We start from the raw sequence: 59,465 nt of genomic DNA, 5'->3' as shown, positions 1-59,465 counted from the left end.
CCATGAATACACGGCTAAGGCGCCAACAAGGAGGAGGTGGAGTAATGTTTTAGGCTGGAATCATGGGGAGAGAGATTGTCGGCCCCTTTAGGATCCCTGAAGGGGTAAAGATGAACTCCATAATCTATGTGGAGTTTCTAAAACAGCACTTCCTGCCATGGTTCAAGAGGAAGAACCGTGCTTTCCACAGCAAGATCATTTTCATGCATGATAATGCACCGTCTCATGCTGCAAATAACACATCTGCATCTCTGGCTGCTATGGGCATAAAAGAGGACAACCTTATGGTGTGGGCACCATCTTCCCCTGACCTCAACCCCATTGAGAACCTCTGGAGCATCATCAAAAGGAGTGTCTATGATGGCAGGAGGCAGTTCTCATCTAAGCAACAGCTCTGGGAGGGTATTCTGTCCACATGCAAAACAATTGAAGCACAAACCATCCAAAAACTGACAAATTCAATGGACGAGAGAGTTCAGAAGCTTCTTTCCAACAAGGGGTCCTATGTGCAAATGTAACATCACCTAGAATAAAGTTTTGACTTGAAAACTGTTTGATTTCATTTTGTAATAAGCTGATAATGCTTATAATTTCACAATTGACCATTTTTTTGTTCAAAATAAAAATAAAAAGGTTGAAAACTCTGCTGTGCATAATAATTTGGAACATGCATTTTGAGTGTTTCTTATTTTTAAAAATATTCTGTTTTCATAGGCAGTTTGTTCAAAAACATTGCAATTATACTAGAATATTAGATGACTGGAAAATAACAATGACTGCAATTCATATAGGTACTGTAGAGAAAATATGAGGAAATATGTTTTGCATAATAATTTGGAACACAGTGTATTGTTATGCTGTAATGTATATTGTCTGTACAAGTCCCCTCTGAAATGTAAAGTGCTGCGGAATATGTCAGCGCTATAGAAATAAAATTTATTATTATAAAGCCAAAAGGTGGATTTACAAAATACTAACAAAATAATACAAATTGAAATTTCGATCTTTAGGAAAAAAATAATAACAATGAAGTAACATGACAAGATTCTGCATAGCTAATGATATGCTAGATAGTCAAATTTAAGTACGAGATATCCAAGTTGATTGTCTATAAAATGAAGGCAGTTTCAAGTTCAAAGCAGAAGTTGATAAGATATGGAGCATGAAAGTCAAAAGTTCAAAACATTGTTACCCCTTTTGGTCTTCACTGTACATTGTACGACATTTACTGTGTGGTTTAGAAACTCTGTGGGGGTTTGGCTTCAGATGAAAGTAGTGTGATCTAATATGTAACACAATGAGCATTTAGTAAATCAGTGTGGAAGTCCATGTCCTCCTTTTGCCAATGTAAGTGAAAAAGTATATTTTTGGTATAAGTGGCAGAGAACAGTTTTATATAATTTAAGGGAATCCTTATACTTTTTAAAACGGGAACTTGTTATCTGATTAATATTCCACAAAACCTTGCGCATACATAGGGAGCATGTATTATAATCTATGGGCCTGTTCATGTTCACATATCAGTTTTTGATACAAGTAGAATGTACTGTATTTGCATATTTCTTCAATATATGTACAAAAATTATCATATTCCATATATTGATACCTGTTTTAATACCTGATTTTATCTGATTGTAGCAATAAACATTGTACTCTATATTGGGACTTATGGTCGTTGTGTTGTCTTTTGTGTGTTTTGTTTTTAACCAGTCTGTCATTGTAAATTTGTTTACTGTTAACGATATCTATAACGTTGTATGTAACCCCCCTTCTCATGTACAGCACCATGGAATTAATGGCGCTATATAAATAAATAGTAATAATAAATACAAGTGATGGATCAAAATTACTCATACAAGTCACTGAGAAATCATTGACAGCACACATTGGTATCTGTTTTCACCATTGCAATGGATAGAGGAAGCTTTGCAATTTATTTATTTATTTTTTATAGGAGGAAATCACTGACTAAACAGTTTAGGTGACAGCTGGCACATGACCAAACACTAATGAAAATCAGATGCAAAACACTTAGAGTAATTGGACAATTTGTGCGTACCAGAAAAATTGGTGTCTGAATGAGAAAGTATTCCCATCACACAGCTCCAGTCAAGTTGTGGAACCGTCTGCAGTTTCTCCTCCTGAATACATCTTTCCATCTCAATTCATGGATAGAATCTGTAGTCAATGAAGATAGATTTTCCTATTACAAAGAGATTAGTTGACAGTTTTGGAGCTTTTAAGATTATTTGGAGGAGAAAGGAGCTAAAGGCAGACACACATACATTATACTGCAAGTTCTCCTGAAACAATTCTCCATAGACCTTTATTAGCACCATAGATCAGATAGTTTATATATGCCTATGAATTGGTACTTCCAAAATCAATACAAAAACCGAAAAGAGAACCACAAGGAAGTTTTTACCAAAAATTATTCAAATATTTTATTTAAATTCATATGGGGCATTAGTGCAACAATGGTATAAGCAGGGACAGCAATACAAAAAGCCGCATAGAAATTCAGGATATAATGTAAACATGGTATATATTGCACAAGGAATAAATTACGGATGGGCAAAAGAAGTATTTCAGATACTATAATAAACCAAATGCCAATCAAATATATGGAGCAATATAGCGCTTCACAGCATTTCAGCTATCACTCAAGTAAAATGCATGTGCAAAAAAAAGTGACTGATGCAAAAAAGGCATAAAGTGCTAAGAAAATGCAATAGCTGCCCAATTATAGTGGTCCATACTTGTGTGCTAATAAGGGGTTAAATGAATATACCTGAAGGCGGCAGGCACCCCGATGCGTGTTTTGCACTGAGCTTTATCCAGGGGAGGTGTGAATGTGTACTATTGATTCATAAAATGACAGTTAATCTTTGATCATTGATTTAGTTGACACACTTTGCATTTTTGTCCATACATCAGTCTTTTATTAGCCCTGTGAGAAATGAGTAATGGGGAAAAATTCCTTGAACGTTATGCGTTTCGGACTAGCGCTAGTCGTTATTCATAGGACTAGTGTCAGGAACACCGTACTGAACTTGCTCACTGAGCCAGTGCGCGTGTCCTGAGTAAAGCGAACAGTGCTTCAAGATACCTGTGGAGCGGGCAGCAGCCGAGTAAACGTGTACTTCAGAGCCGCAGGACCTGAAGCATGTGACTGCTAGGGGCGTGGCCTAAACTCCAGAGAGCTAGGAGCTGCAAGATAACTCCTAGCAGGGTAACTGCGAGACAAAGTTACCAGGGGGCATAGACAGGGAGAATAGTCAAGACGTAGCCAATGAGTCACACACAGAGATAGCTGCAAAGGTACAAGAGGGTCGAGCAGAGAGTAGTCAGGTCACAGGCAATGAGTCATACACAGAGATAATAACGCAGTACAAAATCAACAGGCAAACTCACAACGGGAAACAGAACCGGGTCAGAACCATATAAACAAGCTATAGCAACTAACAGGCACACAGGGGTCAGCACACTAGGCCAAAGGCAAAAGTATAACTGGCAGGGATTGAAGCTTCCCAGGGGTTTAAGAAGCTCTCCCAGAACCAGAAAGAGGCCACAATCATTAACCCCAGGTGTGCAGGTCAAAACCTGCACCGAGCTCCAGACATTAACCCCAGGTGTGCAGCTCAAAAACCTGCACTGGGATCATGACAGTACCCCCCTCTCAACGGGGGGCCTCTGGACCCCCAGGCTTCCCCGGGTACTTAGCATAGAAAGCCCGAACCAGACGATCTGCATGTACCGAGCGAGCAGGGACCCATGAGCGCTCCTCTGGTCCATATCCCTTCCAGTGGACCAGGTACTGCAAAGAGCGGTGCACCCGCCGAGAGTCCACAATATGTCCGACCTCATACTCCAATTGACCCTCCACCAGCACTGGAGGAACAACAGACTCAGAGTTCTCTTTGACAGATCCTGCAGGTTTCAACAGAGATTTATGGAACACATTGGATATTTTTAAGGAGGCGGGGAGACGCAACCTATATGCCACTGGGTTGACTATCTCCATAATCTCGTACGGACCAATGAACTTTGGTCCCAACTTAGCTGATGGTACCTTTAAGTTGATGTTACGTTTGGAGAGCCAAACCTTCTCTCCCACCTGAAACATGGCTCCCGAGGCTCTCTTTTTGTCAGCAAAATATTTGTATCTCCTCTGGGCCCGAGAGATATTACGCCGGACTTCAGCCCAGAGGTTTTTTAACCGTTGAACGGACCCCTCTGCCCCTGGACAACCGGAATCCACCCGAGAAAACTCCCCAAAATGTGGATTAAACCCATAGTTAATCAAGAATGGGGACATGTTGGTGGACTGACTCACCCGGTTGTTAAAAGCGAATTCAGCCAACGGTAACGCATCACACCAATCCTCCTGTCTGGCGGAGGTCAAACACCTGAGAATTTATTCCAGGGATTGATTGGTGCGTTCTGTCTGACCATTACTCTCCGGGTGATATGCCGACAAGAAGGAGAGTGAGATGCCCAATTTCATACAGAATGCCCTCCAAAATTTGGCCACAAACTGCACACCTCTGTCAGACACAACATTCAGGGGTACCCCATGCAATTGGACCACATGCTGCACAAACAACCTTGACAATGTTTCTGCTGAGGGTAATGCTGCCAAGGGAATGAAATGGGCCTGTTTAGAAAACCTATCCACCACCACCCAGATCACGGTATTGCCCCTGGAAGGTGGAAGGCCGGTAATAAAATCCATGGAAAGATGAGTCCATGGCCTATCAGGATCCGGTAAAGGTATGAGTTCCCCAGCCGGTCGTTTATGCGAGCTTTTGGAACGGGCACACATGCCACAAGCAGAAACAAATTCCTTGACATCGGACCTTAATGAAGGCCACCAAAAACCCCTGGCTACTGCCTCTCTAGTGGCCATTATACCAGGATGAGCACTCAGCCTAGACTCATGAAACTCCTGCAGAAGTCTAGGCCGCAATGTATCTGGAACAAACAGTTTATCCCCTGGCCTGGTTGCCGGAGCTAGGGCCTGAGCCCTTAGAATTTCTTGTTCCAACTCAGTTGAGACCCCCGCCACTACCACCCCTGGGGGAAGAATGGAGGACGGCGGCTCAGGGGGAGACACTGGATCAAAACTTCTGGACAGGGCATACGCTTTAACATTTTTGGACCCCGGTCGAAAAGTAATGGAGAACTGAAATCGTGAAAAAAAATGTGACCAACGGGCTTGTCTAGGAGTAAGCCTCTTAGCAGATTTAAGGTATGCCAAATTTTTGTGATCCGTGACAACCGTGATAGGGTGAGCCGCCCCTTCCAAAAAGTGCCTCCATTCCTCAAACGCCAGCTTGACCGCAAGAAGTTCCCTATTGCCTACATCATAGTTTTTCTCAGCTGAAGAGAACTTCTTGGAGATGAAGGCACAGGGTTTGAGATTGGTAAGGGTGGCCGGACCCTGGGACAGCACAGCCCCCACCCCCACTTCAGAAGCATCCACCTGCACAATGAATGGTTTGGACGGGTCAGGTTGTACCAACACCGGGGCAGACATGAACCATTTCTTAATTGCTGAAAAGGATTCCTTAGCGAGTACAGACCAATTTTTTACATCAGCGCCCTTCTGGGTAAGATCCGTGAGTGGTTTAACCACTTGTGAGAAACCTATAATGAACCTCCGGTAATAGTTCGCAAATCCTAAGAAGTGCTGGAGCCCCTTGAGATCTCGATGCTGAACCCAGTCAGCGATCGCCAGCACCTTCTTAGGATCCTTACGAAACCCCTCACAGGACACAATCAACCCCAAAAAAGACAGCTCCTGTACAAAAAATGAACATTTTTCCAATTTAGCGAACAATTGATTCTCCCTGAGTCTCTGGAGAACTGTCTTTAGATGTTGCAAGTGAGATTGACTGTCGGGGGAATACACCAAAATGTCATCCAAATAAATAATAACAAAACGGCCTACCAGATCAGAAAACACAACATTGATGAAATTTTGGAAAATAGCGGGTGCATTAGTTAACCCAAACGGCATTACCAGGTTCTCAAAGAGTCCTTCTGATGTGAGGAATGCAGTTTTCCACTCGTCCCCTTATCAGATTGTAGGCCCCCCACAGATCTAACTTGGAGAACCATTGGGCCCCAGCTAACTGGTTACATAAGTCTGGGATGAGGGGAAGTGGGTAAGAGTTCCTAACCGTTATCTTGTTCAGTTCCCGAAAGTCGAGGCACAGCCGCAAACCACCATCTTTTTTTCTTCACAAAGAAGAACCTGCTGCCACAGGTGACACAGAAGGCCTGATATGCCCTTTGCGGAGACTCTCAGCTATGTACTCCTTCATAGCTTGGTGCTCAGGCCCAGACAAACTGAACAATCGAGCCTTAGGTAACTTGGCTCCAGGCACTAAATCAATGGCACAATCGTAGGGTCTATGTGGTGGCAGCGCCTCAGCCTCACTTTCGGAAAAAGCGTCTTCGAAATCCTTCAGGTACTCCGGAATACCTTCCAGACCGACAGACGACACAGACACGGATTTAACAGCGTTAACAAGATGTCCCAGGTTACCACATTTATTATTGCATCCCCACTGAGTGATTTCCCCTGTAACCCAATCAATGGTAGGATTATGGAGTTGAAGCCAAGGCATTCCCAGTACCAGTCCTGCAGGAAAGTTATCTAGCACAAGACAACTTAGTTTTTCCACATGAGTGGAACCCACTTTTAGAGAAAAAAGTTCAGACCTGCAACAGATACCATCTTGGGTAAGAGGTGACGAATCAATTGCCGCAAGTTTAACAGGATCGTGAAGCCTGACTGTCCCTATCTAATTAAGAGTCATAACCTTGGTATCAATCAGGTTCACAGCAGAACCGCAGTCAATAAAAGCAGTAGTCTGAACAGGACGATAACCAAGTTCCAGTTCCACCTGCAGCACCATTTTTGCACATGAGGAAAATTGTACCTGAAGGTCTGGGTAGCCTCCTCGACTACTACCCAGACCTAGTCGCTTCCCGCCATCTTGGAGGATGACGGACAGGAGGGGCAGTCCTTCTTCCAGTGTCCGGATTCCCCACAATAGAAGCACAACTGCTTTTCCCAGCGGCGTCTTCTTTCCGTTCCTTCACAGGTGACAACGCTCACCTCCATAGCCATAGGAAGAGTCCGGGTCTCATCTCCACTGAAGAATAATGGTGTTTCCCGTTGCATAATGCCTCTAGCCTGCAGCCTGCGATCCATGCGAACCGCTTGGATCATGGCATCCTCCAGGGAGTCAGGCGGAGGATGAAGTGCCAAAGCATCCTTCAGACGTTCACACAGGCCTCTGTGGAACAGCCCCCGAAGGGCGGCATCACTCCAGGAAATCTCGGCTGCCCAACGTCTGAATTCAGTACAGAACCATTCGGCTGAGTGCTCCCCCTGACAGACACTCATCACCTTGTCCTCAGCCAACCGCACTCTATCAGGCTCATCATAAATAAGCCCTAAGGCTTCAAAAAATGCATCCACAGACATTCTCTCAGGGGCAGAAGAGGAAAGCAAAAATGCCCAGGCTTGTGGGGACCCCCTAAGCAGGGACATAACCACCCCCACCCTCTGTTTCTCATCCCCAGAGGAGCGGGGTCTCAAAGAGAAAAAGAGCTTACAGCCCTCCTTAAATGCCCTGAAATCATCCTTGTTACCAGAAAATGTATCTGGCAATTTAACTGGGGATTCGGATGGGACTAAAATGACATCTCTATTCCCCACCTGCTGGAAGCCTGCGGAAAGCACCCCCTGAACTGAGTCCTCCACCCGCCATTGGGACTGGGCCAGAGCTTAGTGTTCCAAACTAAGCTTCTGCAGCGACTGAGTCAAGCATTTCACCTGCTCAGATAAAGCACACATTGGGTCCATGCTGCAGAAGTGAGGAGAGGAAAAAAAATTGTTGGCCAGTTATAATGTCAGGAAAACCGCACTGAACTTGCTCACTGAGCCAGTGTGCGTGTCCTGAGTAAAGCGAACAGTGCTCCAAGATACCTGTGAAGCAGGCAGCAGCCGAGTAGACGTGTACTTCAGAGCCACAGGACCTGAAGCACGTGACTGCTAGGGGCGTGGCCTAAACTCCAGAGAGCTAGGAGCTGCAAGACAACTCCTAGCAGGGTAACTGCGAGACAAAGTTACCAGGGGGCATAGACAGGGAGAATAGTCAAGACGTAGCCAATGAGTCACACACAGAGATAGCTGCAAAGGTACAAGAGGGGCGAGCAGAGAGTAGTCAGGTCACAGGCAATGAGTCATACACAGAGATAATAACGCAGTACAAAATCAACAGGCAAACTCACAACGGGAAATAGAACCGGGTCAGAACCATATAAGCAAGCTATAGCAACAAACAGGCACACAGGGGTCAGCACACTAGGCCAAAAGTATAACTGGCAGGGATTGAAGCTTCGCAGGGGTTTAAGAAGCTCTCCCAGAACCAGAAAGAGGCCACAATCATTAACCCCAGGTGTGCAGGTCAAAACCTGCACCGAGCTCCAGACATTAACCCCAGGTGTGCAGCTCAAAAACCTGCACTGGGATCATGACAACTAGACCTATGAATAGGTACTAGTAGTAGTCCAAATTGCGTAAGGTTCATATGTGCTGTATTTTTTATATTTTTTTTAATTGAGTAAGCTCTATAATAAACATGACTTTCATATAATCAAGGATTTTTTCTTTGATTGCTGGATGGAATTTTTTCCCCCTTTCTATCCCGTTTCTCACATGCTGCATGTCCAGGAGTGCCGACCTGGAGTATTCCGTGCACTGATTCCATGGATTATTTGGACATGATTATATGTCTGGCAATGTAAGCTGATAATGTTTTCCTCTTAGATGAGCCAGCTACATTTGGTTGGACATAGTTTAATTGCCTGGGTAGGTCGATAGAATATAAAATATAGGAGGTGTCAAGAGAGTGGGAAACAGCTTTCTGGAAGAACGAGAATGTTTAGGCTAGTTAAACATATGGTTGAATCCGCAGCGTATCTTCCGCAACCTCAAATGCACGAAAAACCACATACAAACGTGTGCAAACTCTGCGGTTTTTAGACGCAGTGGCTTACGCATGCGGTCAAAAAAACGCAGCGTTTGCCTGCTTTTGCACGCATTTTGCAAGCGTTTGCGGTTTTTTTGTGCATGGTGGAGAATTTTACAGGAGAAAAAACTAGATAAACAGACACCACCAATGGGACAACAGTGGGCGTGTCTTATGGGATATATTTATATAGACCCTTTATAAGCTGAAATCTTCAGATTTAGCTCCTGCATCCTGTGTCACTATGGATCTTCACATGGAGCTTTTATTTCAACCTGGATTTAAGTATAAAGCTGTTTCTTGCCTATGCGTTTGCTTGTGAGCAGCAAAGAAATAGAGAAAGACAGAGAAGACGGCGTCGGCGTTATTGGAGACACCCCATTATCCATTATTGAAGTCCAGGAGAGCTGTGGAGCTTACCACACCCTATACAGTGAGTTCAATGCCAACCAGGCGAAATTTCCAGAATATACCAGGATGTCTTAAGAGACCTTCCGGGATTTGCTTGGTCGTGTCCAAGGAGCCATTCGGAGACAGGACTCTCAGCTCTGTAGAGCGATTCCTGCAGAGGAACGTCTCCTGGTCACATTATGGTGCGTAATAATTCTAACCAAACGCCTGTCATAATTATTATTGTTCTGCCTTTTATTAATTTTTTTCAACTTTATCTGTTTAGCTTCTTAATTTTTTTCTTTCTCTGTTTGGCAGATTCCTGGCTACCGGAGAGACACTCTGTCAAGGTGAGTATAGATATGCATTGCATGACCTGCATCGTCTCTTCAGTCTGCGTCACATGGATTATGTAAACTGAAGAGATGCTGGAGGTAATACAAAGCATCTCTATATGCACCTTGCCAACTGTCAGAAATACTGAATTCAGGATGCACAAAACCCAGCATCCTGAACTCACTATTTCTGAAAAATGGCCTGGTGAGTATAGATATGCCTTGTATTACCTCCATTGTCTCTTCAGTTTACGTAATCTATTTAAAACAGACTGAAGAGATGATGGAGGTCATAGAATGCATATCTATACTCACCTGAACAGGTGTCAGAAATAGTGAATTCATGATGCTGGGTTTTTAAGCATCATGAACTCACTATTTCTGACACATGGCCTGGTGAGTATAGATATGCTTTGTATGACCTCCATCATCTCTTCAGTCTGTTTTAAATAGATAACGTAGACTGTAGAGACAATTTATATATTCACCATATGTCCAAGCAGGAGTGTGACGGCCGTCTGCGAATCTGGGCTGCAGTAGGAACAGCACCCCGAGTATCCCTGAGACCCTTAGCCCCTATACAGGGATCTGGAATTGTAGCAAGGCCCAGGGGGTAGCTGTTCAGAGGAGCAGTGGACCAGAGCAGGACGGCCGCCAAGAGGTCGAAACTAAAACCCGTAATCAAAGTCAGGAGGCAGGAGTCGGAGGCCGGAGGGCAGCAAGGTACAAAATCAGCAGGCAGAAGGAGAGTCGGGAATCCAAGCAAAGGTCAGCATCAAAATATCAGAATAGAGGCAGAGGTACAAAAACGGCAGGCAATAGAATGGTCAGAAATCCAGGCTGAGGTCAGAGTTTAACTATAGCAAATTACACAGTAGCACGCAGGGGAGCCAAGAATATATCCGGCGGCTTGCAAGACCAGTCCCAAGGTATTTGAGGGATCAGGTCATCCCTCACAGGTTCCTGGACTGATGATATAACCAGGACCGCCCCCAGGACCAGGCCAGACGGACATGCAGTAAGCCCTACATGAATGACAGAGGGGCGGAGCCTGCAGCCACCAGATGCCTGCGCAGGGGCCTCTTCTCTGTCACCACCCTCACCCTGAGGTGAACCACGGCGCCTCCCAGTGGTCAAGGCAGGAACAGCTGCCCCCGAGTCTGACGGCGACGTGATGGCCTGGCGCCTCCTAGTGACCGAGACCGGAACAGCAGGCCCCGAGTCTGGCGGCGAAGTGTCAGTCCGGCACCTCCTAGTGGCCGAAGCCGGAACAGCAGGCCCTGAGTCTGACAGCGACGTGACAAGGAGCAGCACTTGGCATGGTGGTGGCGGTGGGCTGTCCAACAGCACTTGGCATTGTGGTGGCGCTGTAGTGGTGTTCGGCAGGGCTTGGAATGGTGGTTGCCATGCAGTGGTATGCAGCAGAGCGCGGCATTGAGGCCTGGGACAGGGGAACACTGATGGACCAGCTTCCCGGTCTCCAGGTTGCCGGCTCACTTGCTGCTTCGATGGTGGATAGCTGGGACGGGTCCATGGCTGTTGGATGAAGGACCGCTCCAGAACCAGGCTCAAGAGTGCTGCTCCAGGTGCTGTGAAAAGAAGAAAAACATTAGTACCAAACATTTACAATAGTAAAAGCGCCAACTCCTGTGGAATAGAAAAATACAGATTAGGCAATACAAAACAATCCAACAGACCACAAAGATACTTACATTCTCTGGGCAAGGACCGGTCTCAAAAATGTCAGCTTGCGGTGGCATTTATATTTTCTGATCCTTGCTCCAGAACCACTGGGAACCCGGTTCTCCTGATGAAGGTCCTTGTTGAAGCGAGCCTTCATCGAACGCCAACGTGTTATGACTTTGAGCACTGTAAAAAAAAAAAAATGTTAGACAATGCACTTTTGGCCGGGATCACACAAGTGTGTGTGATGAGAGAAACTCGCATCACACACAGTTGTGTGATTCTGGCCAAGGTCACTGCTGCATCACACAGCACTGCAATACTTGTGAAATGCCTTGCGGACCCGATCCGGGGCATTGTCCCATCCATCCATCATTGCTTGGGCCACCTCATTCCATAGTCACCGGATCCACACGTTGTCTGAGTGCTGCGGAACCCAGGTGTCCCACAACGGGACTCGCTCATGGACCAGGGATATGAGGATGTCATTATCAATGAGCACTTCATCCCGTTCTGGAAACCTAGAAAAGAAAGAAATACATTAATGTTGGAGAGATTAAAAAAAGGAAAAGAAAGAAAACTACAGAGACAGAAAACAGGCAGGAATAAGTGAAGTAAAGAAAAAAAGAACAACAGTAGTCAAGACTAGAGTTGAGTGAAACGGGTCGGTCAAATTCATAAGTCGCCAACTTTCGCTAAAGTCGGGTTTCATGAAACGAAACCCGACCATAGTGTGAAGTCGGCCACGAGGTCGGCGACCAGAGCGCCAAAGTCGCGTTTCAAATGATGCTTCCAGCGCCCTTTTTCAGCCAATGATGGAGGACGTACACTGTGGGCAACGCGATGACATGGGCAGCGGTCACCACCATCTTTGAGAATGGCATGCAAGTGATTGGCTTGCTTTGTGTGGCATCACAGGGGCTATAAAAGGGCATGCACGCCGACCGCCATCTTACTTCGGCCGATATTAGCATTAGGGAGAGCTGCTGCTGCTGATTCTGTAGGGAGAGCGTTAGGCAGGGAAGAAGAACAAAAAACTGCTTCTGCTGGTAGCGATTTTCACTGTACAACACAACAGTTTGTGTGCAGTGACATGGGAGGCTATATTTTTGTGTATCAGCTCTGTTGGTTATTAGGCTGCCTTATAAGGCTCCCTGAGAGCTACATTGCTGTTTGCACACTGCTGTGCAAACTGCTTTTTTAAAAGCAAAAATACTTTTCTTCCTCTTTTCTGCACAGTTACCAAGCGTTCATTTTTCCACACTTTTGTGTGCAGCAGTCCTGCTTATTAAGCTGCCTGCTGCCATACTTGGACTGAGAGCATCATTGTCAGCCTCATAAAATCTCTAGGGAGACTGAAATTCTCCCTAATACTATATACACCTTGTACTTTGTCATACACCAGCCAATTTCAGCCTGTTAAATTGAGGTGTAATCTATAGTAGGCCTGAGATAATAGTTCAGCCTCCTAAAATCTCTAGGGAGATTCAAATTCTCCCCAATATTATTATTATTATTTATTATTATTATAGCGCCATTTATTCCATGGCGCTTTACATGTGAGGAGGGGTATACATAATACATACAAGTACAGTAATCTTAAACAATACAAGTCACGACTGGTACAGGATGAGAGAGGACCCTGCCCGCGAGGGCTCACAATCTACAACAGGATGGGTGAGGATACATAAACCAAAAAAATTCTACTTAAACAATTTTATTATAAAACATATAATCTTTATTAGATCAAAAAAGACACCAACATTAAAATCAAAAAATATAAAAAATCCTACAAAGGAGGCAGGTCCTCATACACAGTTAGACAATATATATAATTTTAAATCCCAAAAGGGAAAAAGGAGGGATCATACAATATTATATTACATATAGTCAATTTATCCCATCACTTTTAATTATACTATCAAAAAACAGTTTGTTATATGGCCAAATTTATCACTAATATGAAGAAGCATAAAGTGCATAGTGCATTTCAAATATAAAGTAGTTAGGCCATGATAGTGTGGGGTTAAACCAATAACTACCCACCTGAATTCATACTGTGTATGTGACCACCGCCGCCTCACACTCCAACGCGCGTTTCACACGTGGTTTCCTCAGGGAGTGATAAGGTGAGTGGGCTACACGCTAGTTTTTATAACACAATAATCTAGCAGGATACCAATCAAGAGCGCTCTGCGGCGCATCGCCAGCTGCCATATTGATGACGGTCCCGCTGCAAATCTCGCGGGAACATCAACAAAAAGCGCGATGGCGCCGTCTGTGATGTCACAGGCGAGACTCCCGACTGGGCATGCGCCAACAACGGAGGCAGGCGATGCACACAGCACTGATGTGGCCATTGTATCTAAGGGCAAATTTGAGGGCAAACATCATTCAAATATAAAACGTGAATACAAGTGCGATATAATACATAGTATTAAAATTAAAACGTGAAACAATAAAGTGATATCTACAAGAGACAACCATATTATTACTATATGTGGATTAAATATCTGTGTGTAAGTCATCAGAAATAGGTGATATACACAACACCGATATGGCTATTACATCTAAGAAAAAATATAAGAGCGAACGCCATTCAAATATAAGACGTGTTTGTGAGTGCAACATAATACAATAAAGTGACGACTACAAAAGACAGAATATATATATATATATATATATATATATATATATATACACATACATAACATAAAAAAAAAAAAAAAAAAAATTATAATTTTTCTTCCTCTAAATTGAATGATGGAGGGATATGATGGATGTTTTTAATCGATATTGGCCAATATTGAAACAAGATCCAGGATTGAGTAAGTATATTGAAAATAAACCTTTGATTGTTGCAAGAAGGAGTAAAACCATAGGGGAAACTATCACTCATAGTCATTATGTTGCCCCCAAATCTAATTTTATATTCAATTCCAAAGGTCCAAAGTGGGGCTCACGATCATGTGGGGATTGCAGTGCATGCAAATATATGGTAAAAACTGAGATCTTTTGTAACTCTTCTGAGACAAGGAATTACAAAATTACTCATGCGATTAACTGCAAAACTATGTCAGTTATATATTATCTCACATGTCCATGTGGACTTATTTATATAGGTCTCACATCGAGGCAACTTCGTGTACGGATATTGGAACATGTTAGGGATATAAAATCTGCGCGACTTATTGATTCGGATGAATCACGAAAAGAAGATGTGGCTAAGTTGAAAACATTACCTGCTCATTATCGAAAATTTCATCCTTCTGGAAATATTGATCTTCAACTCAGAGGTATTGATATGATTCATTTGGGTATTCGTGGGGGGAACCTCATGAATAGGTTAGCCCAAAAAGAGTGTCGGTGGATCACCATTTTGAGAACCATGAAACCCCATGGTCTTAATGACCAATGGGGATTTTCCAGCTTCCTGTAGACTTAAAAGAAGAGGTTTCTTCTGATGGGGGTTTTTTGAGGTGCTGCTTATTAATTTGTCCCTTTATAATATTAAATATGTTTTTAATTTATTTTCTTTTCTTTTTTTAAACAATCCAATTTTTGTGATGGGTCTACGAGTGAACATAGGTTTTTTTATTGAGCAATGTATCTTTGATGAAATGTTATAATATATGTTTGTTCTATTATACAGTGTTCCTATTGTCCATTAAGAAATTTTTTTGCTATGTGGGAGAAGAAATCAATAGTGTGAAGAATAAGAGAAGGAGTATTGGTTTTTTGAAGAAGGGGAGGGAAATAATTCAAGAAGATCCTTTTTTGCCATTATGAGGACATTCATCATTCAATTTAGAGGAAGAAAAATTATAATTTTTTTTTTTTTTTTTTAATGTTATGTATGTATATATATATATATATTCTGTCTTTTGTAGTCGTCACTTTATTGTATTATGTTGCACTCACAAACACGTCTTATATTTGAATGGCGTTCGCTCTTATATTTTTTCTTAGATGTAATAGCCATATCGGTGTTGTGTATATCACCTACTTTTGATGACTTACACACAGATATTTAACCCACATATAGTAATAATATGGTTGTCTCTTGTAGATGTCACTTTATTGTTTCACGTTTTAATTTTAATACTATGTATTATATTGCACTTGTATTCACGTTTTATACTTGATTGATGTTTGCCCTCAAATTTGCCCTTAGATACAATGGCCACATCAGTGCTGTGCGCATCGCCTGCCTCCGTTGTTGGCGCATGCCCAGTCGGGAGTCTCGCCTGTGCACTTACAAACACGTTTTATATTTGAATGGCGTTTGCTCTTATATTTTTTTTTTTTAGATATAATAGCCATATTGGTGTTGTGTATATCACCTATTTCTGATGACTTACACACAGATATTTAATCCACATATAGTAATAATATGGTTGTCTCTTGTAGATATCACTTTATTGTTTCACGTTTTAATTTTAATACTATGTATTATATCGCACTTGTATTCACGTTTTATATTTGAATGATGTTTGCCCTCAAATTTGCCCTTAGATTGGTATCCTGCTAGATTATTGTGTTATAAAAACTAGCGTGTAGCCCACTCACCTTATCACTCCCTGAGGAAACCACGTGTGAAACGCGCGTTGGAGTGTGAGGCGGCGGTGGTCACATACACAGTATGAATTCAGGTGGGTAGTTATTGGTTTAACCCCACACTATCATGGCCTAACTACTTTATATTTGAAATGCACTATGCACTTTATGCTTCTTCATATTAGTGATAAATTTGGCCATATAACAAACTGTTTTTTGATAGTATAATTAAAAGTGATGGGATAAATTGACTATATGTAATATAATATTGTATGATCCCTCCTTTTTCCCTTTTGGGATTTAAAATTATATATATTGTCTAACTGTGTATGAGGACCTGCCTCCTTTGTAGGATTTTTTATATTTTTTGATTTTAATGTTGGTGTCTTTTTTGATCTAATAAAGATTATATGTTTTATAATAAAATTGTTTAAGTAGAATTTTTTTGGTTTGTGTTTATGGTATCTACTTAAAATTTATATAGAAACTTAGGGTTAAAATAATTGTTAAATCTCCTTTATTTGGAATGGGTGAGGATACAGTAGGCGAGGGTAGAGCTTGCGTGCAGCGGTTTGGTGGATCGGTGGTTACTGCAAGTTGTAGGCTTGTCGGAAGAGGTAGGTCTTCAAGTTCTTTTTGAAGGTTTCCATGGTAGGCGAGAGTCTGATATGTTGTGGTAGAGAGTTCCAGAGTAGAGGGGATGCGCGGGAGAAATCTTGTATGTGATTGTGGGAAGAGGAGATAAGAGGGGAGTACAGACGGAGATCTTGTGAGGATCGGAGGTTTCGTGTAGGTAAGTACTGGGAGACTAGGTCACAGATGTACGGAGGACTCAGGTTGTGGATGGCTTTGTATGTCATGGTTAGGGTTTTGAACTGGAGTCTTTGGGTAATGGGGAGCCAGTGCAGGGATTGACAGAGGGGAGAGGCCGGGGAATAGCGGGGGGACAGGTGGATTAGTCGGGCAGCAGAGTTAAGAATAGATTGGAGGGGTGCGAGAGTGTTAGAGGGGAGGCCACAGAGCAGGAGGTTGCAGTAGTCAAGGCGGGAGATGATGAGTGCATGGACTAGGTTTTTTGCAGATTCTTGGTTGAGGAATGTACAGATCCGCTAAATATTTTTGAGTTGAAGTCGTCAGGAAGTGGAAAGGGCTTGGATATGTGGTTTGAAAGAGAGATCAGTGTCAAGGATAACCCCGAGGCAGCGAGCTTGTGGGACTGGAGAGAGTGGGCAGCCGTTTACTTTAATGGATAGGTCTGTTGGGGGGGTCACGTGAGATGGGCGAAAGATGATTAATTCTGTTTTGTCCATATTAAGTTTTAGAAATCTAGCAGAGAAGAAGAATGAAATAGCAGACAGACATTGAGGGATTCTGTTTAGTAGGGAGGTGATATCTGGTCCAGAGATGTAGATCTGTGTGTCATCAGCATAGAGATGATACTGAAAGCCATGAGATTCTATGAGATGTCCGAGGCCGAAGGTGTAAACGGAGAAGAGCAGGGGCCCTAGGACTGAACCTTGCGGGACTCCCGACGGATAGGGGTCGCGCTGAGGAGGTGGTGTGCGAATGGGAGACGCTGAATGTCCGGTCTGCTAGGTATGATGCAATCCAAGATAGGGCCAAGCCTGTGATACCAAGAGATGAGAGGGTCTGTAGTAATAGGGAATGGTCCACTGTGTCAAAGGCAGAGGACAGGTCCAGGAGGAGGAGGACAGAGTAGTGTCGCTTGGCCTTGGCGGCTAGTAGGTCATTGGTGACCTTAGTTAGGGCAGTTTCAGTGGAGTGGTGTGGCCAGAAGCTGGATTGCAAGTGGTCAAGGAGGGAGCAAAAGGAGAGGTGGGAGGATAGTTCAAGATGGACGTGTTGTTCCAGTAGTTTTGAGGCATAGGGGAGAAGTGATATAGGGCGATAGCTAGATACAGAGGATAGGTCAAGAGAGGGCTTTTTGAGGATAGGTGTGATTGAGGCATGATTAAAGCTTGAGGGGAAAACACCAGTTGTTAGTGATAGGTTGAAGAGACGGGTTAGGGTTGGGATGAAGACTGTGGTGAGGTTTGGGATGAAGTGGGATGGGATCGGGTCAAGCGCACAGGTAGTGAGATGTGATCTTGAGAGTAGAGTGGAGAGTCGATCTTCTGTAATGGTGGAGAAGTTGGTTTTGGGGGAGGAGGACAGGGCAGGTAGGAGGAAGGGCACTGGGGGTTGTTGACCAAAACTGTCTCTGATGTTATCAATCTTCTCCTTGAAAACTGAGGCAAAGTCTTCACCTGAGATGAGTGGAGAGGGAGGAGGTGCTGGGTGGCGGAGAAGAGAATTGAATGTGTTGAAGAACTGTTTAGGGTTGTGAGACAGGGAGGATATGAGATGAGAAGTAGGTTTGTTTTGCTGCAGCGAGTGTGGCCTTGAAAGTAGTGAGGGACTGTTTGAATGCGATGAAGTCCTCATTGGAGTGGGATTTTTTCCTTCTCCGCTCAGCAGCCCTGGAAGCCCGTCTCAGTTCTTTGGTCAGACTGGTGTGCCGGCTGTCTGTTGATTTTGCGAGTTTTGGTATGTTTGAGAGGGGCAACTGATTCCTAAGCTACAGCTATTGTGGTGTTATATAGAGCGGCAGCGGCATCCGCATTGTGTAGGGAACTTATGTCTGTAAGAGGGAGGAGGGATTCAGACAGTGAGTGTAGATCGAGGTGTTGAAGATTTCTGCAAGGGTGTGCGAGTTTTTGAGGTGGGGATTGTGGACCTGAGGAGGAGAGAGAAGAGAATGTAAGTAGGTTGTGGTGAGGGAGAGGTGAGTTAGAGAGGCTAGATAGGGAGCAGAGGCGGGTGAAGATGAGGTCTAGTGTGTGGCCATCTTTGTGAGTGGCTGCAGAAGACAATTGAGTGAGGCCGAAGGAGGAAGTGAGAGATAGAAGTTTAGTGGCAGCTGAGAGGGAAGTGTAAATGGGGATGTTGAAGTCGCCCAAGATGATAGTGGGGATATCAGTGGAAAGGAAAAGAAGTAGCCAGGTGGTGAAGTGGTCAAAGAAGGTGGTGGCTGACCCTGGAGGGCGGTATATGACAGCTAGTTGGAGGTTGGAGGGGGAGTTGATGCGCACAGAGTGCACCTCGAAGGAAGGGAGGGTAACAGAGGACGGCAGTGGGATTGGGGTGAAGGAGCAGTTATCTGACAGGAGAAAACCAACTCCTTCACCATGCTTGCAGCTGGGGCAGGGGGTGTGGGAAAGGTGGAATCCACCATATGAGAGTGCAGCAGGAGAGGCTGTGTCAGAGGAGGTGAGCCAGGTTTCGGTGATGGCGAAGAAGGAAAGTTTGTTAGTAATTAAAAGCTTTACTCACAGTCTGTTGTGCATACAGGTGCCCGCCTCAGTGCCATGTCCTCCAGGTCAGGGGCCCAGCCAACCTCCAGGCAAGATGAAGTACTCCGTTCCACCATTCCGCCAACATAATGTGCCTTTTCTGAACGTCTCCCTCCTTAGCGCTCGTAGTGAAGTATTGAGTTACACTGGAGTTCCTCCTTTCAGATGTTCTTAGAACTCTACTTGTATGGCAGACAGCTGTAGCCTGCTTCGGGGACTCCTTGCTACTAAGTCCCGGCTCACTCTCGTTGCTGTTGTGCCCCCCAAGTTTTGTGTGGGAATAAAGTGGTGACAACTTCTATTCCTCCGGTGTCTGTTGCAGGACCATTAGTATCCATACAACCTCGGGAACCAGACCCCGGCCATACGCTTAGAACATGAGGAAGGGCTCTGCTCTAACCCTGATCCTTAATTCACTTCTTCTCCTTACGTTCCATATAAATCAATCTTTCTTATGGAGAATCAGGCTTTCTCAATGTCTCTTTCCTGTGCCAGCAGACCCAGGTCACTGAGGTCTGCTGCAGCACTTCCTTCAATCCATCCCACTCAGGGGATCTTCTCTCACTCCCTGACCTAGTCAGACTGACCTAGTCCTAATAATCTCCCGCTCTCTTGTGTAGACTAAGCTCCACCCACCTCCCAGCACTCTTCGTGTTCCAAGCAGGGAGCCACCAAAGGTGCTTTGCTACACTGCTATGTTGTGTGGGATGCAGGTGTTGGAGTGTGTTCAGGTGTCTCCACCTTACCTGAATGGTGGGGTACCACACATCAGGAGGAGGTCCAGTACCTCTGTGGCGACTGAACCCTCAGGGGCGCCACACTGACACAGCCTCCAGCTCTATCGCCTCCTCTTCTGAAGTTTCAAAAAATAAAAGCACTGAGTCATCAGTGGAGGCTCCTGGTCAGGAACAACACCTTTCCTTGTGTCCTTCACCCCTCCAAAAGTGAAGGATGCGGCAGGCCACATTACAGATTACTCCATGGAGCTCTTTTCACATACCATGCCTGGGTTAGCAAGTCAAATCGTGAATTCCCCAGTCCAAGATGAATCTGACATGGAGTGCACTGATGCACAGCCACTGCTAGATTTTTCTGCTGGTACATTCACTCAGAGCACTACATTGTCCTTGCAGTGTACTGAGCCAGAATCTGACCCTGATGAAACTCAGGTGCCCCTTCCCGCATACTATACCACCTTACACGGTGACACAGAGGAAGGTGCACATGAAATTGAAGAGGAGGTGATGGATGACCCAGTTGTTGACCCAGATTTGCATCCATTGGGGGAAGAGGGTGCCGCTGCCAATAGTAGAGAAGAGGAGGAGGATCCGCAGCAGACATCGACATCGCAACAGCTGCTATCTGGCAGGCCCATAGCAGTCCAAAACGGGTTACAAAAACCAAAAGAGTTGCAGGACAGCTTGGCCAGATGGTCAAATTAGCACAGCGTGCAAGGCCTCAAAATGTCTTCCATAGTAGGAAGAGTGCAGTGTGGCACTTTTTTGAACAAAATCCTAATAATCAGGCAAAGGTTTTCTGTAAGAAGTGCGCAAAGACCTTTAGCCGAGGGAAAAATCTGAGAAATTTGATTACCAGTTGCATGCTTAGACATTTAATCACCATGCACTTGCAAGCGTGGACGGACTACCAAATCTCACGTACCACATAAGCACCTGCTCCGAATGAAGGTAGTCAGCAACGCTACATCGCTTCCCCCACTGTATGCCCACCGGTTAGCACACCACTAGCAGCAAATGTTGAGGTGTCGTCGCAAGGTCAAAGCAGTCAGGGAATCACAATGTTATTGCTATGAAAGACTGAATCTAGACCATAAGCAAGACCACCAACACCATCACGATCACTATCAGCAACCCTGTCTCAGTCTGCCATGTCCACCGCTAGTTCCACCATATGCAGCTCTCAAGTCCAGCTCACCCTACCAGAGACTCTGAGTAGGACAAGAAAGTACTCATCCTCTCATCCGCGTACACTGTGTTTGAACGCCCACATTGCCAAACTAATCTTGTTAGAGATGATGCCCTACCAGTTTGTTGAAAGCGAAGCTTTCCGTGAGCTCATGGCCTACGCAGTACCACGCTATGACCTACCCAGTTGGCACTTCTTTTCTCGAAAAGCCATCCCAGCCCTCCACCTGCATGTGAAAGACCGCATTGTCCATGCACTCAAGCAATCAGTGAGTGCAAAGGTGCACCTCACAACAGATGCATGGTCCAGTAGGCATGGCCAGGGCCGTTACGTGTCCATCACTGCGCACTGGGTTTAATGTGGTTGATGCAGGGTCCACAGGGGACAGCGGCGGTGGAACAGTGCTGTCTAGCCCACGGTACAGGAAACAGTTGGCTGTAGGCGTTCGACCCTCCTCCTCCTCCTCTAGAAGCGAAAGCTCGTCCACAGAGCGCAGTCGCACGAGCACTCCATCCGCAGCTGCCAGTGTTGCACACGAGGTGTCCCACTATCGAACAGCTAGTGGTAAGCGTCAGCAGGCTGTGTTGAAGATGATGTGTTTGGGCGACAACAGACACACCGCGGAGGTACTGGCCGACTACTTGCAGCGACAAACTGAGTCATGGCTGGGCAGTCTACATCTTGAGGCAGGCAAGGTAGTTAGTGATAACGGACGGAATTTTGTGGCAGCCATAGCCCTTTCAAAACTCAGACACATACCTTGCCTGGCTCACACCTTGAACCTGGTGGTGCAGTGCTTCCTAAATAATTATCCAGAGTTAACAGCCCTGCTCCGTAAGGTGCGAAGACTGTGCTCGCACATATGCCGGTCACCCGTACACTCCAGTCGTATGCAGAAGCTGCAGCGATTACGCCACCTTCCCAAGCACCGCCTAATTATCGACGTTGCAACAAGGTGGAACTCCACCCTGCACATGGTTGAGTGGCTGTGCGACCAGAGGCAGGCTGTAATGCATTTGTGGGAGGATACACGGGCAGGCAGTTTGAGGGCAGACATGGAGTTGTCTGGTGAGCAGTGGTCGAAGCTGAAAGACCTCTGTAAAGTCCTTCAGTGTTTTGAGGAATGCACACGGCTGGTAAGCGCAGATGACACCATCATAAGCATGAGCATCCCACTTATGCGCCTGCTCATGCAAACTTTCACGCACATTAAGGAGCAGGCGTCTGCAGCCGAGGAGGAAGAGGAGGAGGGTAGCCTTGATGACAGTCAGCCATTGTCTGCTCAGGGAACTCTCCAGGACGAGGTGGAGGAAGAAGAGGAAGAAGAGGAGGAGGAGGATGATGGGGATGATTATTTAGTGGAGGAGGATGCTTCTCAGGGGCAAGAGAAAATGGTGGCGTGGCAAGGTAAGGTACAGGGTTTGTGCGTGACTGGAGGGATGTTGATTTGCCAGAAAGTGCTCCTCCACCCAGCACTCGCAGTGCATCATTGACACCTGGAACATTGGCCCACATGTGTGATTATGCCTTGCAGATCCTAAAAAGGGACCCCCCGCATTGCCAAAATGATGAATGTTGACGACTACTGGTTGGCCAGCATCCTGGATCCATGCTGTAAAGGCAAATTCCAAAACATCATGCCACAGGAGAACCTAGAGCTAATATTGGCTAACAAACAAGCAACTCTGGTAAACCGTTTGTTTGAGGCATTCCCAGCACACAGCAGTGGTGATGGTTCTCACACGAGCCGTAGGGGGCAACATGGAAGAGGTGTTCATGGTGCACACATCCGAAGTGGCGCTGAAGACAGGGGTTTCATGACCATGTTGTGGACTGAATTTTCAAGTACCGCTCACACGACTGGTAATACTGCATCGATTGAAAGTGACAGGAGACAGCAGTTGTCAACTATGGTTACAAACTACTTCTCCTCCAATATCGATGTTCTCCCTCACAGGTCACTCCCCTTTGACTATTGGGCCTGTAAACTGGCCTGAATTGGCACAATATGCCTTACAGGAGCTCGCTTGCCGTACTGCTAGTGTGCTATCCGAAAGAGTCTTCAGTGCTGCTGGATCAATCCTGACAGAAAAAAGGACCCGTCTGTCGACCCAAAATGTTGATGATCTAACCTTCATTAAAATGAACCATGCATGGGTTTGAAAGGATTTTGTCCCACGTTCCCCTGCTGACATATAGGTTGCCAGAAAAGTGGCTCGCTTTTGTCCTCCTCTTCCTCGGACTTCTCCAATTCCTCCATTTGCAGCTGCTGAATGTGCAACATCAACATATGCCATTTTTTCAACCTCCCTAACTGAGCTGCCTCCCCCCAGGGCCGGGGTCACCACCTGGCACACGCACCCGTGCGAGTGCCGTTGCCCTGGACAGGTGGGTGGGCCCACGGTTGGGCGACGGCACTGGCACAGGGTCCCTCATAGTACAATCAAGTGTCTCTGTGGTGGGGGTGCACACCCGCCGTCAGACACACCGGCGTACTATGAGGGGCCCTGTGCCAGTACCACCGCCCACGAGTGGGCCTCCCCTGCTTGCTCAGGGCCCCGGCACTTGCAATACTTACCTCTCCCTGCTCAACCGCTGTGTAGTCTGGGCTGTTAAAACCTTCACTGGGACTGCCACTACAAATTTGGTGAACTGATAGATGATGGTTAAGACATAGCTATGCCCTGTCCTGCTGCGCTCTATCTTCAGATGATCAATGGCTTCCATTTGTTATGGACGTCGACTCACAATGAGATGCAGTGGTGGTTTATCTTCAGCTTTCACAGTTTTCCCACTCACAGACGTGTGACATTCCTGCCCACATTTTTAAATGTGTCCTCTCATGCCAATCCAATAGAATTGCCTACGGCCTGTGCCTTCTGTCTTTTGCACTCCAAAGTTACCTGACAGATCATGATAGGCAGTGAGGACCATGTCTACATCTCTCCCTGTGATCACAATTTGATGGAGATGAGTAACGGTGATGGGATCCATGGTACTGCGATACAGCAACCCTTTCTTCACAAAGAACTGTTTTCGCTGTCTCCACAGACAAAGTAATTGAGGGTCAGCATCGCCTCTGAGAATTCTCCCAGGAGTTTTTCCCGTGATTAGTAATTCCAAAATTTCTGCAATCACTCGACTTTCCGTCTGTACTTGTATCCATCTCGTTTCCTCTTGCGGAGAGTCTGGACTGTCTTACTGAGACTGAAATATATATGAAGATTTAAAAATACGCCAACAGTGTATGCTGGTATACACTTCGAATACATTACCCTTTTTCTACTTTTTAGATTCTTGTCTAATCCATACTGAGGCTGTGAGTATCTTTGTCGGACTCTGGAAATATACACAAAGATTTTTAATATTTAAACTATGCTATATATACCTGTTATCCAGTGATACTGTACCATTTCTCAACTTTCTACAATCTTGTTGAATCCATACTGGGCCTGAGACCGTCTGAGTCTGCCTCCTGATATATACACATAGATTTTTAATGTGTAAACTATGCTATATATACCTGGTATCCGGTGATACTGTACCCTTTCTCAACTTTCTACAATCTTGTCGAATCCATACTGGGCCTGAGACCGTCTGAATCAGCCTCCTGATTAGAGATGAGCGGTGTTCGAGTCGAACTGTTCACCAAGTTCAAATTCGAGCTGTTTTGGGCGGTGTTCGAGCCGTTTGTCGAACTCGAACACTTTGCTTAAAATTCGGCTGTTCGAGGTTCTGTTCGAGAACGGTTCGCTCACCAAAAGCGTAACTTTATTTTCACATTAATAATGGTTTTCAATGTTAATAGTTTCATGGCATAGTAGCGGTGTCTGGTAGCCAGCGGTGTAGTACACCTGTCAAGGAGCTACACCGTGTGTGTTTCTAATAATTTTTTACCGCATCTTGTCCAGAAAATCCTTTTGGGCCTTGTAGCACTGTCAGCAGAGGAGCCCACCCGTGAACCTAGCTATGCTACCTGTTTATGAAAGAACCGGTTTTTGACTGCATTTAGCCCAGTTAATACTTTGGGTCTAGTAACTGTGTCTGCTACTCAGCAGAGGAGCCCATCCGTGAACCAAGCTGTGCCGCCTGTTTATGTAAGAACCATTTTTTAACTCCATTTATCCCAGTGAATACTTTGGGCCTAGTACCTGCGTCTACTGCTCAGCAGAGGAGCCCACCCGTGAACCTAGCTATGCCGCCTGTTTATGTAAGCACTGTCTGCTACTCAGCAGAGTTGCCCACCCGTGAACCAAGCTATGCCGCCTGTTTATGTAAGAACTGTGTTCTACTCAGCAGAGGAGCCCAGCTGTTAAGCAAGCTACAGCACCTGTGGTTTGGACACTTAATTTTTGCACATTCTTTCTGGAATGCCGGTTAGACCTAATTCCAGAATTCCGGTTGACCTGCACTTACCGGGAAATCCTCGTTCGCGGGGAAGAATTGGAATCCCAGATCCCCATCACTAACGGGGTTCAGCGGGTTATCCGCACCTGTAAGTGACACACACTGATCCTTTCAGTGTAGCGCGCGTGCACTGTCTGCTACTCAGCAGAGGAGCCCACCCGTGAACCTAGCTATGCTACCTGTTTATGAAAGAACCGGTTTTTGACTGCATTTAGCCCAGTTAATACGTTGGGACTAGTAACTGTGTCTGCTACTCAGCAGAGGAGCCCATCCGTGAACCAAGCTGTGCTGCCTGTTTATGTAAGAACCATTTTTTAACTCCATTTATCCCAGTGAATACTTTGGGCCTAGTACCTGCGTCGACTGCTCAGCAGAGTTGCCCACCCGTGAACCAAGCTATGCCGCCTGTTTATGTAAGAACTGTGTTCTACTCAGCAGAGGAGCCCAGCTGTTAAGCAAGATACAGCACCTGTGGTTTGGACACTTAATTTTTGCACATTCTTTCTGGAATGCCGGTTAGACCTAATTCCAGAATTCCGGTTGACCTGCACTTACTGGGAAATCCTCGTTCGCGGGGAAGAATTGGAATCCCCGATCCCCATCACTAACGGGGTTCAGCGGGTTATCTGCACCTGTAGCGGACATGTAAGGGCATGACAGACCTGTTATTGCTCGATCTCGCGTGCCAGAGCCTTGCGTGTCCCTCTAGTAAGCTGGACGCGGACCACAAGGGCATGCCGGAGTCTCATTCGTTAACGGAATTAAGCTGACAAATCGCTAGCACAACTAAAAACGGCCATGCACCACCACCCACAGAATCAAGAAAGCTTGCAATCTGTCCATCCTTTCAGTGGCTGGCATGGTTGAGGTTGCCTGTGTGGAGTCCAATTAAGCCGCAGGCTCCACTCCTTGTGGTGGTGCCCTTCTGGACATTCCTTTAAGGTTCAGCTTTGCAACCATACTGCCCCGTAAACCAAACACTTTGCCTTAATGGACGCTGTTCGGAGGGTTGTGGGAATAATGCCGCCCAATCGGCAGTTGGCATAATTTATGGTGGGAAGTCCGACGGTATATGATCGTCTTCGATTTTAGAATTTCAGAATTTTTTTTGTATTTTAGATTTTTATTCCAGCCTTTCTTGACTTTATAAGGGCATGACATGCCTATATCTGTGTCTCCTCCTCCTCCTTTTACTCCTCCACCTCTTTTCTATTTGTAGTTGCCCTTTTCCATATGTTATTTGTGTTTTCTGAGCATTTTGTCTGCTTTGGGACACCTTTTATGGTGTTTTGTATGTGTTTTGTATGTGTTTGTATGTGTTTGCCTTCCATTGTTTTCAATGGGGTTCGACGGTGTTCGGCGAACGTTCTACGAACATTCGACGAACTTGCATCCTGTTCGACGAACCAAACTCGAACACTAGCGGGGTGGCTCCACACTACTCCTGATATATAGACGTACATTTTTAATGTTTAAACTATGCTATATATACCTGGTATCTGGTGATACTGTACCCTTTCTGCCAGAAAGTCCTCCTCCACCCACCACTCTAAGTGTATCATTGACACCTGGAACATTGGCCCACATGTGTGATTATTTCATGCTGATCTTCTTTTTATATTGTGGTGTGATCCATCCTGAGCGTGTGAGAGTCTGTGGGTTACTCCTGCAATTTATATGTAGATTTAAAAATTTCCCCAACACTGTATACAGCTCTACGCTTGTGATACATTACTCATTTACTGGCTTTTATATTCTGGTCTAATCCAAACTGACCAAGAGAGAGTCTGTTTCTGACTCTGGAAATAAATACTGAGATTGACAATGACCCCTACACTATATACAGCTGTACGCTTCAGATCCATTACCATTTTACGGCTTTTTATATTGTGTTGTAATCCATACTGATCCTGAGAGCGTCTGTGTCACGATGACCCGTCCTGTGTGACGCGACCCGCAGGCCGGTAACTGAAGCAACAAAACGCGGCACATGAAGCTGTCCTGTGTGACACGGCCCGCAGGCCGGTAACTGTAAACAACAAGACAAGGGGGAGGGAACACAGTTATAACGGTGGGCCCTGCGATAGGGAAAGGGGACGTGGAGACCTCCTGCACTCCCCTGAGTCAGCGTCCCTAACGCTCCTAACGTTCCCTATGCCGGTTCCGCACCGGGCGCGGCTCAGGATGCCTGTCGCCCTAGCACACCCTACACCTATCCCTTGATAGGGAGCTGGGTGGCGCAGGCACTGGCCCCACCACTGTACTAATACACACGAAGGAAAAACACAAACAGGGGAACACCACTTATCTTTACTCTGAGACTTATCTTTACTCTGCAACAGAGTCCACCACCAGAATGCAGCTCTCCTCCTGAACCTCCTGAGCAGGGGGTTGGACCAGATGGCCCAGGAGGTCCCTTCCAACTCTACGATTCTATGATTCTATGATTCTATGAAATGCTGCCACCAAGCTCTGTCAGAGCTACAAGGAAATCCCCTATGACTCCTTCCACACCGGGGCTAAGACAGTGCTGCAAGGAACGTTCTCCAGCTCCTTCCTCCACCAAGGATGGTTGAAATGAATACAATCACCAACACTGATTGCAACACCTGTGACTCTTTTATAGCAGAGCCAGCAATCACACCTGCATTATAAACATGTGCACTTAACTAAAGAAACAGAGTGCAATGACGCTCACCACCACCGTTGGGCAAATTTAGAACAAAAGATACCACAGTGCAGTAATCCTAATGGCCACCGGGGGCATAAACCAAACCTAAGCACAGAAAAAAAAGGTTACCTGTGCTTTTATGTGTCCTGATCCCGCATGGATCATGACAGTACTCTCCCCTTAATGAGGGGTCTCTGGACCCTCAAGACCGCTCCCCATCAGGGAACCACCTATAGCGGGGACGCCCACACCCAGAGTTCACCCCAGCAACTACCTGCACGTCAGGTTGATGACAAACGAGCCTGCTGGTTTTGGCAACGTTTGTTCTGGAGGCACCACACATCTCCGAAGCGCTGCCCTGGAGAACGGGTTGTGTATGTGTATGTTTGGTATAAGCTGGTAACACTCCACAACACACTTCCACTGGATGTTTTTTGGTGGCCACCCATACATGTTCGTTCACACACCGGTCCGGACCTGAACGTTTATTGCCACTCGTTTGTTTGTCACCATTTGGAGAACTCTTTCTGGGATTCACAACAGAGGCGTCCCCCTGTGTCACCACACTCACACCCCCGCACTTCACCAAGGGGTACACCACTCTCCAACCCCTACCAACACGAGGTCTGCGCCTCCCAGGGTTGGCCAATGGCGAGGGTTGAGACTTGCCCCTACTCTCCTGCAGCACATCTGCTGCTCTCACCGGAGAGGAAGGGGTCTGTTGAAGAGTGACGGCAGAGACAGTAGTTCCTAGGCAGCAGCCCTTACACGAGTGCCCCCAGCTGACCACTTCCCTCGCCCGCCAATCTATTACCGGGTTGTGTCTTTTCAGCCAAGGGAGGCCTAAAACAATAGGTACTGGCATTCCCTCCAAGATGTAGCATGAAAAGGACTCCTCATGATGTCCTATACACAGATGGATATTCTCTACGACCTTGGTCAAGCTCCCCTGGCTCCGTGGAACAGAGTTTATGGCCGGGATGCTATAGGCTGGGCTAGCGTCCTACACTTCAGACCATGAGTCTGGACAAAGCGAGCATCCACCAGACTGACTCCTGCTCCGCTGTCCACAAGCACCGGTATCGCCTCCGGTACCCCGCCAGCCAAGACCTCCGCCAGCCAAGACCTCTGCTGACATGGTACCTTGGGAGGGCAAAATGGAGGAAATATATACTCCCTGGTCGCCTCCCTCCAAGCGACCAGGGGAATGCGGCTTCTCAGATGGCACAGATAATTGTGTGTGCAATGGGCAAGCCTTCAGGACATGACCAGTCTGCCCACAGCACAAACATGCTGACACCATTCCCCGAACTGTAGGCAGCTCCGAATACAAACTAGCTGCACCTACTTGCATAGGTTCGTCTGGAGACTTGCCATGAACTGGGCAGGCTCTCATAAAATGGCCAGGCTTCCCACATGAAAAGCATACCCCCCCCACCACGACGAGCCGCAGAAACCCACTTTTGTCTCAACAACACCGGGCTGTCTGGGTTCCTCCGTCCGCACTGGAGGGTCCTCCTCCCTAGCGAGGACATCAGGGGGCACTTTTTGTATATGTCTTTCCCTAAGGCGTCTATCCACCCGGATGGCAAGGGACATGGCGGCCTCTAGCGACCTGGGGGCGGCGTACTGCACCAGAGTATCCTGCAACTTTGGAGACAAACCCTGCACAAATTGACTCCTAAGTGCAGGGTCATTCCACTGAGTGTTAGTGGCCCATGTCCTAAACTCTGAGCAGTACTCCTCAGCAACCCGGGCTCCCTGTTTACACCTACGGATTCGAGATTCCGCCAGGGCAATGGCATCAGGATCCCCATACACAAGTGCCAAAGCCGCAAAAAACTCGTCCACGGACACCAATGATGGAGAATCGTCCGGTAGGGAGAAGGCCCAGGATTGGGGATCCCCTTTAAGAAGGGACATAATGATTCTCACCCGTTGCTCCTCACTCCCTGATGAACGAGGGCGCAGCCTGAAATACAATTTACAGGCTTGCTGGAATACCAAGAATTGATCTCTCCCTCCAGAAAATCTGTCAGGGAGGGATATCTTGGGTTCTGACTGAGCCTGTTCCTGAAGCAAGCCCCCAGAGCCCACCAACAGCCGAAGCTGCTGCACCAACCCTCTGCGCAGCCCCCTAATCTCATTAGTAAGGGTCTACAGGATTTGGGTAAAGGTCTAAACTGGGTCCATTGTTCATTAGAAAAAAAAAAAGTTGTAGGTTGGTGATAATGTCACGATGACCCATCCTGTGTGACACGACCCGCTGGCCGGTAACTGAAGCAACAAGACAAGGGGGAGGGAACACAGTTACAACTGTGGGCCGGGCCCTGCGATAGGGAAAGGGGACGTGGAGAACTCCTGCACTCCCCTGAGTCAGCGTCCCTAATGCTCCTAACGTTCCCTATGCCGGTTCCACACCGGGTGCCGCTCAGGATACCTTTGGCCCAGCACACCCTACACCTATCCCTTGCTAGGGAGCTGGGTGGCGCAGGCACTGGCCTCACCACTGTACTAATACACACGAAGGAAAAACAAAAACAGGGGAACACCACTTAGCTTTACTCTGTGCACTTGCTCCTGGCAACAGAGTCCACCACCAGAATGCATCTCTCCTCCTGAAATGCTGCCACCAAGTTCTGTCAGAGCTACAAGGAAATCCCCTATGACTCCTTCCACACCAGGGCTAAGACAGTGCTGCAAGGAACGTTCTCCAGCTCCTTCCTCCACCAAGGATGGTTGAAATGAATACTATCACCAACACTGATTGCAACACCTGTGACTCTTTTATAGCAGAGCCAGCAATCACACCTGCATTATAAACATGTGCACTTAACTAAAGAAACAGAGTGCAATGACGCTCACCACCACCGGAGGGCAAATTTAGAACAAAAGACACCACAGTGCAATAAACCTAATGACCAGCAGGGGCATACACCAAACCTAAGAAAAAAAAGGTTACCTGTGCTTTTATCTGTCCTGATCCCACATGGATCATGACAGTCTGTGTCTGCCTCCTGAAATATATACGGAGATTTAGAATGTTTAAACTATACTATATATACCTGCTATCTGATGATACTGTACCCTTTTTCTACTTTTTATATTCTTGTCTAATCCATACTGAGCCTGTGAGCATCTGTGTGACTCATGAATTATATATACGGAGATTTACAATTATCCTTTGACTGTATTCAGCTGTACGCTTCTGATACAGTACCATATATCTGATGTTATTTTGGGTACATTTTCCCCAAAATTTGGAAGTATGGTGGAAGAGGCCGCGGACGTGGGCGTGGGGGGGCCAGCTGGTACTGATGGTGGTGGTGCATCTGCTGGTAGTGGCAAAAGCACAATGGCAGCTAAGGCAGGAGGTGTTGAGCCTGCGTCATGGTCTGGCTCCGGAAGGCCTGGAAGGCTACCTTTTCTGGGAGTAGGTTAACCGCTTTTAAAGCCGGAGCATCAGGACCTGGTTTTGGCTTACATTGCCGAAACAGACTCCAGCTAATATGCTCTCCTCTTCTAAAGTTTCAAAAAATGGAAGCACTGAGTCATCAAGTGCTGGCTCCTGGTCAGGAAGAACCCCTTTCCTTGTGTCCTTCACCCCCACCAAAAGTGAATGATGCAGCAGGCCACACTTCACATTAGTCCATGTAGCTCTTTCTCACATACCATGCCTGGGTTATCAAGTCAAATCGTGAATTCCCCAGTCCAAGATGAATCTGACATGGAGTGTGGGTCGCCAGCCAGGGCAGTGGGCTTAATCGGTACCAGGCCGGTGTCTCAGAGGGATGTGTCACGGTGGTGGTGACCCGGTCCGTGGCCCTGGGCGTCTATGCAAAGGGGTGAATAACGTTTATAGGTGAATGATAGGTGACGCCACCTGTGGTTTCTGATCTGATTGACCAGCGCTGCAGTGTCGCTTCTTTGGGACAGATGTTGTGGTGCAGCTAAGGCCTCTTTCACACTTCAGTTTTTTGCCATCAGTCACAATCCGCCAAAATTTGAAATTGGCGGATCCGCTTTTTCTTGTTGCGGATCCGCCAATTTCCCCATTGGGATACATTAGTGGCGGATTTTGACGGATGGTCGTCCGTTGCGTCCGATATTCGGCGGATCCGCAAAATTCTTTGCGGATTCTGTCTGAGGGGGACGGAGAATGTAACGTTTTTTTTCGCCGTCAAAATGGCGGATGACGGCGGATCCGCCGTCATCAGCCATGCGGCAGAATGGGGCCCTATGGGCGGCGGATCCGCCGGGATCCGCGATTTTGCGGAATCCGCCGGCAGGATCCGCAAAATCGCACTGCGCATGCCCAGAAAAAAAGATACTTTTCCAGACAGTCCCAAAACTATATAAGATGGGCTAATTGGGCCCAGACATGCAGTAGCAGCCAGACAGCAAGCCAGCCAGACCACCACCAAGCCTGCAAGACAGCCACCAAGCCTGCAAGACAGCCACCAAGCCTGCCAGACCACCCAGCCTGCCAGACACCCACCAAGCCTGCAGCCACAGCTATCAAGAGGCCTGCCAGTACCAGCTTTACCAAGTGTGAGTATACCTATGACATTTCTGTGTATGGCCTGCAAGTGTGTAGCGTGTGTGTGTGTGTGTGTGTGTGTGTGTGTGTGTGTGTGTGTGTGGTCTGTGAGTGTTGCATGTCTGTTTTTTTTTTTTTCTTATATTTTTTTTTTCTGTTGCTTGTGTACTGCTTTTTATTTTCATACAACTGTAATTATATTGTATTTTTTATGCTGTGATTGCTGCGATTGAGTGGTGTATTGTATGTGGTGTAATTGGGCCCAGACAATCCGGCACCAGCAACACTGAATACTCCAAGCAAGATATCCGACTCCAGCCTGCCTGACAGAAGATTCAACTAGAGCTATAAAACCTGTCTACCACCTGCAAGACCCCTGGAGCGTGTGTGTGTATGTGTGTGGCCTGTGTGTGCATTTTTTTTTTTTTTTTTTTCTTTCCATTTTTTTTTTTTTTTTTTTCTGTTGCATGTGTACTGCTTTTTATTTTCATACAACTGTAATTATATTGTATTTTTTATGCTGTGATTGCTGCGATTGAGTGGTGTATTGTATGTGGTGTAATTGGGCCCAGACAATCCGGCACCAGCAACATTGAATACTCCAAGCAAGATATCCGACTCCAGCCTGCCTGACAGAAGATTCAACTAGAGCTATAAAACCTGTCTGCACAGCTGCAAGTCTACCACCTGCAAGACCCCTGGAGCGTGTGTGTGTGTGTGTGTGTGTTGCATTTTTTTTTTTTTTTCTGTTGCATGTGTACTGCATGTTATTTTCATACAACTTTAATATTGTATTTCTTGCTGTGATTGTGTGGTGTAAATGCTGGTTTCATATTTGCACTTTATAGCGCAGGGATAACCTGCACACGTCCACCACTAATCCCCGTCCCATCTGGTCATCACCGCCTACTAGCACACATGGACGCTTGCGATCTGCACACCCTATCTTTAGTATGGGGTGCGCAGATTGCAAGCGTTCATGTGCGCTAGTAGGTGGGGATTAGTGGCGGACGTGTGCAGGAAATAGCTGCGCTATAAAGTGCAAATGTGAAACCGGCCTAAATGGTATTGTATGTGGTGTTATTGGGCACAGACATCTACATCAAACACCAGCCTGACTGTATCAGTCAGGCTGGTGTTTTAATGTAGATGTCTGTGCCCAATAACACCACATACAATACCATTTAGGCCGGTTTCACATTTGCACTTTATAGCGCAGCGATGGCCTGCACACGTCCGCCACAAATCCCCGCCTACTAGCGCACATGAATGCTTGCGATCTGCGCACCCTATCTTTATCATAGGGTGCGTAGATGGTGCGCTGGCAGGATTTTACCATGTGCTGCGCACTTTTGAAGGTGTGCCCTTGCGCGCCAAACGCAGCATGTTGCATTTTGGCGCGCACGGCACACCTTCAAAAGTGCGCAGCACACTGTAAAATCCTGCCAGCGCACCATCTGTGCACCCTATGATAAAGATAGGGTGCGCAGATCGCAAGCATTCATGTGCAGTAGTAGGTGGGGATTTGTGGCGGACGTGTGCAGGCCATCGCTGCGCTATAAAGTGCAAATGTGAAACCGGCCTAAATGGTATTGTATGTGGTTTGTGCCCAGACATCTGGCAACAGCCACACTGAAGAAACCGAACCAGACATCAAACACCAGCCTGACTGATAGAATTTCAAACTCCGCTGCAAATCTTCCACCTGCAAGACACCTGGAGTGTGTAGCCTGGCTGTGTGTTATGCGTGTTTGCGTTTTTTTATTTTTCATGTATTGTGGTATTTAAAATAAAGAGCAGAGTAGCTCCTATTTTTTGGAAAAAAAAAAAATAATAAAAAAAAAAATAAATAAATTGTTTTGAAAAAATCTACTTTGTATCATTTTAAAAAAGGTAAAATTAAGTTACCATAAAGGTAATTGAAGTGTTCTGGTATACAAGTGTGGTTAAAAGTGAGATTGCAACATACCATGAAAAAATGGGTATACACAACTGAGTTTCAGGGAATTCAAAACCATGCAAACACAGTGGGTATACACAGAAATTAAACACCTTCAATCACTGGTTACATACTCTGTTGAGAGTTTCAGGGAATGCAAACACTGGTATACACAGCAATTACACACCTTCAATTACTGGTTACACTCAGTTACAAAACACAAAGAAAGTAGGTTTACACAAAATATTAGACACCTTCAATCACTGGTTACACTCTGAGATAAGGGAATGTAGACATGCAAACACTTAAAATTGCGTATAATTAGTTTCAGGGAATTACACATACAAAATGTGGTTTGTTTTTTTTTGTTTTTTTTTAAAACTTTCATATCATTTTCTTTCAGTTCACACAATGAAGCGCCACCATACCGGCAGACACGGCCAGCCCAACCGTAGCAGAGATTCAGACCGCAGCAGGGATCAACGCAGCAGACATGACCGGTCAGACCGCAGCAGAAACAACCCTGACCGCAGCAGAGAGGAACAGCCACACCGCGGCGTACAGGCAACCATTAGTTTCCCTGTAAGTATAAAGACCTGAAAGCTTATTATGATCCTTTGTATAGTAGCTTAACAAGTCTCTTTATACTTGCAGATCACTTCAAGCACTACCAGCAGGGTAGCAGCAGAGAGAGCCAGCCAGGCTGCAGCAGAGAGGCCCAGCCAGACCGCAACAGAGACTGCCAGCCAGGCTGCAGCAGAGAGGCCCAGCCAGACCGCAACAGAGACTGCCAGCCAGGCTGCAGCAGAGAGGCCCAGCCAGACCGCAACAGAGACTGCCAGCCAGGCCGAAGCAGATACTGCCAGCCAAACATTTTCCCTGTAAGTATAAAAGCCTGAAAGCTTATTATGATACTTTGTATAGTAGCTTAACAAGTGTGTTTATACTTGCAGATCAGTTCAGGAAGCAACACAGCTGACCCAAGCCGTAATGTCTTCTCCTGAAAGCTCCCCCTCACATCATCAGCGAGCTGAGGTAAAAAAAATTTTGTTTATTTTTTATTTAAAATAATTTTTTTGTGGTTAAAAACACTATCCTATTATGTTTTAACAGGAAGCTGATTCAGAGGAGCTTCCAGGAGGAGACGTGCAGGGTGGAGAGACACACGGAGGGGGTGCGCAGATTGTAAGTTTAGCACATACACAGATACATAATGCTACACCCAACACAAACATTCATCACAGTGCACACCATAATTGCATCCATCCAAACATTTTTTTTTTTTTTTCCCACAGTCTTCAGAATCCGGTGCCCGCACTAGAGTGACTCCCAGGACATCCCAGGGTCGTCAAGGTGATGCCTCTGGTGGTCGGCAAACGGTAAGTAACCCTATTTTGATAATTGTTTAAATGAACATCATGTGTTTGAATATAATGTAATTTTTTGCTTTTTGTTTTGTTTTTTATCTTCACAGGTTTCACAGCGTGCTCCCCGCAGACATCAGGAGGAGGGTGTCATTATTGATAGTGATGACCTCATCCATGAGGTGGAAATCCGGGAGCCGCTGTGGAACATGGCAAACCGTCTTCATGCCGACCAACCAACCACACGACGGCTCTGGGATGAAGTCTGTTCTTCAGTTATTGACAACTGGGAGGAACTCAATGCGAGGGCCAGGGATTTTGTGCGTAAGTATTACAACTTCAGTAACTTATATTTCCAGCATGTGAAGTGTTGAATACTAAACCTTTTTTTTTTTTTTTTGCTTCACAGGTGACAGGGTTATCACACGGTGGCGGTCGCTCCGGGATCGCTTCAAGAGGGACTACAACAAAGAGATTCAGACCCCGAGTGGATCGTCGGGAGGACGCCGGGGACCCCAGTACAAAAACTACCAAGCCCTGGCGTTCCTGCGATCTACAATGGCGTGCAGAAGGTAAATATTCCCCAAACAATTCCTGTAGTAGAAATGTTTAACCAATTTTTTTTTCAGCAGACTTAAATTAAATATCAATATTTTTAATATACATTTTTTTCTTCTTTTTTTTTTTTTAGCACCATCTGCAGCACTCGGGAGTCTGCATCACAGTTGCGTCCCTCTGGAGTGATCCCTAGTGAGACCGCCCCCGGTGACCACATCGAGGTATCCGACCCCTCTGTACCTACCCTCTTGTCTGATCCCTCTATCCCCTCCACCAGCACTGGAGCAGCAGGGCAGACTTCATCACATGAAGCTGCTGGTGACGACTTGTTCCCTGTTCCCCACCCCTCAGACACTGCCGCAACATCTCGACCAACTTTTGGTTCTGGCCGGCAGCGTCTGAGGAGTCAGGAAAGGATGACCTTGTCTGACTGTTTGAGTCTAAACTCAACTGTTCAACACGGTTTCCACACTTATGGACAACGGTTATCTTCTGGGTTGACCATGATCAATCAAAGTATCATGGAACTCAGAAGATACATGGAACAGATGAGTTTAGAATCAAACCAGACACCGAGACATACCTTTTTTCAATCTGTTGTCCGGCAAATGGAAGGTTTAAGTACTCACCAGCAGATGCGTGTGATGCAAGCCTGTCAGAATGCTCTAGTGGAAGTGCTTGCTGAAGCATCTCTTCCTCCCCCTGTCTATCCTTCCACAGTCCATCCTCCCCCTGTCTATCCTTCCACAGTCCATCCTCCCCCTGTCTATCCTTCCACAGTCCATCCTCCCCCCGTCCATCCTTCCACCACCATCAATCACACAGCCGTCCCTCCTCCTACCACTCCCTCTCCTTTCTCTAGTTCCCCATTCCATTCTTCCCAGTACCTACCTTCCCCATTGCATTATACCCCAATGCCCTCGCCATACCCACCCCCACATACACCTTCAATGTACCCACAAACCTCGTCTGTCCATCCACTCCCGTCCCAACCACATGTGTTAAACCCCCCTTCCACTTCTGGTCCTCACCAACTCCCTCCCCAGTCCCCTACCCCCCTCGATGTGGTCAACCCTGTTAACCCCCCCTCCAATACTATCTCCACCCAACAGTATCATAGTTTGTAATTTTTCTGTTGTAATATACCAAAAAAAAATTAAAAAAGTAATATACCAAAAAAAATTAAAAAAGGTAATATTATACCAAAAAAAAGTTACCAAAAAGGTAATACCAAAAAAAGTTACAAAAAAAGTTAAGAAAAAAAATTAAAAAAAAAAAATACAGTTAATACAAATTGTCAGAAATAAACTGTTTTTTTTCAAAAAACTTTATTGTGATGTTTATTTTTTGCTTCTTTATTCAAATTACACCAGTGGTGTAAAAGGTAAACACAACACTTGTTAACACAACACACAACCCTGGGTAATATTTCACAGTACACCGGTGGTGTACAAGGTACAAAAAAACACTTGGTAGCACAACATTTGATAACCAACACTTGTGAACATTTCAAAGTGTAAAACGCTTGGTACACAACACTTGGTAACTTTACGCTTGGTACACAACACTTGGATAACTTTACGCTTGGTACCCAACAATTGTTAACACTGCAAAGTGTAAAATTAACCAAATCACATGGTAAAACACAATGCTTGTGCAAAGCAAACACTTGGTAAAATTTCAGATAAAAAAAAAAAAAAAAAAATTACTCACAATTGGTAAGAAGAAAATTATATCTTGTGATATTGCCAGTCCACTTGTCCCTCTGGTGTAACAAAATAATCTGCAAAGGTATCCCTAATTCTTGCCACTGAACCAGTACTCCGAAAAGTTTGCTGCTCATAATCCCACAAGGTGGTTTCATACACATTGTCATCGATGGAAACTGGTTCCTTTGAAAGGACAAAATTGTGCAGGATTACACAGGCCTTTACCACCTCATCCACAGTCTCTGTTTTCATTTTCATGGCCGTTAACAGGACTCTCCATTTTGCAGTTAAAATTCCAAACGCGCACTCCACCACTCTGCGCGCTCTGGTTAACCGATAGTTATAGATTCTTTTCTGGTGTGTTAATCCACGACTACCATATGGCTTCAGTAGGTGTTTTGAAAGTTGAAAAGCATCGTCGCCAACGCACACAAAAGGCATTGGTGGGCCTGTTGTTCCAGGGAGTGGTCTTGGAGGTGGGAAGTTAAAATTGTCTCCATACAAGCAACGGCCCATGGTGGAACTCTTGAATACCTGTGAGTCGTTAGAACGACCGTATGCACCAATGTCCACGGCAATGAATTTGCAGTTTGCATCCGAAATGGCCATTAGCACAATGGAAAAGTATTTTTTATAGTTGTAAAACTGTGAACCAGATCCCATGGGTTTCACAATCCTGATATGCTTGCCATCCACGGCACCGATGCAGTTTGGAAACTGGCAGATATCTTGAAACTTCTCTGCAATCTCCAGCCACCTCTCCTGTGTTGGCTCTGGGATGTATTCCTCCTGTAGAGAATCCCATAATGCCCGGCAGGTCTGTTGTACAATTCCAGCAATAGTGGAAATCCCAATCCGGAACTGGAAATGGAGGGAGGTGAAGGATTCTCCAGTTGCCAGGAATCTTAAAAAAAGGGAAAAAAAGTAAAATTAATACAAACTACAAGCCATAACATAACAATAAAAGCCTGCAGAATCTGAAACATTTTAAAAGGTAGATAACTTACCGAAGGGTCACCATCAAACGCTCCGCCGGTGATATAGAAAACCGCATGTAGGTGTCCCTTCTCCGGATTTGTTCTCCAACACGATCCACCAATATCTCAAAGAATTCCATCCGCATGCGCACGTAGTTGAAGAACTTGTCCGGATTCTCCCTCAATTCCAGGTACAGTGTGGAAAAAACGCCACGGGTGAACCTCTGCGCATTAATGGGATGAATCCACTGGCGCCGTCTCCTCCTACGCAGGATTCGCAGTCTTCTTTTCTCCCTCTCGATAGCAATAATTGCCAACCGATTCAAGTGAAGATCCAATTCCACACAGAAGCTGTCAATACTCGCAATAACTCCTTCCAGACTCGCACTAACTCCTTCCATCGCTGCCACTAGCTCTAAAACCTTTCAAAGAAATTGTATCACAACACCCTAGATATATTTCTCCCTAGTTTCCAGCATCCAATCACATTTGAGAGCATTTTCCAAGAGCGAATCATATTTGGGAGCATCCCATTTTGGAGGAGTGGAAAAACGGATCCGCAAAAAACCGGATCCAACGGATGACAAAAACGGATGCAAACTGATGGAACGGATCCGTTTTGTTGAGGATCCGCAGTAAATCGATATGGCGGATCCTCAACAAAACGGATCCGTTCCATCAGTTTACATCCGTTTTGTTTCCATTTTTGCGGATCCGCCATTTTCAAATTTTTGGCGGATTTTGACTGATGGCAAAAAACTGAAGTGTGAAAGAGGCCTAAGATGTAGAAGCCCTGCACAGGTAGGGCCGTAGTCGCAGGGCAGATGAAAGAGTTGGTAGATGGTGTGCAGTGCAGGATGTAGCAGAGCCGTGCGCCAGGCACAGGAGAAAGATTACAGACACAGTCGAGCAGTTCCTTTACCTGTACTTGGTAAGTGCCGTACAGGACCCAGAGTACAGATGGAGAAGGAGTTGGTCAGCCTGGAAGCAAATTAGAAATTCTCTCTCTGCAGATAGGTAGAGTGGCCTCCGTTCTAGCGCTTATTTGAGGTACACGCAGTACTGAGTTTACTGAAGTTCCCCCTGTTGACTCTCTTTTGGAACTTTCTCGTATGGCAGGCAGCCGTAGCCTTTTCCTTCTGGCTCACAAACGTCGCTGCTGGGGCCTCCAAGCCTTAGTTGGGAACAGAGCATTTACAGTTGCTACTTCCTCCGGTTTCTGCTGCAGGAACGTCAGTGTCCCAACAAACTCAGAGATCGGAATCCGGACCATGCGCTCCAGCTAGGAGTGAGGCTTAACTCTGCTCATCCTCCAGCTTCCCTTCTCACGTCCACACACTTCCCCTTCCCTTCACAGACTGCCCTAACTTCCCTCCTCCCGACCACAGAGAGCAGCTCCTCAGTAGTCAGGTTCAGAGCTCTCCCTGCTGGCCTGGAGTGGGAACTGTGTTGTGTGTTGGTTTAACTGCTAGAGAAATCCTCCATTGCTCCCAAGCATGACATCACACTCCCTAGGAGGAAGGTAATGCCACTGTGGCGACTGTACTCCTGGGGGCGCCACAAGTGCACTGATGCCCAGCCACTGCTAGATGATTCTGCTGGTACATTGACCTAGGCCACTACATTCCCCTCGCACTCTACACAGCCAGAATCTGACCCTGATCAAACTCAGGTTTCCCTTCCCGCATACTATACCACCTTACACGGTGACAAAGAGGAAGGTGCAGATGAAAGTGCAGGTTCCTTGAGCAGGTGGGGGGGCATACTCATGGGCGATGGCACTGGCACAGGGCCCCTCATAGTACGCAAATATGTCTCTGCCGGTGGGAGGGACCATACGCAAAAGTGTCTCTGCCGGTGGGAGGGCCAACGGGCCCACCCCCACCCGCCGTCAGACACACCGCCGTACTATGAGGGGCCCTGTGCCAGTGCCGTCGCCAACGAGTGCCCCCCCTGCTTGCTCAGGATCACAGCAGTTGCAAAGTTGAAATACTTACCTCTCCCTGCTCCACCGCCGTGACGTCTTCCGCTTTTCCTGACAGTGACATTCTGGTCAGAGAGTGCAATGACATCACATCTGTACGCCCTCTGCCTAAACAGTCCAAAGTGCAGAGAGCTGGAAGATGGGGATGACAAGGAGTCCAGAGTACAGGGATTCCCTAGAGAGGAGATTTATTTAATTGTTTTAAAGGTTGGGAGCAATTTTTGGGGAGCACTATACTCTGGAGAATGATATATGGGGCCCACCATACACTGGAGCATTCCAAAGGTGGACATCAGACACTGGAGCAGCATTTACAGGGCCCATTATACACTGGAGCATTCAAAATGGGGCCCATTATATATGGAGCATTATTTGGGCCCATAAGACACTGGAGCATCAACCATGGGGACCATCATATACTGGAGCATTGTAAATGGGGCAGATTATATATGGAGCATTATTTGGACCAATCGTACACTAGAGCATCATTCGTGAGGCCAATCATGTGCTGGAGCTTTCCAAATGGGGGACATCAGACACTGGAGCAGCATTTACAGGACCCATTATACACTGGAGCATTAGAAATAGGGCCCATTATATATGGAGCATTATTTGGGCCCATATAACAGTGGAGCTTCATCCATGGGGACCAACATATACTGTAGCATTATGTGGAGCTCATCATATACTGTATGGAACATTATATGGGACCAATGATTCTGTATGGAGAAATATATGGGCCTCATTACTCTGTATGGTGCACTATGCGGTGGCCATAATACTGTATGGAGTAATATACTGTCCGTTTTTGGAGCTATTGGAGAATTTAAAATGGATATCAGTCATGTGATGTAAGAAGTGAAGTATTTTTCATTGTACTATACCGCTATTTCTCTGCCGTATCAGAGGATCATGAATTGTGGCATGTGTTAAAGGAGCCCAGTGACGCTCTTTGACCCTGGGCCCACGAAAATCTGGAGCCAACCCTACCCCCCCACAACTTTAGCCAAATAACCCCCACTTTTCAATGCCTAACTATTATTATAAAGTAAATTAAGGTTGACAAGCTTAAGTAATAAGAATTGATGTTTTTGGCATTAAAATGGGCACTGTAGGTGTGTTTCCTGTCCTCCACTCACTGCCGACTTTTCTACCCCATTGACTTGCATTGGGTTTCGTGTTTTAGTCGGCCTTCGACTTTTCACGATAATCGTCCGATTTCGTTCGACCCGACTTTTGCGAAAGTCGGGTTTCATGAAACCCGATTCGACCCGAAAAAAGGCAAAGTCGCTCATCTCTAGTCAAGACCAAAAATGTATAGAAATAAGCAAAGTGAAGAAATGAACAGGCAAGAATAGTACAGTCAGGATACAATAAACAGAGTACAATCAGTCAGGTATACTTACACGCCGCCTAGCCATCCGAACTTGTCCTTGCTGCTCCTGCTCGCTCTCTGCTGCAGTTGAAGAACTGTACTGAAAAAGAAAAAAAAATGTTGCCACATGTGTAGATGTGACAGAGAATACTTATCAATCTGTAGAGGTGAGTACTCACTTCACTTTCCTGTCTAGCATGTTCTAGGACAGGGCGCACTCTGAAGAAGGTGAAGGCATTCTAATGAATGCTGCAAGAAAAAAGAGACAGAAATTATTAGTACATATAAAGAGAGATAAAAGAAAAGACAGACATTGGCTTTTATACTCACATTGTTCAAAGTGGAGATTCTTCACAAGATCAGAGCTTCTTCTTTGCTTGTTTTCAGTCTGCAGAGTTGTGTACTGCCAATGCACACTCCCTCTTTTTATCTATCTTGTGTGGGGGGTGGCTAATTATTGTGTAGACAGGTTTATTCAGGAAAAACATATGCGTTCACAAACGCAAACAAACGTGTGTGCTTGCAAATGCATGCGTTCACATAGACTGCAATGCATTGTTTCCACGCATTACTTCCGCAAATAACTGCCTATGTTTCTAGGTGGCAAATTGACGCCTCCAAAATTGCAACATGTTGTGTTTACCGCGCCCAACCGTAGACGACGAAACGACGCATGCGTCGTCAAACGCGGCAAAAAGCATCCAATCGCATGTACCTGCGTCCCCAATGTTAAAGATAGGAAAACAAGACGCATCCGGAAGTATGCGGTAGAAACGCTGCGGACACAACCGCAAATGTAAAACCAGCCTTAGAGAGACTGAACTACCGTATTTAGGTAATTGATAGCGTTTAAATAAAAATGGTGTATAAAATGTTGTACAATCAATCGCTCCAGTCAACTCAAAAATAAGGCAAATATGGGGAATTGGAGGGCTTTTCATCTTGGTTGTCCTTCAGCGCTAAGGATAGGAGATATTCTGCAGTTTTGCATTGCAATTCAATTCAATGTGTTTCCATCTGACCTCCTGTGCAGCTTATAACAACAAGTGAGTACGTTGCATGTCAGATGCCGACAGCTCTGATATTGGCTATCAACATCTGGATAGGATTTCTTGGTGTCTTAAAAACCTTTTTGAAATCCAATACACAGTGGAAAAAAATCCTATGAAACCTCTGTTTAAGCAGGGCCTGCCTGTCATCTAATATGAATGGAGGCCCCCTCCAAACAGATGATGTTATGGTGGAGTAAAGCTTGTATGTATAGTATATTTGCATGTTAAGAGAATAGCGGTTAGCTGAAAGAGCCCTCAGCCAAAGGTTTTTTTTTAGGTGTATGGGCAACATGCCTCTGACTCTGGCTCATGGGTGATTTGTTGCTTTTTGCCTAACTAACATTGGAAAAAGACGGTTCTACTGCTTTAAATCTAAAGTGGCACATCCCTATCTCATGAGCTGTGCACACCCATAAATATTAACAGGCCAAGAGATATATTTACCAGGTAGACAAAGTGTCTGTGGCATGGAAGTAAATATGAATCCTTGAATTTGATCAGCGCCTGACTTTCTAGAACACATGCAGTCACCGAGGATTTATTTAAGTTTGTTATATTTTTAGTGTGGCATCACTTACCATTGCCTCTAAATACTTTACAAGTATTGATAATTATGTCCTCCTTACATTGTCTTTCTGGTCATGGGCTGACATTCTTGAGATGGCAGCATCCCTTTCCTGCTCTTTGCTAGAATGTATAGTTTGGTTATTGAGTTACAGTTTAGAGTTTAGTATTTACTATAACACCCTTGTATATTAACAGGCTTGACTTCTATTTCAGAAAGAAGGCATTTTTTTAAATCTACAACACACCTTATTATAATTCTGCTAAATTTCAGCTTAGTATACAGTTGTGCTCAAATGTTAACATACCCTGGCAGAATTTTTGCTTTCTTGGCCTTTTTTCAGAGAATATGAATGATAACACTAAAACTTTTTTCTCCACTCAGGTTTAGTGGTTGGGTGAAGCCATTTATTGTCAAACTACTGTGTTTTCTCTTTTTAAATCATAATGACAATCCAAAACATCCAAATGACCCTAATCAAAAGTTTACATACCCCATTTCTTAATACCGTGTATTGCCCCCTCTAACATCAATGACAGCTTGAAGTTTTTGTGGTAGTTGTGGATGGGGTTCTTTATTTTCTCAGATGGTAAAGCTGCCTATTCTTCTTGGCAAAAAGCCTCCAGTTCCTGTAAATTCCTGGGCTGTCTAGCTTGAACTGGCTCAATGATATTGAGGTCAGGAGACTGAGATGGCCATTCCAGAACTTTCACTTTGTTCTGCTGTAGCCAATGACAGGTCAACTTGGCCATGTGTTCTGGATCGTTGTCATGTTGGAACGTCCAAGTACACCCTATGCACACCTTCGGGGCTGATGAGTACAAATTTGCCTCCAGTATTTGCTGACAACGTGCTGCATTCATCTTTCCTTCAACTTTGACCAAGTTTCCTGTGCCTTTGTAGCTCAGACATCCCCAAAACATCACTGATCCACCTCCATGCTTTACAGTAGGAATGGTGTTCCTTTCATCATAGGCCTTGTTGACCTCTTTCCAAATGTAACGTTTATGGTTGTGGCCAAGAAATTCAATTTTGGTCTCATTACTCCAAATTACCTTGTTCCAGAAGTTTTGAGGCTTGTCACTGTGCTGTTTTGCATATTGTAGGAGAGATACTTTGTGGCATTTGCGCAGTATTGGCTTTCTTCAGGTGACTCGACCATTCAGACAATTTTTCTTCAAGTGCGTCCTTATTGTACATCTTGAAACAGCCACACCACTAGTTTTCAGAGAGTCCTGTATGTCAGCTAATGTTAATTGTGGGTTTTTCTTTGCATCCCGAACAATTTTCCTGGCAACTGTGGATGACATTTTTGTTGGTCTACCTGACCGTGGTTTTGTTTTTACAGAGCTTCTGATTTTCCATTTGTTAATCACAGTTTGAAAACTGCTGACTGGGTTTAGCAATTCCTTGGATATCTTTTTGTATCACTTTCCTGTTTTATACAGTTCAACTACCTTTTCCCATAGATCTGTTGACAGTTTGTCAGTGGCTGGATGAAAGATGCAAGAGTCTGTCTGGATCCAAGAAACTCACTCAGCTTTTATGCACACACAGATTACAAGCAAACAGGTCACAGATGAGGATGTTACCTTTAGTATTCAAACCTATTTATGTCAACTCCTGTGCAAGTTATCAGGCCAAAATCACCAGGGTATGTAAACTATTGATCAGGGTCATTTGGATGTTTTGGGTTGTCATTATGATTTAAAAAGTGAAAACACAGTAATTTGACAATAAATGGCTTCACCCAGCCACTAACCATGAGTGGAGAAAAAGTTTTGGTGTTATCATTCATATTCTCTGAAAAAAAGTCCAAGAAATAAAAACTTCTGCCTGGGTATGTAAACTTTTGAGCACAACTGTATCTTAAGCTGAAAAGGGAGAATACCTGTAGTTAAATGTATTGTGACGTAGTCACGCTTAACCACTTGACCCTCAAAGGCTGTTTGCACCTTCATGACCAGACCAAATTTTACAATTCTGAACCGTGTGGTAATAACTCTGAAACACTTCAACGAATCCCACTGATTCTGAGAATCTTTTCTTGTGACATATTGTACTTGATGATAGTGGTAAAATTTATTCAATATGACTTGTCAGAAAAGTGTAAATTTGGCAAAAATTTAGAAAATGTTGCAATTTTCAAACTTTAAGGCTGTGTGCCCACGTAGAGTTTTTTAAGCGTTTCTGCAGCGCTTTTAGACAAGCGATTCTGCTGCAGAATCGCTTAAGAAAAGCATCCAATTGATTTTTAATGAAAAACGCACATGTTGTGCCAATGGTGTGTTTCTAACCGCTGCGGAAATGCTTAGCGATTAAAAATGCAGCATGTTCATTAATTTTGCGGAATCGCAATGGCAAAAACGCTTAGGAAAACGCATGCATAAACGCTTGAGGCTATGTGCCCACATAGCGTTTTTCATACGATTTTTTCCCAAGCAGAAACTCATACCCTTGCCAGGAAAAACGCATGCTTTTTTTGCGCGGTTTTTGACGCGTTTTCATGCGTTTTTCAATGCGTTTTTTCATGCGTTTTTTTTAAGCGATTTTTGACCTCAAATAAAGTTGTTTATAAAAAAAAAAAACACAATGTGAGGTCATTTCCTTCCAACCCCTTTTCTCCATTTTGTTTTCGGGCTGATTTCAAAATGCCTCACGTGCAGGACCAGTGGAGTCTGAGTGAAGAAAACTTGCGGATTCTGCTGCTGACTTTGTTACTGAATCTGCTACACCTACACCACGACGAGCAGGTAACATAATGTCATGCAATTTTTTGATCTGTTTAATATTTTATTACATATATGTATTTTTGACTAAAGTCTATATTCTCTCGTAGGAGCGCTCTTGGAGGAAGAGGAGGAGGAGAACAAGAATGTGGGTGCATCCGATAGTGCAAGAGCGGGTGGCAAAGGGCCACTTCCATCTCCTTTACCAGGATATACGGAGGTAAGATATGTAATGGAAAATAGGTCTATTGGTAGCCGTGTGAACCTAATGAATACTTAAGTTTATTTTTTGTTGTTATGTCACATTTTCATCTGTGTGGTTAATCATAATTTTTTTTTTTTCACAGTCATCCAGAAAAATTCATACAATTCTGCAGGATCCCAATTGAAGCATTCGATCGCCTATTCAGCCTTCTTTCTCCAGCTTTAGATTATGAGGACCCGGTCATGCGACTGAGCAATCTCTGCTGTGGAAAGGCTGCTCATCACCTTGCGGTAAGTTTTTTTTTTTGGGGGGGGGGATTTTGGTAACACATTTGGCCTCCAAAATACTGTAAGACACACTGCCCCCATACTGCTGCCAGCCACTGCCCCCATACTGCTGCCAGCCACAGCCCCCATACTGCTGCCAGCCACAGCCCTTTCCACTGCCACCATACTGCTGCCAGCAACTGCCCTTTCCACTGCCCCCATACTGCTGCCAGCCACTGGCCTTTCCACTGCCCCCATACTGCTGCCAGCCACTGGCCTTTCCACTGCCCCCATACTGCTGCCAGCCACTGCCCTTTCCACTGCCCCCATACTGTTGCCAGCCACAGCCCTTTCCACTGCCCCCATACTGCTGCCAGCCACTGCCCTTTCCACTGCCCCCATACTGCTGCCAGCCACTGCCCTTTCCACTGCCCCCATACTGCTGCCAGCCACTGCCTCCATACTGCTGCCAGCCACTGCCCTTTCCACTGCCCCCATACTGCTGCCAGCCACTGCCCTTTCCACTGCCCTTTCCACTGCCCCCATACTGCTGCCAGCCACAGCCCCATACTGCTGCCAGCCACAGCCCTTTCCACTGCCCCCATACTGCTGCCAGCCACTGGCCTTTCCACTGCCCCATACTGCTGACAGCCACTGCCCCCATACTGCTGCCATCTATATTTCAAATGTGCTAGTTATGCCTGGCCTTTTTTTTTGCTTATTTTTTTTTTCAGGTTTTTGGCCACAGGAGAGAGCTACACATCACTGCACCTCCAATTTAGGTTTGGGAAAAACCACCATCTCTAGAATTGTGAGGTGCACATGTGCCGTCATCTGGCAGAAGTTGCAGCCCATTGTGATGCCTTCCCCAACCGAGGAGACTTGGCTGCAGGTCGCAGCAGGCTTTCAGTCTGTGGCCAATTTCCCAAACTGCATAGGTGCTGTCGATGGCAAACATGTGAGAGTGCTGAAGCCACCACGATCAGGATCACGCTTCTTTAATTATAAGAAGTATTTTTCGGTGGTCCTAATGACGGTGGCTGATGCACATTGCAAATTTGCTGCCGTTGACGTTGGTGCTTATGGTAGCACTGGAGATTCTCGGGTGTTGCGAGCATCACAGATTGGACTGCAAATTCTACAAGATGGCGGAACGCTCTCAGCCCCATGACCTTTGCCGGGTTCCACACATACAGTACCCTTTGTGATGGTATCGGATGAGGCGTTTCCCTTAAAGAGCAACCTGCTGCGCCCATACCCACGAAGGGCACTGGATGACCGGTGGAGGGTTTTTAATTATCGGCTGAGTCGTGCACGCAGATATGTGGAATGCACCTTCGGGATCATGTGTAGTCAGTGGCGGATCTTTCACACAGCCATCCAGTTTTATACGCAGACCGCTGACACAGTCATAAAGGCATGCTGTGTACTCCACAACTACGCTTGAGAATATGCCACCAACATAGATGAGGAGTCACAGCTGTCTGACTTAAATGCTGTTTCAAATTTGGGTCAAGGAAGGGTATCCAACTCGGGTGTGCGTGTGTGAGAAACCTTCACTGACTACTTCATGAGTCCTGAAGGTGCTGTGCACTGGCAATACTCCTGTGCCGGTGTTGAGCAGCCAGGACAGCAGAGAAGATCTGAAGACTAACTACAAATAAGCAAGGTCCGTTGTTCTGTAATAAATGTGAAAATGCAAAAAAAGTTAATAAAAATTAACTTTGTTTGCAAAATAAAATCTGTTCTCCATTATTTTTATTCAATAATAGTGGTTGTTGGTATGGGCAGCTATTGGGGGATGTTGGAAGACATTATGCATAGTGTGGTTAATTTTTGATTAAGAATAATTGATTACAATAAGGCTGGGGTCACACGCGTGTGCAATGCGAGAAACTCACGCATCAATGCTGCTGCCACTCGGGACCGGAGTGTGCAGCCGCATGTATTTCTATGCAGCCGCACACTCCCATCCGAGTGTTGATGGCAGTGCCGCGCATTGATGAGAGAGACTTGCGCAAGTTCCTCGTAGTGCACACGCAAGTGTGACCCCGGCCTAAGGGTATGTTCACAAGCATTTTTTGGTGTGTTTATGATACCAAAAATTTTTTGGAAGGAAATTAAAATACACACTGATTTTCTTTTGAATTTTTTTTAATAAACATTAAATAATTAATGTTTTGAAAAAACAAAACAAAAATTTTTGAAATAACAAAAAGCACCCTGTCAACAGGACAGAGTAGGGGGGGTGGGACATACACAGTGGTTTGTGGTGATACTAGAAAATTTCTCACAAAGTATGGTAGTCAGGATCATATCCATAGGTTGGATACATGTTTGGGGATGACATCGTAGAGGTGGTTGAATTATTATGGCCTGCGGTATGTGTTGATGGAGGTCGGCCAAAACCAGACGGTTCGGCAGCGTCATGCCTGTATGCTGGCACCTGCCCTAAACGCTGGCATGCAGCTGGTGCTGGTGGTGGTGGAGGCCCACTTTGGGAATTAAAGATATTAAGAATCCCCATCATTATAGCTGATGATGGGGGAATTGGGGATGGGACGTCAACAGTCATTAAGAGTAAATTGACTGCTGACATCAAAGTATTCTGCCGGTCACGTGTCATGGATCTGAGGCGGCCGGCTAAAAATGAGCCAAATTTGTCAAGTTTATCTTGCTTCGACGAAGTGTCGAGCATACTGAGGGTTCGACTAGTGAGGTTTTGTAACACACTAGTTGAAGTCTCAGTATTGTTGACCTTTTTGGGTGCTGCCATTCTCGATGGGACGGGCAGAAGCAGCGCCCATCCTAGTAGGCCTTGACAAGCCACCAGCAGAGCTACAGGCAGTGCCCGAGGCAGGAGCAGCAAAACAGGACTCTGCCTCGATCTCAACCACAGATGCGGAAGTTCCCGCAGCAGAATATGTTGGTGTTGCAGATAACATCTGTCGGCGGCAAGGATGATGGCCAGTCCTCAGGAACATCTGGTGAGGAGAACGTATGATCCTCCACCTCCTCTCCCAGACCCTGCTCCGGGCTAGTTGGATGGGCCGGAGGAGTTTCGGCCCTGATGTTGCCGTCAGTTCTGTAGAAGAAAGAAAAAACCATGTTAATTACAGACTACCTTAAAATGTTACATAAATTGATGTGTAAAATTTACCTCCGCAAGTTCTTGCTAGTTAAAATAAACTGGAGTTGTTCTGATTATTGGACCCTACCCCTCGGAGGTGAGCTTCCACTTGGAGGTTTTAGCGACTTCATAAAGCGATTTGTTACGGACCTCCATCGGTTCTTTACATCTTCCACTGAAATGAAACAATAAAAAAAAGGTTTTTGAAAATTCAATCATTAAAAAAACTGGACAAATGCAATGTATGCAATACATACTAATCTTTTTTTGTCCAGCTGAATACAGATGAGGCCACTGAAGATAAAGTTCTTTGACAATAGCCAGCCATACATCCCGCTTGGAACTCTTATATTCCTCACATGAGCAGTCCCATACGGCCGGATGTTTTTCAATCTACAATAAAGTTAAGGTATTTTTTTTAAATTGTCGTGTAGTCAACAATACGAAGATTTTAACAATATCTACTTTTTCACACATCAGTTAATATATATCCACATGGTATCACACTTTCAAAAACAATATAGATATGTATGAATCCATGTACACATGTGCACACACACAATCACCCCAACACGGCTCTTTGGCCGGCGAGGAATACGGCCGAGTGAGAGGCGCTAAAAGCACGCATTAGACACGGACCAATGATTCTCTATGGGGTCCCTCGCACCAGGCGTATATTTCTCATCTGTATTCTACGGTCCGTGCCAATCGCAGCATGCTGCGATTGTCAGCGTACTACACCCGTAATACGCCAATGCAAGTCTATGGGTGCGCAAAAAATATGGATTACACACGGACCACACATGTGACTTGCGAGAAATACGCACCCAGTGTCTTTTAGCAAAGCCGGCAATTCAGTGCGCTATACAGTAAACTCACACTGACAGGTTTAATAAAGAAATGAAAGAATAGATATATACACATAGAATACATACATATCTATATATATGCATTCTATGTGTCTATATCTATTCTTTCATTTCTTTATTAAAGCTGTCATAGGGCTCCATTATATGTCCATTTTGCAAGCCTGCGAGAAAATCTCACCATACGGATGCCATACGGATTACATACGGATGCTGACATGCGCAAAATACGCGACCACACCTTGCTTACGGATGACATACGGAGCACTATTTAGGGGTCTGTCATCCGTATTATGCATGTAAAATACTGACCGTATTTTGCGCAGGTTAGTGTGACTCCAGCCTTTCAGTCTACTCTCCATTACGATGATGATTACCCTAACCCTAACCCTAATCCCAACCCTAATCCAACCCTAATCCCAACCCTAACCCTAATCCCAACCATAATCCCAACCCTAATCCAAACCCTAACCCTAATCCCAACCCTAACCCCAATCCCAACCCTAACCCTAATCTAATATATATATATACACACACACATACATTTATATACCCCATTTTCAACCCCTCCCCCCCCAAATTTTTTTTTTAAATTATTTTTTCTGCTGGGGGGGTTAAAAATGGTGAATAAATATATTTATATATTTTTTTGTAATTTTTTTTCAGGCAGGGCACGTTAAAAATGGGGAATAAATATATATATTTTTTTAAATAATTTTTCGGGCAGGGGGGGTTAAAAATGGGGAATAAATATATATATATTTTTTGGAATATTTTTTCGGGCGGGGGGGTTAAAAATGGGGAATGAGTATATATATATATATATATATATATATATATATATATTTTTTTTTAAATATTTTTTTCGGGCGGGGGGTTAAAAATGGGGAATAAATATATATTTTTTGTAATATTTTTTTTCGGGCAGGGGGGGTTAAAAATGGGGAATAAATATATATATTTTCTTTTAATATTTTTTTAGGGCAGTGGGGGGTTAAAAATGGAGAATATATGTATATATTATATATATATATATATATAAATATATATATATTTTTTTTTACATTTTTTATTTTTATATTTATTTTATGGTATGTGGCCACTCTAAACTTTAGATCTTCGTGGGACAGTCGTTTTTATGGGATGCTGCGGAGGGTAGGTATTTTTGTTGTTTTTTTTAATAATTTTATTTAGGTGGAACATGGTCTTTAGGGAATTAGCAGAAGAGGCGAGTATGGGTTTTTTATTTATTTATTTTTTTTAGGTGGCGACATTGGGGACAAGTAATTATATTTTTTTCCACAGGTAACCACTGGCCACCAGTGAAAAAAAATTATTGGACACATCTTTTAAATTTCCCCCCAAAAAAAATGAAAAAAATAAATTTAACAGAAGGGGGCCGGCCCATGAAAAATATTATATATATATATATATATATATATATATATACATTATATATATATATATGTATATATATATTTATTTAACTATAGGGGGATATTTTATGGACGGGGGGGCAGGGCAACAAAAAAAGTGTTTTTTTTTAAAGCAGGAACAACTCGATGGGAAATAGTTGTCCTATCGGCCTATGCCAGACAGCACACAGACGCCGCACACACACCACATATACACCGCACATATACACCCGACACACACACAAAGACACACACACACACACACACTTACCACACTTATAAGGAGGCCCACATCCAGGTCCATTCTGCGGTACCAATCCATGCCGGCAGCCATGATTCAGGAAGACAGGAATTATGGGATTTTTTTCTTGTCTTCCTGGATTATGGGATGCTCATGGGATGGCATTATGGGATGGGCCGATGTCACTTCCTGTAGTGTGCGTTTTGAGACACTTGAAAAATCGCAAGTGTTTGTTACATTTGCGATTTTCAAGTGTTTCAATACATGTCTATGCAAATTAATGAACTTGCTGAGATTTTTACCGCTTAGCGATAACGCAGCGGTAAAAATCGCAACATTAGCACAACGGTATGCGATTTTCATTGATGGTGTATGTGATGCTTTTTTTAAGCGTTTCCGCCGCAAAATCGCGCGTTTAAAATCGCCACGGAAACGCTTAAAAATCGCATCATGGGCACACAGCCTGACAAATGCTTACAAAAGCACGTCAAAAAATGCATGCGTTTTCCCAGGAGCAGGGTGTGCGATCCTGCTCAGGTTTATTCTCCTTCAGAATCGCTACGTGGGCACATAGCCTTAATTTGGATGTCCTTAAATCATAGAGTTATGTCACACAAAATAGTGAATAAATAACATTTCTTACATGTCTACTTTACATCAGAACAATTTTTGAAACATCATTTTTTTGCTAGGAAGTTATAAGGGTTAAAAGTTGACCAGCGATTTCTCATTTTTTCAAGCAAATGTACAAAACCATTTTTTAGCGACCACATTACATTTGCTGTGACTTTGAGGAGTCAATATGAAAGACAATACCCAAAAGTGACACCATTCTAAAAATTGCACCCCTCAAGGTGCGCAAAACCACATTCAAGAAGTTTTATTAACCCTTCAGATGCTTCACAAGAATTTTTAGAATGTGGAAGGAAAAAATGCACGTTTACCTTTTTTTACAAAAAAATTACTTTACATCCCAATTTCTTTTTATTTTCACAAGGGTAGCAGGAAAATAATGAACCCCAAAATTTGTTGTGCAATTTCTCCTGAGCATGCCAATACCCCATATGTGGGGGAAAACCACTGTTTGGGCACATGGCACGGCTTGGAAGGGAAAGAGTGCTATTTGACTTTTTGAAAGCAAAATTTGCTGGAATAATTAGGGAATGCCATGTTGTCCCCCACAAGTGACACCATTTTGGAAATTAGACCCTCAGGAAACTTATCTAGATATGTGGTGAAAACCTTGGACCGACAGGTGCTTCTCAGAAGTGTATACCATAGAGCCATGAAAATAAAAAAATAAATCACATTTTTCCCACAAAATATTTTTTAGCCCCAAATTATGCATTTTCATAAGGGTAACAAGAAAAATTGCACCATACAATTTGTTGTGCAATTTCTCCTGAGTACTAGGACAGGATGGGGGAGCCACGCATACCCGGACAGGGATGAGGGGACAATGCATACCCAGCTTATACTCGAGTCAATAAGCTTACCCAGTTTTCTGTGTCAAAATTAGATGCCTCGGCTTATACTCTGATTGGCTTATACACGAGTATATATGGTATGTGGTCAAAAACTACCTTTGAGGCAGAGTGTAAAGTTCAGAAAGGAAGAAGCGCCATACCGGAGTTCAGATTTTGATGGAATGGTTTGAGGGTGTCATATTACATTGGTAGAACCCCTGAAGTGCCAGAACAGAAGAAACCCCTATATACATTTGCATCTCACAAAATTAGAATAATATCAAAAAGTTAATTTATTTCAGTTCTCCAATACAAAAAGTGAAACTCATATATTAGATAGAGTCATTACAAACGGAGTGATGTATTTCAAGTGATTATTTCTGTTAATGTTGATGACAATAGCTTACAGCCAACGAAAACCCAAAAGTCATTATCTCAATAAATTAGAATACTTTATAACAGCAGCTTGAAAAAATGATTTTAAAATCTGACATGTTGGCCTACTGAAATGTATGTTCAGCAAATGCACTCAATACTTGGTCGGGGCTCCTTTGGCATCAATTACTGCATCAATGTGGCGTGGTGTGGAGTCGATCAGCCTGTGGCACTGCTGAGGTGTTATGGAAGCCCAGGTTGCTTTGATAGCAGCCTTCAGCTCGTCTGCATTGCTAGGTCTGGTGTTTCTCATCTTCATCTTGACAATACCCCATAGATTCTCTATGGGGTTAAGGTCAGGTGAGTTTGCTGGCCAATAAAGCACAGTGAGACCGTTGTTTTTAAACAAGGTATTGGTACTTTTGGCATTGTGGACAGGTGCCAAGTCCTGCTGGAGAATTAAAGTTCCATCTCCAAAAAGCTTGTCAGCAGAGGAAAGCATGAAGTGCTCTAAAATTTCCTGTCCGACGGCTGCGCTGACTTTGGTCTTGATAAAACACAGTGGACCTACACCAGAAGATGATATAGCTCTCAAAACCATCAATGATCGTGGAAACTTCACACTAGACCTCAAGCAGTTTGGATTGTGTGCCTCTCCGACTCTTCCTCCAGACTCTTGGACCTTGATTTCCAATGTATAGTGTGAAGTATCCACAATCAGTGATGGTTTCGGGAGCCATGTCATCAATTGTGAGAGATAGAATAAAAAAAAAATGAGAAAATCACATTGTATGATTTTTTAATTAATTTAATTGCATTTTATTGCATGAAATAAGTATTTGATCACCTACCAACCAGCAAGATTTCTGGCTCTCACAGACCTATTAGTTTTTCTTTAAGACGCCCTCCTACTCTGCACTCATTACCTGTATTAATTGCACCTGTTTGAACATGTTACCTATGTAATAGACACCTGTCCACACACTCTTTCACACTCCAACTTCTCCACCATGGCCAAGACCACAGAACTGTCTAAGGACACCAGGGACAAACCTGTAGACCTGCACAAGGCTGGGATGGGCTACAGGACAATAGGCAAGCAGCATTTTGAGAAGGCAACAACTAGAAAATGGAAGAAACACAAGATTTGGGTTGCGTCTTATAAACTGGTGCATGTTATATAAATAGCAGCTGCATTCACAAGATGGTTTTTATAAAAAATATAATATGTAGAATAGGTCATTTTATATACAGCAATGCTGGGATAGGCTACAGGACAATAGGTAAGCAGCATGGTGAGAAGGCAATGACTGCTGGCACAATTATTAGAAAATGGAAGAAACACAAAATGACTGTCAATCTTCCTTGGTCTGAGTCTTTATGCAATATCTCACCCAGTGGGGTTAAGAATGATTCTTAAAAAGGTCAGCCCAGAACTACATGGGATGACCTGGTCAATGACCTGAAAAGAACCGGAACCACAGTCTCAAACATTACCATTAGTAACACACTACGCCGAGAAAGATTAAAATCCTGCAGGACACGCAAGGTCCCCTGCTCAAGCCAGCACATGTCCAGGCCTGTTTTAATTTTGTCAATGACCATCTGGATGATCCAGAGGAGGCATGGAAGAAGGTCTTGTGGTCAGATGAGACCAAAATAGAACTTTTTGGTATCAACTCCACTGGCCGTTTTTGGAGGAAGAAGGATGAGTACAACTCCAAGAACACTGTCCCAACCATGAAGCATGGTGGAGGAAATATCATACTTTGGCGGTGCTTAATGCAAAGGGAACAGGACAACTGCACCGTATTTAAGGAAGGATGGATGGGGTCATGCATCTCAAGATTCTGGTCAACAATCTCTTTCCCTCAGTAAGAGAATTGAAGATGGTTCGTGTCTTGGTCTTTCAGAATGACAATGACTGGAAACACACAGCCAGGGCAACTAAAGAGCAGCTCCGTAAGAAGCATTTCAAGGTCCTGGAGTGACCTACCCAGTCTCCAGACATGAACCCAGCAGAAAATCTTTGCAGGGATCTGAATCTCAATGTTGCATAGCAACAGCCCCAAAACCTGAAAGATGTGGAGAATATCTGTATGATCGCGTGGGCTAAAATCCCTGCTGCTGTGTGTATAAACTTGGTCAAGAACTGTCTAACCTCTAAAGAGGAAATGTCTAACCTGTGTAATTGCAAACAAATGTTTCTGTACCAAATATTAAGTTCTGTTTTTCCATTGTATCAAATACAATGTTAAATAAAATAAAGGGAACACTTAAACAACACAATGTAACTCCAAGTCAGTCAAAGTTTTGTGTAATCAACCTGTCCCGTTATGAAGCAACACCGACAAGTAGAAATGATAGGCAATTAGCAAGACAACCCCTATAAAGGAGTGGGTCTGCAGGGGGTGACCACAGACCATTTCTCTGTTCTCATCCTTTTTGCTATTGCTTTGGTCACTTTTGCATTTTGTCATTGCTCTCACCCCTAAAGGTATTGTACAGTAGCATAAGGTGGTCTCTACAACCCACAGAAGTTGCTTAGGTAGTGCAATTCATCCTGGATGGCACATCAATGCAAACTTTGGCAAGAAGGATAGCTGTGTCTGTCAGCACAGTGTCTAGAGCATGGAGCAAATACCAGGAGACAGTCCAATACACCAGGAGACATAGAGGGGGCCATAGGAGGGTAACAACCCAGCAGCAGGACAGTTACCTCCTCCTTTATGCAAGGAGGAACAGGAGGAGTACCAGAGCCCTGCAAAATGATCTCCTGCAGGCCACAAACATCCATGTGTCTGTTTAAACTGTCTGAAATAGACTCCATGAGTGTGATATGAAGGCCCAACATCCACAAGTGGGTGTTGAGCTTACAGCCCAACACTGTGCAGGGCAATTGGCATTTGTCAGAGAACACCAAGATTGGCAGATTTGATATTGGTGCCCTGTGCTCTTCACAGATGAGAGCAGGTTCACACTTGACACGTGACAGAGTCTGGAGATGCTGTGGAGAACGTTTTGCAGCTTGCAACATCCTCTAGCATTAATAAAAATTCCAGAAAAGGAAGGGTTAAAAATGGATCTCTCAATAAAAACAATCAACAGGTATACTCCAGTAATTACTTGCAAACAAAAAACAAACTAAGGAGTACCAAACACCATATATAAAAACTACTACATTTATTTAATATATTCATGAATATAAATTACATAATCCATTATAAAAATATATTATAAACAAATTAACGATGTGAAGGACACAAGACATAAACTCCAACACAGTTACAATAATTATAGCTCAGGAATCATGAGATCATATGAAATATCTTATAACCACATAAACTATTATAATACACCCCTAGTATCAAGCACATAATACAGACGTCCATATGCCACTCTGGGTATATACATTCAGCATAATGCCACTCAAATAATAAACCCAAAGGAGCCTCAAACAGAGATCTAATACTAGGATAAATCTCACCCGGATAAACCTTTGTCACTGGTCACACCATGCAGCCCCAACGCGCATTTCGCGTGGGCTTCCTCGGGGGGCTGAGGAAAAAAAAAACACATCCTCTAGCATGACAGGTTTGACAGTAAGCCAGTAATGGTGTGGGGAGGCATTTCTTTCGAGGGCAACACAGCCCACCATGTGCTAGCCAGAGGTACCCTAACTGCCATTAGGCTCCCAGAATGATATCCTCAGACCCATTGTGAGACCATATGCAGGTGCATTTGACCCTGGGTTCCTTCTGATGCATGACATGTTTCTGAAATATGTCAGCAGTTACTGCATGATGAAGTCATTGAAGCTATGGACTGTCCTGTCCGCTCCCCAGACTTGAATTCAATCAAACACATCTAGGACATCCTGTCTTGTTCTATGCAACAATGCAATATTGCACCACAGATTGTGCAGGAGTTGACTGATGCTTTAATCGAGGTCTGGGAGGAAATCTCTCAGGAGAACATCCACCACCTCATCCGGAGCTTGCCTAGGTGTTGTAAGGAGGTCATCCAGGATATGGAGGCCACACTACTGCGCATCATTTCCTTGTCTTAATGCATTTCCACTAAATTTGGATCAGCCTGTAATTTTATTGTCCTCGTTAATTTTGAGAACCATCCCAAATCCGGACCGCCATAGGATATTACTTTTGATTTACATTAATCATTTTTATGTTTTATTGTTCTCAGCGCATTCCACTGTGTAATTAATAAACATTTGCAACTGTCATATGTCATTCAGTGATATCTAGGATGTGGTATTTTATTGTTCCCTTTTATTTTTTTGAGCAGTGTACTTGTATTATGCAATAAAATGCAAATTA

At 44.7% G+C, this 59,465-nt stretch overlaps 1 protein-coding gene across 1 annotated transcript; it reads left to right on the top strand.

The window, feature by feature from the left end:
* Positions 1 to 32,607: 32,607 nt before the first annotated feature.
* Positions 32,608 to 38,480, top strand: LOC141099752 (uncharacterized). Its single transcript, XM_073587784.1, has 6 exons — positions 32,608 to 32,923; positions 35,255 to 35,433; positions 35,506 to 35,732; positions 35,805 to 36,539; positions 36,625 to 36,787; positions 36,907 to 38,480. The coding sequence occupies exons 4-6, from the start codon at positions 36,425 to 36,427 to the stop codon at positions 37,898 to 37,900; spliced, it is 1,272 nt and encodes a 423-aa protein (XP_073443885.1). The 5' UTR covers positions 32,608 to 32,923; positions 35,255 to 35,433; positions 35,506 to 35,732; positions 35,805 to 36,424; the 3' UTR covers positions 37,901 to 38,480.
* Positions 38,481 to 59,465: the final 20,985 nt, after the last annotated feature.

This window comes from Dendrobates tinctorius, unplaced genomic scaffold (genome assembly GCF_039654945.1).
Source record: "Dendrobates tinctorius isolate UK_male_01 unplaced genomic scaffold, ASM3965494v1 ptg000102l, whole genome shotgun sequence".
Lineage (NCBI taxonomy): Eukaryota > Metazoa > Chordata > Amphibia > Anura > Dendrobatidae > Dendrobates > Dendrobates tinctorius.
Note: the sequence above shows the minus strand (reverse complement) of the source record. Positions and strands in the feature narration are given on the sequence as shown.

Bases quoted from the DNA above. Each gene is read 5' to 3' on its own strand.
- LOC141099752 (XM_073587784.1), top strand. From the start codon at position 36,425: ATGGCAAACCGTCTTCATGCCGACCAACCAACCACACGACGGCTCTGG. The intron at 36,540-36,624 runs GTAAGTATTACA...TTTGCTTCACAG, and splicing joins GAGGGCCAGGGATTTTGTGC to GTGACAGGGTTATCACACGG. The intron at 36,788-36,906 runs GTAAATATTCCC...TTTTTTTTTTAG, and splicing joins TCTACAATGGCGTGCAGAAG to CACCATCTGCAGCACTCGGG.